The following is a 69,549-nucleotide window of genomic DNA, read 5'->3' as shown; positions in this document are numbered from 1 at the left end:
AGCACGATCTGCAGACGATGGAAATTGTGTGCAATGCAGTTGTTCTACCATTAAGCTACAATCATTTCCCAACATCTGGAGGGCATCCTTGCTTTGTGGAGTGTGCTAACCAGCAAATGGGGGGGGTATTGGTTTGTTTTTCTGCTTATTTTTACAGTCAAATCTCAGTTTTCACGAGTCTCTGTTGCTGAACATTTTGGCTCCCGAACGTCGAAAACCTGGAAGTAAATGCTCTGATTTTCAAACATTTCTCAGAAAACGAACATCCGACAAACAGCTTGGATGGAGGACTTGACCTAGCATGTGTGACAGAGACTTGGTTGGATGAAGCAGATGGGCCTGTCCTTGCCGCTGCTTGTCCACCAGGTTTCTCTTACGCACAGCAACCCAGGTCATGTGGGCGAGGAGGGGGGGTTGCAGTGATTTTTAGCAAGACACTAGTTAACACCAGGCATCCTATTGGGAAGATCGAGTTCTCTGAGTGCATGTTCTGGAAGTTGGGCAATAGGGGCAGTACAGGATTCCTTTTGGTGTACCGACCTCCCCGCTGCAACACGGATTCCCTGCCCGAGCTGCTTCAGGTCATGGCGGATGTTCTCCTGGAGACACCTAGTTTTGTTGTCCTGGGGGATTTTAACATCCATGCTGACATGACCTTGCAAGGGACTGCTCAGGACTTCATGGAAAGCATGGCCTCCATGGGGCTGTCCCTGAATAAGTGTGGCCCAGCTCATAGTTGCGGACATGCCTTAGACCTGATGTTCACCTCTGTTGACGTGGGTGATCTGGCATTAAGTAAAGGTGAAACAAAAGAAGTGTCATGGTCAGATCACTTCCTGGTGCAACTGGACTTCTCCGCAACCCTTCCCCTCTGCAGGGAGGTGGAACCGATTTGGATGGTCCGCCCCCGCCACTTAATGGATCCAAATAGTTTCCTGAGAGTGGTAGGGGATGTTTTATTTAATGTTGATGGCCTTTCAGCTGATTCCCTGGTGGCCCGCTGGAATCTGGAGTTAACCAGAGCTATTGACTGTTTGGCTCCGAATCGCCTTCTCCGATTGCATGGAGCCCAGACAGCCCCATGGTTTTCCCCAGAGTGGAGGGCAATGAAACAATCGTTGAGACGGCTAGAGCGCCGATGGCGGATAACTCATTCTGAATCAGACCGGACACGGGTTAGAGCTCAATGTCGAGCCTACCAAGTGGTGATAGTGACGGCGAAGAGGACTTTTTTCACTGCCTCTATTGCATCTGCAGAAAATAGCAGCAGGAGACTCTTTCAGGTGGTTTGCAATTCAACAGAACCACCTTTGCCATCGGCGCCTGGTAAAGACCCCAAGATCTCCTGCAATGATTTTGCAAAGTTTTTTGCAGATAAAGTTGCTCAGATTCGGAAAGAGGTAGACTCCACCGTGGGAGCAGGGCCGGGGCAGGAGAGTGCTAGAGTCCTGTCTAGTCAAGTTGTGTGGGATCAATTCCAATCTGTTACCTCCGAGGACGTGAAACCAACCACCTGTCGCCTTGATCCTTGCCCATCCTGGCTAATAAAAGTGAGCCAGGAAGGGCTGGGCAACGTGCTCTGTGGGGTGGTGAATACTTCCCTCTGTGAGGGAGCCTTCCCAGATCTGCTGAAAGAGGCGGTCATTAAACCGCTTCTTAAAAATCATCCTAAGACCTGGCCAATATGGCCACCTATTGCCCAGTCTCAAATCCTCCATTCTTGGGCAAGGAGATTCAGTGGGTGGTTGCTGAACAACTCCAGGTATGCGAACCATTTGGATCCCTTCCAATCAGCATTCAGGCCTCACCATGGGACTGAAACTGTCTTGGTCACACTGGTCGATGATCTCTGGTGGGCTAGGGACAAAGGTGAAAGCTGTTTCCTAGTTCTCCCTAAGCGGCCTTTGATACCATCAACCATGACATCCTTCTGGACCATCTAGAAGAGCTGGGGGCACTTTTATTCAGTGGTTCCACTCCTTCCTCCTGGAAAGTGGTGTTGGGGGATGAGTGTTCAGACTCCTGGGCTCTCACTTGTGGGGTGCCTCAGAGTTCTGTCCTCTCCCCCATGCTTTTTAACATCTATTTGAAGCCGTTGAGAGACCATCAGGGGGTTTGGGCTGGGTGTTCATCAGTATGCAGATGATACCGAGTTCTAAGGTTCTAAAGGAACCCCTGACTGTTAGGTCCAGTCGTGGCCAACTCTGGGGTTGCGGTGCTCATCTTGCTTTACTGGCCGAGGGAGCCGGTGTACAGCTTCCAAGTCATGTGGCCAGCATGACTAAGCCGCTTCTGGCGAATCAGAGCAGCACACGGAAGAGGCGTTTACCTTCCCGCCAGAGGAGTACCTATTTATCTACTTGCCTCCAATTCGGCCCAGCAGTTGAACGAACTTCTCTGGTCTGATCAGCTCCAAATAAAAAGGGCTTCCCTTATGCAGGCGGATGAGCCCCTACCAATGTATGACGATTTAGTAGAACTTCTAAAACCAACACTAGCTCGGCCCCCCACAAAGCATGGTAAACAGTTTTTCCACAAAAAAATGGTTCGATGAGGAATGCAAAAACTTCAAGAATCATCTGTATAATGAATGGTTGGCATACAGAGCATCAAATGACCCCATGCCAAATAACCGTCTCATCACCCTCAGGAGAAGTTATAAAGCCCTACTAAAGGAAAAGAAGCTCGAGGCAGAAAGAAACAATTGGAACAACCTCTTGATAGCTGCAGAGAATAGAAATCCAGCCTCTTTTTGGCAGTTAATTTCCAGATACCTGGGTAGGCCGCTTGCAAGAATAGAACCCCACATCTCTGCGGACACTTGGGAAAGATACTTCGCCGATCTGTATGCAGCCCATGATGCCTGTGGAGATACGGTGGAGCCGGAAGCACTGCCCGATTGGGACCCAGTTACATGCCCTGAAGTTGAAACTCTCATAGATCGATTTAAAGCAGGCAAGGCCCCCGGTGATGACCTTATATCCATTGATGCCATCAAAGCAAATAAAGATTGGTGGATCCCACTTTTAGCAGCACTTTACACGCATATAAACAAAACAGCAAAATTTCCCTCAAGCTGGAGCTCTGCGTTGATTGTATTAATACATAAGAAAGGCCCACGTACAGAGCCGAGCAACTTTAGGCCAATCAGCTTGCTAAATGTCATTGGGAAGATTTACTCGGGGTACCTGCTAAACAAACTATTGAAATGGATGGAGGACGACAATATCATTGCCGATGAACAGGCGGGTTTTCGCCCTGGAAGATCTACCACAGACCAAACATTAACCTTGAATCACCTGGCGGAAAAGTATGCCGGCAAAGCCCCAAAGGTTCTTCATGTGGCTTTTATTGACCTTAAGCAGGCATTTGATCGAATCTCTAGAAAGCAGCTATGGACAAAACTGGCTGCTACAAATATCGATCGTCGTCTCCTTCATCTGATTATCAGCCTCCATACAAACACCTTTCTGAGAATCAGGCTAGACAATAAAGGCCTAGTCTCCAACCCTGTTACCACCACTAGAGGGGTAAGACAGGGTTGTCTATTGGCCCCAGCATTGTTTAATTTTACATTAACTCACTGGTGACTCACATGGCCAATGATGCTTTCCACCCCACCCCCCCAAATTAGCAGGCCGAACTCTGAATGTTCTTCTGTATGCGGACGCCGCCACACTTCTTGCCAGATCCCCTATTGGACTGAGGAGAATGTTGCAAGCTGTACATGAATACTGTGATCAACATGAACTCCAACCCAACTATGCTAAGACCAAGATCATGGTCTTCTCTACCCGGCCGAGACTCCATCGATGGTCGATGAACGGGATCCCCTTAGAGCAGGTTAACTGCTTTAAATATCTGGGACAAGTAATACAGTCAAATAGGTCTTTTCTGGCCCATAGAGACTATATAACAACTAACGCATCTAAAGCAGCCATCCAGATTAGATCCCTATATGCTAAGAATCAGGCTCAATCAGTGAAGATAGCTTTGAGACTCTTTCAAATGAAAGTCCTCCCCCTTCTTTTGGTGGGCATCTCTTTAGGCTCCCGTAGGGATTTTTTGAAATTGGATTCTATCCAAACGCGATTCCTTAGAGCCATCCTTAGGATACCCCCTCGGTAGCGGGTGCGGTTATGAGATTAGAGGTCAGCTGGCAAGCTCTACGGCATGTGGCCTTGAAGATGAAGCTCTGGCTATGGCTCAAGCTTTGTTTTAAACCAGTGGGTATTGCCCCCTTGATATTGAGGGACGATTTCCAATCATCGTGGGAAAGGGAGGTCACTAACGAGGTTCAATCCTGCGGATTGTCTCACCTTTACTTTGAGTCTATGACGTACAATCAAGCTACAGCTGTGATCTCCCGGAGACTGAGTGACATTGCCAGACGAGGACATAGCCCAGGTAAAACCAGGGATGTTCCTAGGGGACCAGATTTATTGGATCATACCAGCCCCCTACCTTGCAGAAATTCACTATGTGGAATACCGTAGACTTCTTACAGCGGCTAGATTAAATGTCCTTGACTCTGCGATATTGTGTGGAAGGTACAGGGGAGTACCATACGCCCAGAGAACCTGTCATTGTGCCATGGGTGTGGTTGAGTCCACCGAACACATTCTCTTAACTTGCCCTTCTTATGCAGAGCTTAGACAAAATTTTATAGACCCACTCCTATGTCAATCTAGCTTCCTATCCGGAGAAAACCAGGTTTTACACTTGCTGAATAACGTCACTAGAGCTACACCTTCCTTGGTGGCCAAATTTCTTTTTTTAGCTTTTAAGCGTCGCAAGACTTTAATTGATTGTATTCATATGGGGCTATCTGTTTAGCCCATTTTAGTGTTGGCTAAGTTCTAAAATCTTCCTGGAGCTTTTAACTGTGTATTGACAAATGTACTTTTTTCTGACTGACGGTCGAATAAAAGGTTGATGATGATGATTAAAGATCTGTAATATCTAGAAGTCAGTCCATCCGGTCCTGGAGATTTTCCCAATTGCATATTCTGAATGGCACCTTCTATCTCCTGTTCAGTTATTTTGTAATTCAACATTAATTTATTTTCTTGAGAGATTTTTTGTAATCCATTTGTTTTCAAAAATCGATCTACATCAGTTTCTTTCTGTGGCCCTTGTGTATATAGTTGTTTAAAATACCTCTGGAAACAATTTCTAATCTCAACTGGGTTCTGTATATTCCTTCCTTCCACTTCTAAATTTGTAACTGTATTTAATTTTTGTCTATTTTCATTTGCCAAGCCAGCAATTTCCCACATTTATTAGCCGACTCGAATGTCTTTTGTCTCATTTGTTTAATTTTCCATTCTATCTCCCGATTCATCATTTTCATATATTGCACTTGATATAACTTTATTTCTCTCAAAATCTCTTGAGACTTTGGTTTTGCTCTCAATTTTTTTTCACTTTCCTTTATTTTCTCCAAAATTTTATCCTTCTTCTCATTTTGGATTCTCTTCTTTAATGCATTCTGTTGTATCAGGAAGCCTCTCATAACCGCTTTACTTGCGTCCCAGATTACTCTTTTTTCCACATTGGTGTTCATATTTATCTCAAAATAGTCTCTCAAGGTTTTTTGGGCCTTCTTAAGCACATCTTCATCTCTGAATAAGGTCAAAATAAAAAAATTCCTTCCAGTAGCACCTTAAAGACCAACTAAGTTAGTTCTTGGTATGAGCTTTCGTGTGCATGCACACTTCTTCAGATACCATGCACACGAAAGCTCATACCAAGAACTAACTTAGTTGGTCTTTAAGGTGCTACTGGAAGGAATTTTTTTATTTTGACTATGGCAGACCAACACGGCTACCTATCTGTATCTGAATAAGGTGTCATTCATCCTCCATCTAAAGGAGCCAGTTGGTATCAATTTCATTTCCATCTTAACAGCATTATGGTCGGAGCAGGTTTTTGGGCAGATTTCCACTTTTCTTGTCTTTGGTGCCATTCCTCTAGTTACCCATATTTGGTCAATTCTTGTCCATGTCATATTGGCTTCAGAAAAGAAGGTTCCTTCTTTAGCCATGGGGTTCTTTGTTCTCCAAATATCAACTAAGTCCAAGTTGTCTGTCATCTCAAAAAAAGTTTTCGGTAGTCTACCATCCTTGGTGACTACTTCTCTTTGTGCCTTGTCCATATTTGTAGATACCACTCCATTCATATCTCCCATCAAAATCATGTTATAATGAGATCAGGGTCTCATGCAACTTTTTAAAAAACTCAGATTTCCCCTCATTTGGTGCATAAATTCCTACTATCAAAATTTTTTCTCCTTGTATTTGAATTTCGATTGCCACAAATCTTCCTTGGTCATCTTTAAATTTCGGTAGTAATCTGTCCTTTGCATAAATCATAGAATCATAGAGTTGGAAGAGACCACAAGGGCCATCGAGTCCAACCCCCTGCCAAGCAGGAAACACCATCAGAGCACTCCTGACATATGGTTGTCAAGCCTCTGCTTAAAGACCTCCAAAGTAGGAGACTCCACCACACTCCTTGGCAGCAAATTCCACTGTCAAACAGCTCTTACTGTCAGGAAGTTCTTCCTAATGTTTAGATGGAATCTTCTTTCTTGTAGTTTGGATCCATTGCTCCGTGTCCGCTTCTCTGGAGCAGCAGAAAACAACCTTTCTCCCTCCTCTATATGACATCCTTTTATATATTTGAACATGGCTATCATATCACCCCTTAACCTCCTCTTCTCCAGGCTAAACATGCCCTTAGCCGTTCCTCATAAGGCATCGTTTCCAGGCCTTTGACCATTTTGGTTGCCCTCCTCTGGACACGTTCCAGTTTGTCAGTGTCCTTCTTGAACTGTGGTGCCCAGAACTGGACACAGTACTCCAGGTGAGGTCTGACCAGAGCAGAATACAGTGGCACTATTACTTCCCTTGATCTAGATGCTATACTCCTATTGATGCAGCCCAGAATTGCATTGGCTTTTTTAGCTGCCGCGTCACACTGTTGGCTCATGTCAAGTTTGTGGTCAACCAAGACTCCTAGATCCTTTTCACATGTACTGCTCTCAAGCCAGGTGTCACCCATCTTGTATTTGTGCCTCTCATTTTTTTTTTGCCCAAGTGCAATACTTTACATTTCTCCCTGTTAAAGTTCATCTTGTTTGTTTTGGCCCAGTAGGGCAGGGACTGGGAAAGCACAGACCTGTGCCTGGAAAGTGTGGGGCAAACAGTAAGTGTGCCTAAGTCCTCAGTTAGCTACTGCCGTATGGCTGGCAGGCAGCAAAACAAAATAAATAGAACAACAGGTGGATCAAATGACAAGAAAATAAGGCGGAATGCAGGAAAAGAGCAGTGGAGGGGAGAGGGAAACAGCAGCTCCTTAGGACCCCAGGGATTTCTATTGCCTGCTGCCCAAACAGGGTGCCTAGCAGTCACAGCTCAATCTTCACACATTGTCCAGAAATACCGACAGGATGGGAGCAGCCCAGCTGGTTAATTGCAAATGTTAATTTTTATTAAGTTTCCAAAATTTCTCAAATTATATAATTACATAACAACTTTGTTTCATGGATTAACTTCCTACCCACATGTCCACAGTGCTTTTCTTCAAACCCTTTTCTACTGCATTATATGGCAAACTCTTATCTATTACAAGAAAAAGCCCTTTAATACAATTATTTTATCATTGTTCTTCCACTGCTCCTATGTTGAATCCTGCCCATGATTTCATTTGGCTATAATGTTTTCCAAATAGTCCAAAAAATGCCTCTAGTCTACTGTAAAAAGTTCATCATTTTGGTCTCTTAATTTTGTTGTCTGCTTTGCCATTTCCACATAGTCCATTACGTCTTTCCATTTCTGTGCATATAGTATTCCAGCTGCTGTTGTCACGCAGTGGTGTAGCATGGGGGGTGCAAGGGGGGCCAGCTGCACCAGGCGCAACATCTGGGGGTTAGGGTTAGGGGGCGCAAATCCACGGGTTAGGGGGCGCAAATTACTTGCCTTGCCCCGGGTGCTGACAACCCACGCTACGCCACTGTTCTCACGTACATAAATAATTTGGTCATCGTCTTCAGAATATGTGTCTCTATTAACCCTATAAGAAAGGCTTCAAGTCTTTTGGGAATAACCCACTTAAACATCTTCATTTCATTATATATCATTTCCCAAAAGCCTTTAGCCTTTTTGCATGTCCACCACATATGAAAGAATGACCCTCTGTTTATACTTCCAACATTTACTTGACACATTTTCACACGTTTTGGCCATTTGTTTGACATTAGGTACCACCCACACTTCATTTCCAAATAGGTTGTGTGTGTTTTTAAGAATAACAGGCAGTAAATTTCATGTTCTTTTCTGATAACTTCTCCCATGAAACCATATCAATATTATGATCTAAATCTTTAGCCCATTGTATCATTGTTGACGTCTCTAATTCATCTTTGTTTTCCAGTCTAATAACATTTTATGTATTTTAGAAATCAGTGTTTCTTGACTCTCAAGCAGCCCCATTTCAAAGTCAGAGTTTCGTTCCACAAAACCATCCTTCTTAAATAGCTCGTTTACTTGATGATACTGGCTGGCTCATTTCAAAGAAATTGCTGAAAAGGGCATTTTCTAACAGTGATTCTTGGAGGACTAGAGACTTATTTATTAAAAAACAGCAACAACTCAGAGGCACCAATGAAGGCCTTCACAGGTAGCATGGCATCACAGTCACAAGGTTGGGGACCCCCACTTCAAGGGCATTGGGAGCAGAGTGTGTCTCTTCTGAACAGTATTGATGCACTGGGCGCTTCCAGACTGCGGCTATTTGTGGGGCATGATTCAATCGAGTTTCCAGTTCGTAAGTTTACTGTTCTAACTGTGATTCAGTTACATACAGGCAAATACAGGTTGTGCGCTTAAAGGTGGTCCGGAGCTCTTGCACAACAACCAACCAGCTAAAGAAAAGGAGTCTGCATTTGACATCTTGTGCTTTGGCAAACTTTATTCATTTAATTAATTAATTTATGAATTGCTTCCTATGCAGAAGCGATTTCACAATATAATAAAGACATGTCTAAAGCTTTTGCATATACAGTATGCAAATCATTAAAAACCATTACCTATATAAAAACAGTGTATGTGAATATATACTATATATTCAGTGTTGTTGAATGAGGAAAGTCTCCAACAGATGCTGAGAAGACACTAGAGATGGTGTCTCTTCGATATGTAAAGAAGGGGGTTCCAAAAAGTAGCCGCTGCCATACCAAAGGCAGTATTCCAACACTGAGCAGAACAAACCTCCCAATAAAACAGTGTCTGCAGGATGCCATCTCCTGCAAAGAGCAGCAATTGGTTAGGTGTAAAAGGGAAGAGACTATCTTTTGGGTATTTTGGTCCCATGCTGGTCCCCTGGTCCCAGGGCTTTTTACATCAGTAGCTGCCTGAGCTTAACCTTTGCATATCCATCATACTAAAAACTGAATTAGAAGATGGCACTTGCTGCAACAGAACGGTGTCTTCTGGATATCTCTTAGAATAATACTACCTGATAAAGCACTGGTGTAACCTACCAGAAAAGGTGGGATATCATATCCACAGGGAGCTGCAGACCCTTCTGCCACAGATGAGAGCAGCACTAAGCCGGGAAATGGGGTGGGGGTCATTTTTTCAGCCTGGGGGCTGCATATTCTCCTGGGTAACCTTTGGGAAGTCACATGCAAGTGTTGAGTGGGACTAGAGAAAAAATGGGAAAAGGTAGTAAAATTGACCTTAACTATTATCATAATTTTCTATAATTTAATATAGGAAAATGCCTTATACTCAAAGTGGGCCAAATGTTTCTCCCTACTGTGACAGGTTGGCGGGGGGGAGGGGGAGATTTTGATTACTTGAAAAGACTTGGGTGGGGATGAGTTTACCTTTAAAGATGAGATGACTGAGATTTTTTCTCTTTAAACTGGAGAGTTTTGCTACTACTTCAGGCAGCTTTTCATCTGCCCTCAACAGCTAGGCTGAATTCCCTTTCAAATTTGGGGCAGTACGACTCACTTATTTAACACTCCCACATGACATAGTGTCTCCTGGGGCATTTGACAAGGCTATGTCATGATGTAGAAGCAGAAAAGTTTTCTTTCAAAAAAAAAATCTGTTTTTCAACATACATAACTTTCTTTATAATACACTAAAATTAAGAGCCTCACTCATGTTACATTATTAAGTGATCCATTCTTTTCTGTGCTGTATTTCACTATTAACAGTTTTCCTTTCTTTTCAATTATATTCACTAGAGTCTTTCCATAGAAGTCCATGGGTAGATGAACATTGCCACTTATGTTCCTTTCATGCTACGTATGTAATGAAACTGAACCATGTTGCCTGGAATTTGTCCTTCGTTTCTCCAGAAAAGCTATGGTTAAGCTGGTGGGTGACCAATCTTTAAATAAAAGACAATCCTCACCTGAAAGTGCAATTTCTCCTGCTCCTGTTCCTATTCTGGGGGGTGGGAGTGAGGGTGTTTCACTCCAGCTTCCCCCTGAGAAGTACTGGCAAGTCATATACCAGGTGATAATAGGTCCATATTGTCTACTCTGGTCTTCGCCAACTTATTGCCCTCCAAGTGTTTTGGCTTACAACGAGGGATGTTGGAAAATTCTGGCAAAAACAAAAAACCAAACAGAAATTGCTGCAGTTCACATGCTCATCTCTGGTCAGGGGAAAGATTTATACGATCTGAGGTGAAACCAGAGTATCTCTGGTCAGGGACACGAACAAGTAAGCAAATCCTCTTTGTATTTGTTCCCATCATTGTTCTTGTTTTTCAAGTTTGCAAATGAGGCATAATTAATGGATTTTAAAAAACATTCTTTTGCTGTTTCCTTCATACTGAAATGACATACTATTTAGCAGAAACCAAACTGCAGCACTACAGGAACCACACCAAACACAGGTCAGAATGGAAGTTGCTGCCTCATTGCATCCCTCACTCACATCAGCCCAGCCAGAAAGGGTGGTCTCCTCTTGACTGTCAATAGCTCTCTGGGGTCTTAGGCAGAGGAGACAGGTCTTTCCCACTGAAGGTGAGAAGCATAACTCTATGACTGAGCTAGAATGTAGCCTGGTCTGGAATAAGGCAGCTTCACATCTAGCTCAGTATTGTCTATTATTCTAACATAGGGTTGCCATATTTCATAAAGTAAAAACCAGGACACCCCAAAATTATTGAGCCACCAAAATTGTTGAGCCCAATGTTGTTTCAGTTGACTTGCCTAAGATCCAGGAGAAAGCACTGCCTTTCGGAAATCCCCCCCAGAAGTCAATTCCGCCCTTGAAATCCCAGTAACGTCCGGGAAGATCCAGACCTATGGCAGCCCTGTTCTAACTGGCAGCAGCAGTCCAGGGCCTTCTGCTGAGGGCCTTTGTGCCACCTCTTACCTGATCCAGGAGATGCCAGAGACTGGCCCTGGAACCCTTGCCTGGGCTCTGCTGCTGAGCTCTCAACCCTTCAGCTGTGGTCCCTCTGCTGCAGCTTGGTACATGCCTTTGGGCCTATCCACCAGAGGCACAGATGGTCATAGCTGTCAACTTTTCCTTTTTTCTTGCAAGGAATCCTATTCGGAATAAGGGAATTTCCCTTAAGAAAAAGGGAAACATTGACAGCTATGGAGATGGCACAGAGATGGCCATACCAGCTGGGGCAGATAGGAGTTGTAGTCCAAAAGAGGTGAAGGCCACCAGGCTGGCCTAAACTCTCCCTGGTGCTTTGTCTTCTTGCTAGAGGTGAGCAGGAGCAGTCCTGGTGGCCAAGGGACCCATACAGGGCAGTGCAAGGGAAGCTGGACCTGCTTCCCTCTCCTTTGAAGGGCAGCTGTGACTGCTGGGGCAGATGTGACTTCACAGTCAGCCAAGTAATAATGGGGGTGAGCTACCAGTGCAGCAGGCAGCAGCCAACAGGGCTGCACAAAGGCAGCGGGAGAGCTGGGGAAGGCCCAGGCTTTAAAGAACAAGAGTGACTTGAGTCGGTTGTGCTGTGCCTGCAGAGGAGGAGAGGCATGGAGCAGCCCTGGCTTAAGATGCTCTGCCCCTTTAAGAGCTGTGCGCCTCCAGAGGTAGGAATGGAAGTGATGGAGAGGGGTGGGATTGGCCTAGGTGACAGGCAGCTGGAGGCAAGCTACACGGGTGGGCGGATGTGTAGAAACCTCTGGTGTTTGTGAAGCTGCAAGGCAGTCTGCTGTGCAAATGGGATAGGAGCCACAACCATTGCTCCTTCCACTTTCGGTCTCTCCTGCCCAACCTACCAACTGGCATGCAGCCCCTGGACTGTTGACTACAGGCAGCTTGCTTCAACAAGAATCAAGATACATTATATAAAAAAGACAAATCCCACATTCAACACAGCTGTTAATGATAAAATCCTACATTTGTAGTAACACAATTAAGCAGCAAATCTCTAAATCTCTAAAAACTAAAAAACAAAAGTGAATTATTTGCAAAATGAAAATATATCGGAATGCAGCAGATATATATATATATGGGGACCACATGATTATTACAAAAAAGTGCCCCCACATGTAATATTACAAATCAGGAATTAAGTGCCACCCTCACTCCTCCGACAATTACACTCCCCTTGCTTCCATCACATAGTACCATCCACTCAATTCTCACTTTGGCAAAACACTCAAAACATTCCACAACCCATCATCATGTCCAAATCCAGCAGTTGCAAAGACCAAAAACCAACATCTCTCACTTGGGATAACACAAACACCTTTCCCCCATCTGTTATCAAGGGAGATTAAACCCTTCCCCACCAAGAGACCCTCACCCTGGGGGGTGGGCTTCAGGCCCAGCCACCAACGCCCTTGAGTCTTGACCCTCACAGAACAATAATGGCGGAAGAAGAATAAACTGAAAAGGACAAATCTGAGCAGGGATAGGAATGGCTAGCACCTTCTGAGATAGCAGTTACAGTGGATGCACCACTGAGTTGGATGGCTTTAAAAGAGGACTGGACAAATTCATGGAGGAGAAGGTCACAGGGGCCACTAGCCAGGATGCTGCTGCTCTGCCTCCATGGCTGGAAGCAGAAATGCTTCTGAGTGCCAGTTGCTGGAAACAGGAAGGGACAGTGCTCTTGTGCTCAGGTCCTGTTGTGAAGCCACTATGAGAACGGGGTGCTGGACTGAACCAGGCTCTTCTTGTGTCCTTCACTTGCTCTTTGACTTCTTTTGCTGACTTTCACCATGGCTATCACCAGTGCTTTTTTTCTGGGGGGATGCCAGGGCACGCATATCCCTAAACATTTTAGGAATCTAAGTTTGGCCTCATTGAGCGGCAGTTTTCAATATGAGTGGGAAAATGAGAGTACCCCTGTAGTGGTTGGGAGTTACTCGTGCGTAATCCTGCTCCGTTTGAGCATTAGTTTGCCTGGTTAAACCCTCCGGACTGCACAGCCCATCTCAGCGTGGCTGCCCTTAGTCACTCGTAGAATCTGTCTGTGGGCGTTTCTTAAAGCGCTGCCAACATAAGAGTTGTTTGACGCCCAATTGTCTCCGCCTCTCACTGCGCGGGAGTCTCCTGCGCAGGGTGGGCGTGGGCAGCGGGGTGCCTGGGCTCTCCTCACTAACATCCAACAAAGAGTCCTGGAGCCCCTGCACCTCCCTGTCCCGTTGCTCTCCTGGATCCCTGGTGTTACACTTATTCCCTTCCCCTTCTTCCCAGCTGAGTCTCCCCCTAGCGCTGGGACCTTCTCCTGCAGAATCAGAGACCCTCTCCTTCTCCCGTGCCTCTGATGTCAGTTCCCTGACATCCACCTCCCTCTCAGGGCCCCCTTCACTCCCCCTCCGACCTGTGGGCTCTATTGTAGCCTCTTCTCTGGTCGGCGAGCCAAGGAAACCCCGGAATGAGCTGTCCTCCTCATCGGTGGGTGCGAAAACCTCTTCCCACCTGCTAAGGTTCCCACCCATGGAATGACCCTCCCAATCCGATTCTTCTTCAGATTCTGAAAACCCTTCGAAACTCTCTTCCTCCTCCGTGGTACCGAATTGTTCCTCCCAGAATCTCTCTAAGGGCTGGGGCTTATCTGGGAACCGTTGGTGGAAAACTTCCACCATATGCTCGTCGCCAATTGCCTCTGCTGGCACCCACGTGTTTTCCGACCAGGGCTCTCCTTCCCACGCCACCAAGTACTCCACTTGCCGACCTCGCCACCTTGAATCAACTATCTCTGCGGCCAAACTTTGGTGTTCCCTTTCTTCTACCTGTGGTTGTGGCATGACTTCTACCTCCCGCCCCTCGAATTCCCGCCCCTCTCTGTGTGGTGAGAGTAAGGACCTGTGGAACACGGGATGTATTTTCATGTTGTTGGGCAACCTGAGCTTGAACGCCACGGGGTTTATCTGTTGTATGACTTCAAACGGCCCCAGTTGTCTGGGCTGCAACTTCTTGCACCCTCCCTTAAAGGGTAACCCTTGAGTGGACAGCCACACGCGATCCCCCACCCTTATGGTTTCCCCTTCCCTTCGGTGTTTATCTGCTTGCTTCTTGTAATTGGCCTTGGCCCTTTCTAGGTTCATCTTGAGCTGTTGATGTAACGCTTCCATTTCTTCCACAAACTGTTCAGCTGCGGGCACACTCCAGCTCTGTTCCTCATTACCCGGGAATGCCCTGGGATGACGCCCATAATTGGCCAAAAATGGACTCATTCCTGTGGACACATGTTCAGTGTTATTGTACGCAAATTCTGCTAACGCTAGTTTCTCTACCCAATCATTCTGCCTCTCGCTAACGTAGCAGCGTAAGTATTGCTGGAGTACGCTGTTTGCCCTTTCCGCTTGCCCATTGGTTTCTGGGTGTCTCGCTGTCGAGAAGCTGACCTCGACTTGCAGTAGGCTCATGAGCTTCCTCCAGAACCGGGAAGTAAATTGTTTTCCGCGGTCTGAGAGAACCCTCAAGGGGGCGCCATGCAGCCGGAAAATGTGTTCTACAAACAACTGTGCCGTTTCTTCCGCCGTCACCGCATGTGAGCAGGCGATAAAATGGCACATTTTGGTTAGCAAGTCGACTACTACCATCACTGCTGTTTTTCCCCTTGATTTGGGCAGATCCGTCATGAAATCAATTGACACCACCTCCCAGGGTTTGTTTGGTGTGGGTAAGGGTTCCAGCAAACCCGCTGGTACCGTGCGTTCCCCTTTGGCCCTCTGGCAGCGGTCACACCCTCTTACATATTCGCGTACATCTTCCCTCACCCGTGGCCACAAAAATTGTCGGGTCACCAGCATCATGGTTTTGTGTTGCCCAAAGTGCCCCGCTGTGGGGGTGTCATGTAGTTGTTTGAGTACCCTTCTTCTTAGAGCCTCCCCCGGTACGTACATTGCCCCCCTGTAGTACAACACCCCTTTCTTCTCTTCGAACCCCTCTGATGCTCCCCTCCCATCTTGGAGTTCCCTGATTTTTGTTCGTGCGAATTCATCGTCCCTAGTGAGTCCTGCTAGTTCTCTCGTGCCCACTAGAGTTCCCACACACACCCATCGGTCCTCAGGTATGACGTGTCGGGTCTCCGGCAGCCCCTCTCCTTTGAAGTACTCTGGTTTCCGCGAGAGAGCGTCTGCTCTCACGTTTTGCTTGCCTGGCACATACTGGATTTCGAAGGAAAACTTGGAAAACTTCTGCGCCCAGCGAATCTGTCTCTGGTTGAGCACCCATGCTGTCCGCCAATATTCCGAGTTCTTGTGATCTGTACAGACCTGGATCTTGCGCTGCGCCCCTATCAGCAAATGGCACCACCGACGAAAGGCGGCGTAAATTGCTAGCAGTTCTCTGTCGTACACGGTGTAGTTTTGTTCTGACTTGCTCAGCTTCCTCGAGAAAAAGGCACACGGTTTCCATTCTTGCTTGTTCAGTCCTGGCTGCAACAGAACCGCCCCTATGGCTCTGTCTGACGCGTCAGTCTCCAACCGCAGTGGTTTCTCCAAATCCACATGTAGTAATTGTTCTTCCGACGCGAACGCCTTTTTCAATCTTTCAAAGGATCGCTGGGCTTCCTCCGTCCACACAAACTTTTTTTTACTACTGAGACAGTCCGTGATTGGGGCTGTCAAGTGTGCAAAGTTCTTGATGAACTTCCTGTAGAAATTGCCAAAACCTAGGAACCTCTGCACATCCTTTCGTGTCTTTGGGGTTTTCCACTCCAATACTGCTTGTACCTTGCTTGGGTCCATCGCTAAGCCTTTGTCCGATAACTTGTACCCCAGGAACTCCACCTCTCGGGCATGAAACTGACATTTCTCTAGCTTGACTGGTGTTTCTGCAATCGTAGCACTTCCCTGACATCTCTCACATGTTGCTCCTCATTTTCTGAATATATCAAGACGTCGTCCAGGAATGCTACACAGTTCTTGTAAAGCAGAGACCCCAACACGTGGTGCATGAACGCTTGAAAACAGGCGGAGCCTGACTGTAATCCGAAAGGCATAACGAGATATTCAAAGGCCCCCAGGGGTGTGAACATGGTGGTCTTCCATTCATCTCCCTCTCTCATTCGGATTAAGTTGTAAGCCCCCCTAAGGTCTAGCTTGGTGAAAATCTTTCCCTTCCTCACTCTCGTCAGAATGTCGTCAATTCTGGGCATAGAGAAAGTCACAGGTTCTGACACCAAATTTACCGCCCTGAAGTCCACCACAAGCCTCGGTTTATCAGTGTCCTTTTTGTCCACAAAAAATACTGGACTACCCCCCACTGCCTTTGACTCTCTTATAAACCCTCTCTCTAGGTTCTTGTCGAGTTAAGTCCCGTAACTCCTTCATCTCCCTGTCTGACATGGCATACAGCTTACCCACAGGCAGCTGCGCCCCAGGGAGCAAATTGATCTGGCAATCGAACGGCCTGTGGGGTGGCAGTCTATCTGCCTCCTTTTCACTAAAAACCTCCTTCAGATCAGCATATTGTGGTGGCACCTTCCCTTTACCCTCCACTGCCATGCTTGCCACTCTGGCTACGCTCATCCTTGGCGTTTCCCCGCCTAAGCAGTGCTGCAGGCAGTAGTCAGACCCAAAGCTGATGGTCCTCTGATGCCACGCCACCACCGGATCATGTTGCGCTAGCCAGCTCATCCCTAATATTATTGGGGGACCCGCTAATGAGGCAACGTGGAAAGCGATTGTCTCTGAGTGCCTAGACACTCTCATTCTCATCGGTGGGGTCTGGTGTGTAACTTCCCCCCCAATCAGTTCCCTCCCATCAATGGTGGTGACTTGCAGAGGTGCATCCAAAGGTAGCAGGTGAAGCTGATGCTCTAAGGCAAAGTCCCTGCTAAAAAAGTTGCATGAGCTTCCTGAGTCCAGCATACCCTGAACCTTCACTGGGTGCCCATTTGGGAGTTCAAGCACCACCTCAATGGCAATTGCGGCTCTTGGAGAATCTGGTTTGGGCACATTCATTGGTTGTTGGCTCGGCTGCTGTGCCCGCTGATTGGCAGCCAGGCGTTTCCGTTTCCCTGCTCCGGGGTTTGGGGTTCCTCCTCCTCGCCCCCCACGGCCCCCACCATTCCTTGCCAGGCCTTTCTTTGTGGGCAGACTCTGGCAAAATGTCCTGGCCGTTGGCAAAGGAAACATTTCTTGGTCGTTTTTACATCCTTTCCCTCCTTTTTGCGACTCTCGCTGGCGTTTGAAACTTCCTGGGCGCGCGCACCGCCTATTTCCATTGGCTCCGCCGGCGGGGAAGGCTGCCTAGGTATTCTAGGAATGCGGTAGTCATGACAACGCCGCTCTCTCCCTTCCCGCCTCTCTTGAGCCCGCGCTTCCTGTCTTACGCCAATCGCAAGGACTGCTTTGGTCAGCTGATCCATAGACTGTGGGCGGGGTGCGCGCGAAAGCTCATCTTTGAGCCCCTCCTCAAATAGCATTTGTATGGGTTCCGAGTCCAGCTGCCACCCCAGGCGGTGAACGATCATTGCAAAACGTGACCAATAGTCTCTAACCGACCCTTCTCCCTGCTTACAGCTCAGCAGTTCCCGTTTTGTAACACTCTGTTGCACATTGCTACTGTACATTGCGTCCATCGCCTGGAAGAATTTCGGTAGATCCTCCATGGCGTCATTCTGCGTCGCCATAAGCGGTCGAATCCACTCTCTAGCCCCGTCCTGCAAGTGCCCCACAATATAAGCAACTTTCGCTGCGTCATTTTCAAAATCGTTTTGCTGCAGCTTCAAGGCATATTCTATTTCTGTTCTAAACGCCACATACTCTTGAGGCTTTCCCCCAAACTTATGCACCAGTCCCGGTACCTTCCTCGCTATGGGGGTGGGTTTCCCCTGAGCATCCAGAGACCGTCGTTCGTCCAGCCTCGCCGTCAGGATGGTTATGTGCTCTTCCAAGTCGCGGTTTCTCTCCTCCAGCGATTGGCCTCCAGCCGCCCCTTTCGTGGCTCCGACTTCTCCGGTCTTACTCATGATGCCCCCTTCTGCTTGTTGCGCACGAGCAACTTTCAGGGTCAGACAGATTGCTGTAGTGGTTGGGAGTGCGTAATCCTGCTCCGTTTGAGCATTAGTTTGCCTGGTTAAACCCTCCGGACTGCACAGCCCATCTCAGCGTGGCTGCCCTTAGTCACTCGTAGAATCTGTCTGTGGGCGTTTCTTAAAGCGCTGCCAACATAAGAGTTGTTTGACGCCCAATCGTCTCCGCCTCTCACTGTGCGGGAGTCTCCTGTGCAGGGTGGGCGTGGGCAGCGGGGTGCATGGGCTCTCCTCACTAACATCCAACAAAGAGTCCTGGAGCCCCTGCACCTCCCTGTCCCGTTGCTCTCCTGGATCCCTGGTGTTACACTTATTCCCTTCCCCTTCTTCCCAGCTGAGTCTCTCCCTAGCGCTGGGACCTTCTCCTGCAGAATCAGAGACCCTCTCCTTCTCCCGTGCCTCTGATGTCAGTTCCCTGACAACCCCTAAACATTTTTTTAAAGAAAAAAAGCACTGGTTGCCATGGGCAAAAAGGACAATGGGAAAGCTACCTATTGCCACATTCTGAGCTGATTGACATGTGTTCTGGTATTGTTTGGGGGGTGGACTGCTTGGCTCAGTGGTGGTCTGCTGGCTGAGCCCCTTTGGCTAACACCTCTGTGCAAGCAGGTATCAGGTAATAAGTACCTGAAGGGTGGGAAGAGCAGAAACATCCCAGATGTTTCCTATCCAGCTCTACCCCACCAACCCCAGTTCCTTCCCACTCCCCACAGTTACCAATACCAGGAGGGGGAAATGTACAAAATGGTAATCACTTAGCAAATAAGCTATGTTTACAATTTAATTGATATGATTTCTACTGATTGCAGGATTCAGTCTTTTCTCCAGGGCAGAATTCATGCAGCCTTGCTGAGAAATCTTCCTTGTCAACAGTTTGGATGCTTTTCTCTCTCATGTTTTTCTCCAGGGACATCTGCTTTAGAGATGGCCTTGGGCCCCCTCATCTTCCTGGCTGTGCTAGCTCTAGTTCATCAGCCCCTGATGGTCAGTGACCACACAGACTCGGCCACACGGGACCGGCTCCAGGAGCATGAGAAGCTTATGAAAACAGAAATGGGACGCCTGCAGACAGAATTTGACCAAAAGGGCTGGAGCTGGGACCCAAGGCAGAGCCGGGAGGATTGGGTGACAACCGATCCGGCAGCAGAGGATGGAACCTGGGATGGGTGGCACTACGTAGGGCTGGTCATTCTCATCCTGTTTGGGTGCTGCGGACACATCATAGAGAAGGAACCCAGTTATGACTCCAGCACAGACAGCTCCAGCACCACCACCAGTGAAGAAGACTATGACGACACTGACACGGAATCCGAAGACGACGAATCCAAGCAAAAAATGCTGGAGACCTTCTATGCCCAGCACGTTGACCTGGAAACCAGTCATCTGACCACCATGTGTGACTTTGTGGAGACCTTTGTGAATGACTTGCTGGAGGCTTGTCGCGGAGCCCTTCCCTACCAGAACACCCTCCTTGTGCTGGAGAATTGCATCGGGGTGGACAGTGCCTTTGAAGGATGGCACACACAGAAGCCTTCCAAAGCTTTCCGCGTTCTCGTGCCCGTACAACCACCCAAGGGGCACTCTTTCCGCATTGAAACTAGTGAATCTGAGGGTGCCCCAAGCACACATGGACACATCTTGGTGGAGACAGAATGTGTGTGCAAGAGAGAGAGGTTCCTGCGGGACGTGGTGTGTTTCCTTCACCATCCAGAGCAAGAACTGAGCAGTGACAAGCAAGGAATCCTCCTTATCCATGCTTTGTGCACCAGCTTCCACTTGGATGTGGAGAAAACCATCCACTGGTTCCAAGGCCTGGTGGGCAAGGCCTGGCCCAGTATCCAGCCCAGGTACAACCTTGACCTTGTGCCTCAGCCTTCTAATTCAGCATGTCGACTAAAATTGGCATTCCGGTCAGGCAGGTCGATCTCTGTTGACATCATACTCGGGGTGCAGCAAGGAGACTCCTTGGTCTTCCTGGCCACCCAACCTGCCATGATGGATCGTTTGACTGGCACTGTCTGGCAGAGGTCCTTTGCTGTCCAGGAGCTGCTCTTTTTTAAGTGGGTGAGCCAGCGAGTCTCAGAGAAGAGCTGCCACCTGAAATGTCTCCAGATCATAATCTATTTCAAAGAGTCCAGCCCATCAGAGGGGAAGAACATGGTGCTCACCAACTATCACTACAAGACTTGCCTGATGCATCTCTTGCTCTTCCAGCCCCCGTTGGACTGGGGCCCTGAGAGCTCTGCACGAAGACTTCAGGACATCCTCTTGTATATGCACACCGCCCTGCAGGAGATCTATCTTCAGCATTTCCTGATTGGTAACATCTCCTTGCCTATCCAGATCCCTATGCCCAGGGTCCTCCGGAGTGCAACACCCGTAAATCTTTTCAGGCACTTGGCAGAGGACCCAAACCTTCATGCCAAGGCAATGAAGGAGTTTGCAGAGGTTGTACAAGCAGTGAGGGCTCTGTTGACAGGGTACCGACAGTAGCAAAAGTCAGCTCTGTTAGAAAGACCAGCCCTTTGTGGCTCTTCATAGACCCACATACCCTAACAGGGTTGGAAAGGCAGAGGGTGGTGGCCAGCAATGAAACAAAGCTGGCTTAGATGTGTAGGAGCATCTCTGATCCTGCTGGGATGGTGCCATGTGGGTATCTTCACAATGTTCCCATGCTCCAGATTGATCTGGTAAAAGGCAGGTGAGGCTGCAGAAGGACCCATCAAACCATGCTGGTTTACATTCTTAGTGCCAACTACTCTTCTGTATTTTTATATGCTCCAGTTCCAAAATAATTTGCTATATTAAACTTGAAATAAAGGTTCCAGCAAACTGTGTTCTTAAATGCCTGCCAGGCCTCCAATGAAGCCACTGTGTTTCACTGCTTCTCTAGGTCTACCTTTAGAAAACCCATAAACTAACCACAGGCATCTGATGGCCACAGGGCTGCATTTGCAACTTCCCTAGCTGTTTCTTCCAATGGAACATGAGATGGAAGGAGGGGTCACTAATCTGTCTTGGTCTGAAAACAAAAGAAGTGTGTCGATCCCTAACTATGGCAGCACTGTCACACTGTGTGCAGGGGCCGTACCCAACACTCGTGGTGCCTGTGGCAGAAAATCCAAAGAAATTAATTAACATGGGGCACAGCAAGCTGTTTGAACAGGGGTGAGTAGCTTCTGACCATCCATATACTGTTGGGCTCCCATCAGCCCCAACCAGCATGGCCAAGGGCTGATGGGAGTTGTAGTCCAGCAACACCTGGGGGACCACAGTCTTCCTACCACTGAGTTAGAAAGCTGTCCTGCACATGCCTCATTCAAATGAATGGGAACCACCAGAGCATTTTTTATTCTCTTCAAAATAAGAACTGCACAATGTGTCCCTGCAAAGGTTTCTAAGGACAGCAGTCTACCATGGATTCAAGGCTGGTTATGCATGCAATTTTTGAACAGCAGCCACACAATGCCCTCTTCAGAATACCGTCCTATATTATTTTCCCTTTTAGTTTCTGTGGAAAATCTAGCAAGTTAAAAAACAAAGAGCTGTGGAAATGGTAGATGTGGATTAAATTGGGGTGTGGTGGATACGAGGTGGCATTTGGATGAGGATGTGTAGAGGCAGTGAAAAGCTTGCATGCATGGAGAGCAGGGATTCCTAAATAAACTGTGCAGGAGCATCCAGGCACTTGTCCAGGCTTCATGTTTCCTTCAGAATGAGGCACAGGGGACGCAGGGATATGCATACCCCCAAACATTTTGTGAAGCTAAGAATGGCCTCATTGCCAGGCAGTATTTCAATATGAGTAGGTAAATGAGAGTACCAAAAATATATATATAGAAAAAAACCACTGGGCCCAGCAAAGGCTGAGGTGTCTTTAGGATTTATGGTTTATTTACAAATATATACCACCTAAGCCTACAACGGAGGAGTTCACAGCATTAGCACTCCAAGAGACCTTGCTTCTCCCATAGTTGCAATCTTCAAACAGACATCAAGCATCGCTCTGTCTCTTTGGCTTCCCAGCCTGCCCCTTCCACTTCCAGCTTCTACCTCACATCATTCCACTCCACTCTCTGCTCTTGTCTTTGCCTTTCTAAGTACCAGCGAGTTTGAGGGAAGCCAAACCCATTTTCTGTCTAATCCACTTCCTTTGTTCCTTTGTACTTGTAGAGTGTGGAGTACCGTATTTTTCGCCCTATAGGACACACCGGCCCATAGGACGCACCTAGCTTTTTGGGGGGGAAATCAAGGAAAAAAATTTTATTTCCCCCCCAGGTTTGCGCAGCCATCCCCAAGCTAGAAGAGGGAGACGGAGCGCTCCGTCTCCCTCTTCTGCCTTCAGGGACAGCCTCTCTCGCCTCCGTGGGGCAGCGGCTTGCCCCACTGTCCCCCGAGCTTATGGGGCTGGTGATGGGGAGAAGCAAGCTTGCTTCTCCCCCCCGGCAGCCTCCAGATCAGGTCGGGGAATAGCGGGGTGACGGCGCTCCGCCTCCCCGCTATCCCCCGAGCTTATGGGGCTGGCAGTGGCGTAGCGTGGGTTGTCAGCACCCGGGGCAGGGCAAGTAATTTGCGCCCCCTAACCCCTAACCTGCCACCGCCGCCAGGTCTGGTCTGGTGTGGTTCTCTCCCGCGCTCAGCGCTGCGCTGGGCGGCCGCTGCACTGTCCCTCCCCCAGATAGTCCCTCGCTCTCTCTCCGCACCGCACGCCTGGCACCCCCCCACACACAGTGGGCGGCGACCCGGCGGCTCAGATCGGATTCACACAGCCAGCACTGCAGTGAGAGAGGGTGAGTGAGCCAGGTAGGGGCAGAGAGCTGAGAGTGCGAGCGCGCCCCCCCAGATGTTGCGCCCGGTGCGGCTGGCCCCCCTGCACCCCCCACGCTACGCCACTGGGGGCTGGCGATGGGGAGAAGCAAGCTTGCTTCTCCCCCCGCCAGCCTCCAGATCAGGTCGGGGAATAGCGGGGTGACGGCGCTCCGCCTCCCCGCTATCCCCCGATCTTATGGGGCTGGCGATGGGGAGAAGCAAGCTTGCTTCTCCCCCCCCCCCCCGCCAGCCTCCAGATCAGGTCGGGGAATAGCGTGGTGGCGGCGCTCCGCCTCCCCACTATCCCCCGAGGTTGTGGGCTGCAGGCTGCTGCCCACAAGTTTTGCGAGCCGGCGGGACCTCCCGCCGGGCTTGCAAGGCTTGCGGATAGCTTCCTGAAGCCTGGAGAGCGAGAGGGGTCGGTGCGCACCAACCCCTCTCGCTCTCCAGGCTTCAGGGAAAGCCTGCATTCGCCCCATAGGACGCACCCACATTTCCCCTTCATTTTTGGAGGGGGAAAAGTGCGTCCTATAGGGCGAAAAATACGGTGAATTTGTAGTTTATTTAAAAAACACAATTTAAACAGTTAAAATCATTGGCAGCATTATAATGACATTTGTAATGTGAAATTGATTGTGATAAATTAGGAGTACATAATAGTTGGGGAAAGTGTAAGATGCAAAAAATTAATTTTTAAAATTTAAGAACCCATGGGAGGGAGGGAAGTCGGAAGGTTCAGAGAACCTTGTTATTGGATATATGTGTGAGAGATGAGATGTATAAAATTGGAAACTAATAAAAAAATCATTAAAAAAAATATATGTGTTGGTGCTGACCTTGAAAGCCCTAAACGGCCTCCGCCCAGTATGCGTGAAGGAGCATCTCCACCCCCATCATTGAGCCCGGACACTGAGGTCCAGCTCCGAGGGCCTTCTGGCGGCTCCCTCGCTGCGAGAAGCCAAGTTACAGGGAACCAGGCAGAGGGCCTTCTCGGTAGTGGCACCCGCCCTGTGGAAACAAGCAACTATCTGACTTTTAGAAGGTACTGAAAGCAGCCCTGTTTAGGGAAGTTTTAAACGTCTGATGTTTTATTATAATTTTAATTACACTCATTAATACTCAGTGGATTTTCCACAGTCAACATTTGGTGTTTGGAATCCATTATTATTGGAAATTGGACTTGGTTGCCAGTAGTTCCTCATTCATATTAAAGTGGGGGTTTTTTTGCGGGGGGTGTTGTATGTTCACTAGGCATTCAGACACCTCTTTATTGTCAACAAATTTTCCATGGTGGTTTCTGACTAGGCAGAAACCAGATCCCTTTTGGGTTCCCCTTGGCAAGGCCTGCATCATACGAGGCCAGTGTAACATGGAGCAGGGACTTCTGGGTGGCTGCCCCTGTTCTGTTCTGCATTGCTAGGGGTTGGCCTTGTATGATACAGGATTTGCCAAGGGGAACCCGAAAGGGATCTGGTTTCTGCCTAGTCAGAAACCACCATGGAAAGTTTGCCAATATCTAAAGGTGTCCAAAAGCTTAGTGAACATCTTGACTTTAAGAAAGCAGACTTCATAAAACTTAGGGAAGTGCTGGGTGAGATCCCATGGACAGTAATACTAAAAGGAAAGGGAGTTCATGATGGCTGGGAGTTTGTTAAGAGGGAGATAGTAAAAGCACAACGTCAGGCAATACCAATGAGACGGAAACATGGAAGGTGCCTAAAGAAGCCAGGGTGGCTATCTAAAGAACTTTTAACTGAGTTAAGATTAAAAAAGGATGTGTACAAAAGATGGAAAAGGGGGGAAACCACCAAAGAGGAATTCAAACAAATAGCCAGCACGTGTAGACACAAAGTCAGAAAAGCTAAAGCACAAAATGAACTCAGGCTTGCTAGAGAGGTTATAAGCAACAAAAAAGGCTTTTATGGATATGTCCGTAGCAAAAGGAAGAACAAAGAAACAGCGGGGTCACTCAGAGGAGAAGATGGTGGAATGCAAACAGGGGACACAGAAAGGGCTGAACTCCTCAATGCCTTCTTTGCCTCAGTCTTCTCCGATAAAGAAAACAATGCCCGACCTGAAGAATTTGGAGCAAATGATTCAGCAGAGGAAACACAGCCCAGAATAACTAAGGAGATAGTACAAGAATAGATGATACAAATATTACAGACGTAAGCTCTGAGATTCAAAGAGCAAAGAGACAGTCAACAAATATCTGAACTTGTTTCTGAGGTGTTTGCTTCTCATCTACCCTGCTGGTCACTGCCTGAACCCTTGTGGACTGGCACTGCACCAATTCAGGCAAGACGAGCGGCTGGGCCTCCAAGTCCAGTTTCCAATAATAATAGATTGCAAACACCAAATGCTGACTATGGAAAATCCACTGAGTATTCATGAGAGTGAAATTCCATTATTACCCCCCTCTCTGCTGTGTGTTTGTGTGCCTCCACCTCAAATTTATAAAATCCCTTCTCCTTTTAGAAGTAGCTGCTAGGCTAGATGAACAAGTAGCCTGCACTGGCAGAAATAAGCTTCCTGTGTTTCTACAGGCAGCTAAATCTCAAAGCAGATTTATGGAGGATGCTGTAAACTTATATTTGAAATATAAAAGGAGACAAAAAATTGCATCAGGAAACATAGGCAGACAGAGATATATTTTCCTTCCAGAGGAAGGGTCATGGGAGGATCAAAGCCCTTAGAACAAATTCCAGGATTCTGTTCATAGCTACAGCAAAGGACTAATGCGAAACAGCAAGTTGCATGCGTTTATTAACAATCACGTGGTGTGTTTTTCAGATTTGTTGATGAAAAGAGCACTGCACAACAGCATCCCTAGCCCCAAGAAAATCCCGCCAAATGTTGGATGAAACCCAGTCAATTGCCCATATCCTAACAACATAAATAAAGCTAAAAATCAACCTATGCAGCCCTATTTTGAGGGGAAAGGGTCTACAGGCAGAAAAAATATGCTGTAGAAAGGACATGTCTAAGTCTGAACAAGGCTTGTTGACTCCAACAGCCCCCTTGCTCTTGGAAGACTGACCTGCCAGTCCCACCCGAGAGATGCTGGGTCAAATCACAATCACCCTAAGGCATTCCAGTTGTAAAGTTGCTTATGTATCCTGCCCAGACAAATTGCAGGGAACTAGTAAGTGCTCACCCAAATGCTACCACATGGGTCCAAGCACTTTTCACCCACAGAAAGATTGCTGAGCAACAATATGAAATGTCCCCCTTGGTCTGTATTCACCTAATACCTAGAGATACAACAGCCAGCAGTTTGGCTAATCCCAAGAGAGGGGAGACAGAAGGTTTGACAGAAGGTTTGGCCATGAGCCAATTGCCCAGGGCTATAAAGGAGACGTCTGACCAAGTTTCAGCTGGTCTGCTTCTTGCTGTGTAGGTCTCCAAGGGAACGCAAGCTGTTCGCAAAAGAGATTCTCCTACTGCTCCTCCAAATCACTCATCCAGGGCGCAGTGTCTCAGCTGTGTCTCAGGAGGAGGAAGCTACAATGGCCAGTCCCACCTTGTGCCAGGGTTCAGCTAATTCCCTGCCCCTCTTAAAGGCTTCAAACCAACAGCTATGGGACATGTCCCACTGGCCCCTTCCCAGAAAGGGTTTCCCAGGTAAGCATTAGCAAACAGCACAGGCATCCAGACGAGTCCCTCAGCGCTTCACCCGCCGCTTCTCCAGCTCCTCCTGCACCCGCTGCCTCAGGGCCTCGCGCATAGCTGGTTCCAGCTGGTTCTGAGCACTGACCTTCTCGGCTACCTCATCAGGGTCATTGTCCTATGGGAAAGAAGGAAAGGCCCCATTAAAATGGCAGGTTCAAAACATCTACATTACCATGCGCAGGGAATGGGAAACCACTAGGGAGATTTCCGAAAGCAAAACCCTTTGCACTCCACCCCGTGGCTGAAAAGCCTGTAAGCTACGGCTGCCGTATGTCCGGATTTTGCTGGACATTACCAGGATTTCAAAGGCGGAATTGATGTCTGGGGGGCGTTTCTGAAAGGTGGCACTTTGTCCTGGATCTTAAGCAAGTCAATCAAAAAATTACGTTTTTTGGCATTTTAGGGTTTTCCTTTAAAAAAGGTCAGTAATTTTTGTGGTTTCACAAAAAGAAGCCCAACAATTTTGGGGTGTCCTGGTTTTATGTAAGCCAGCCAGCTTCCTAAGTACTGTTGATTTTGTAAGCTTTCCTAGGCGGCTAAATAGGTTTCTGCCATATACATCCACTTTCTATGGTTCTGAGACTTCTCTTCCGTTGTTGTTTTTAACTGCTTTGGAACTATTTTTACCTGTTTTTATTATATTTCATAAATCACCTTTGGATATATGTGGAAGGTTATTAATACGTAATAACTACAGGCATGCCTCCATTTACACAACTTGTGCACAACCGCACAGACACACAGTGCTGGGAAAGAAATAGAATCATACCAGAAAATGACAGAAGAGAGCTGGAGAGTCCTCATGACTCATGAGGAAACCCTCCTCAGACCTGAAGAAGACACTGTGGTGGAAGAAGCCCCAAACAGGCCTGGGGTGCAGAGGGGTTTTATTTAGGCTGCTCGGCTTCCCTGCCTAACAGCTGATGTGTGGGGTAGTGCAGCTGCTGCTGCTGCAGTTTTCCCACACATCCTTCAGCAAGCTCCAGAGCTTCAACTCTAGATATTTTTGTCTGGATTAGAGAGAACAGGGGAGAGGGAGGTGGAGAGCAGGGGAAAACAGGCACTTAAAGTCTTTATGGAGGGTTCTCCCTATGTTGTGCGATTTCACCTACATGCACGGCACCCGGAATGTAGCCCCATGTCAAAGGAGGGATGCCTGTACTCTTGAGTGGAATGGATGCATTTCCTGGGTGATTTGCAAACTTCTGTTTGAAGTGCACTATTTTGGCCTAACCTAGTGCTAAGCCTCTGCATGACAATCTATTTTTAGTAACTTGTAACTGTAGTTTATTTTCATAAATGGAATTAACATATTTACTGAACTTGTGTTACTTAAGTTATATTTTTTATTTTCATTTAAGAAGAGAAGAATAAAATGATGGTTCTACACAGCAGTTAATATATAACTATATTCCGCACAAAAATCCCACAATCTCAAAACCAAGATCTTAAGATGTATATATTTAGGCTCAGAAGCAAGTCCCTTTTGGTCCTTGAAAGTGTGCTTAAGACTGTAGCTTTCAATTAGCAAAAGTCTTTCCATGCAGTACCATTAAAAATGGGTCCTACTTCTCTCAGTGTTACTGGAATCAACCTTTAAATTAGTAACTTCCCATTTCCTCCATTACTGAGACCCATCCTTTAAACAGTAATTTTATTTTATTTTTTCAGATAGGGCAATCCTTCAGTTTACTCTTTCTTTCATTTTATTTTGTGTTTCAGCAGTAAGCATGCAATGAAATTATTAAGATAAAGAACAAAGGACTATGGATCTGGAGGAAGAGGCCAGGCAGCAGACAGGATGGCAATGCAAAAGGAAACCCAGGTTTGCCCCAGCATGTCACCCAGTCACATACCTGGTGTACAACAATGGAAGTGATCTTTCCACTGTCAGCCTCATATTCCAGGCAGAAGAGAGCTGGTCCAGAAGAGAGCTGGTCTGGTTCTGTACTGGAGCTGCTTTCACTGGATCCCTCATACTCCAGGCCAGACATGGTTTCAGCTCTACCTGAAATGCAAAGAGGAAATAGCAAGGGAGGCAGCTGTTTGTCTTGCTGTTTGGTATCCACATATAAAATGTGGTCCCAGGAAAAGGTATTCACATCTTGGCCCCATCCTATTTGTGCCAATAAAAGCTTCAGCAGAACCTTCAAAGGGCCCTGATCTTTGAAGCACGGAATATGGAGTCCTGACATCTCCCTTTGCCAGAGTAATTGTTACAACAACAGAAACATGAGAAGATGGACAGTTGATTTAACTCACTTCTCCGGCAGGGGTGATAGACCTGCTGATCTGGTTTCTTGGGCCTGGCTGGGGCTGGTGTATGCCTCTTCTTTACCTTTTCCTTAGCTTCCTTCATCTCCTTATCATAGTCATCCCTGGAGAGGAAGTGGGAAAACAACACAGTCTTTTCATAGGACACTTTAGAGGGTTGAAAAAATGCACAATTGCTGGGAAGAAATCTCATGTGGTACTCCAGACCTGTCAAACAGTCCCGTCTCCTCACCAATAAATCCTTTAAAACAATTTCATTTAATATTTTTATTGCTAAAAATGTCAGCTTCATTTATACCCAACCCAAGTTTGGCCAAAACTTTGTTCCCTTTGAGCGCAATCCTGCAAACAGTTATAAAAGGAATTAACTTGTCAGTTGATACATTTTATTATTACAATAATCGATTAAGGTTTTGCAAGATGAGCACCATCTTTCCCTCCACTGGCTATGAACACCCAAAAGAACCCTATAGGACACATGTTCAGAGACCAATCCAAGTGATTTCAATAAACTTACTCAGAGTCTCAGATAAATGTTTTCAGAAATGAAACCTACATTTTTGTTTTTACTATTTAATAGCTGTGTAATTCTCTGCATGTGTAGTTAGTAGTAAAGCCCACTGCATTCCACAGGACTTGCAACACAATCCTAACCATGTCTACTCAGAAGCAAGTACTACACAATTCAATGGGGTTTACTCCCAGGTAAGTGGGAGCAGGCTTGCTGCCTTATTCCCTCGGATTTCTAAGTAAGATTTCGAAGCAGGATTGCGGTGATAGTACTGGACTGGATTTCAGTCGTGCTTTTTGTATGCAGACAGTTCCATTGTTTTAGCAACAGCAAAAACTGCAAAAGAAGACCAATGACTTCTATTCCATACATACCTAGAGAAATCAACATATCATCTCACTTTGATTTTGAGAAAATACTGACATACCTAACAGGGCTGGCATAAGGTACTGAAATACCACCTGGAAAACGCAATGATCACCCAAAATGGAATTATTCAAGCTGGTGTTATTTCTCGCACACTGCAATAGTTAACAATAAAAAGAAGGGGGATGCAGCACAACCGAAGAAAGGTGTGGTCCTCGTCGTACCCCACATACCTGCGAGTAAGACCCGCAGACTGAGCCGGAAGTCTCTGGCCCCAATCTCCTTCTTTGCCATGAACTCACCCAAACAACTCCTCCCGGCCACAATGGCCGGCTTTACGGGGCTGGGGTGAGCATTCAGACAAGACCGGCCTCCCAAGCGAGGTCTCCTAGCCATCGCTTTCCTGCTGCTGCTGCTGCCGTTCCTTCGCCCCCAAAGAAGGGCGGGCGGGCGGGCGGCGGGAGCAGCAGCCAAGCCCTCCTGGAAGTGGGGCGGGCCTGGGCTCGGACACGCGGGTCCGGGGCTCCGCGCTCCCCACTCGGCCCAGGAGCTCCCGCGCCGGTACCTGGCGATCTGGTTGCGGCGGATGTGCCGCACGAAGCCGTGGCTCATGTCCAGGCGCCCTCCCGGCCGGCAGCCGCCCCAGGCCGGGCTCTCCCGCGGCCCCGCCGACTCCATCGAAGCCTCCGCCGCCAGGCCCGGCGCCGCCTTCTCCGCTGGTTGGCGCGGGCGGCGGGAGCCGGGTGGGAGGAGCCCCCGAGCCGGCCGGCCGGGCCGAGCCAGGAGCCACCGGGCCAGCCCAGAAGCGCGGCAGGCCCTCGGGGCAGGGACCCCCTCCAGCAGCCGCGAAGCCAGCGGGGCGCGAACTTTCCCCCTCGGGGCCGCACTTTCAGAACAGAAAGTTGCTTCTTGCGGCACAGCGAATGTTCTTAGGGGTAAGAAATACAGCATCTTAAAAAGTCAACAAAGGTCCGTACAGTAAAAGCTCTGGTTTTCCCAGTAGTGATGTATGGAAGTGAGAGCTGGGCCATCAAGAAGGCTGATCGCCGAAGAATTGATGCTTTTGATTTCTGGTGCTGGAGGAGACTCTTGAGAGTCCCATGGACTGCAAGAAGATCAAACCTATCCATTCTTAAGGAAAGCAGCCCTGAGTGCTCACTGGAAGGACAGATCCTGAAGCTGAGGCTCCAAGACTTTGGCCACCTCATGAGAAGAGAAGACTCCCTGGAAGACCCTGATGCTGGGGAAGATGGAGGGCACAAGGAGAAGGGGATGACAGAGGACGAGATGGTTGGACAGTGTTCTTGAAGCTACCAGTATGAGTTTGACCAAACTGGGAGGCAGTGGAAGACAGAAGTGCCTGGCGTGCTCTGGTCCAGGGGGTCACGAAGAGTCGGACATGACTAAACAACAACAAGAAATCCATTGAATACAACAGCTAGCACCGCTTGATTGACAGAAGTATCCACTTGATGCTCTTGCTCCCATTTTCAAAAGATATCTACACATATTGTGCAAATAATAATAATAATAATAACAGATACTTACTATACTATACACTACACCGAAATATTTAAATGTTTATTGGAAACGTCCCGCCACACTTCGCATCCTCTCCCGCCTCCTCTAAAGCAGTGGTGTCAAAGCGGGTGGTGGGTTTACCTAGAGAGGGACATAGGCATAGCGAATTTAGGTGCCCCCCTAAATCCATAAAAATACATAGCTGGGGTTCTCCCCCCCCCAAATCCTGGATATGCCCCTGGGGGGTAGCGCTAAGGGGCGAAGGGACGCTGGAGGTATAAACGACTGTCAGGCTGTGAACAGCTGGTAGCCCTGGATCGAGTTTTGTCGAATTAAACGAAATAATTTTATTGGCTATTGAAGAAATGTGTGCAATTAATTGCGACTGTTTTTGAGTTTTGTCACGCTGTTATCTTCCTTAGGGGGTCGTGCAAGGAAACCGCTATTCTAAAAGATGCTTTTTACAGAGGAAGGCCCTGGGAGGTGAGTTTAGAAAGTCAAGGGTTGAGGACGGCGGCCCGAAAAAAGTTTGGGAGCCACTGCTAGAAAGTGCCAGGCACTGCAATTGGAACAAAAGCGGCTGACATATATCCAGTACTAGTGCAAGCGCAGCAAAATGTTGCAGCACGGAGAGCTCCTGTTCCGTCGCTGTAGCCATTAGCTTTGCCTTGCAAAGGGCCTTTCATGCAACGCCTGCAAGTCTTAATTTATTATGACAGCATTAGCCCTCCGCTTTTGCTAGACCCCATCAGATGCAGCTTTGAAAGACGAGCAGGCAAATTCTCGGAGGCTGTGCTCCAAGCCACTGCCTCTGCAGGGCACCAGCTTGGGAAAGGCTACCCCTTTGATATCTTTTTTGTAATATTCATAAATATTTTTATGAATAAAATAAATAAGAAAGAAAGCACCGGGTAATGCAGCCCACTATGCACTGCAAATTGCTGCTGCCTTCTGCAACAGAGCAGATGTGGGCGCCCGTCTCACTCCGGAGCAAGGCTGACTCAAGCCACGCCCACCTGAGCAAACGCGCTTCCGATCCGCCTGCGCAGCAGCTCCACAGAAGCTACAGCAAAGGGCAAATGAATGCGCATGCGCAAATGAATGGCGACGCGCGTTGCGGACGCTCTCTGAAGTGACGCGCGTAAGACGTAGCCGCGACCGTTGCCCTCCACGTGACGGCAACAACGGCGCGCCGGAGGCTCCTCTGCGCGTGCGCCTGCGAAGGTCGCGCTTCCGCGGCGATGTCCGGGCGGGTGAAGCGGGAGCGGGATTCCCGCCCGCCGTCGGTGCGGAGCTCGCTGTCCAGCCGCGGCCCGCCGGAGCCGGGCGGGGAGGGCGGCGCGCCTCGGGGCCTGCGGGTGAAGCGGGAGCCCGCCGACGAGGAGCCCCGGGTCAAGCAGGAGCCCCTCGACGAGGAGGACGACGACGACGAGCCCACCGGTGGGTGCGGGGGGGGGGAGAGGAGCCGCCCGTCCATCAATCAACGAGCGCCAACCTGTGGAACTCACTGCCACATGATGTGCGCCGGTGGCCGTAGAGCTGCTGCTTTGCCTGCAGAACGCCCCATGCTCGACCCCCAGTTTAAAGGGTTTGGCGGAGGAAAGGGGGAGCTGCTTCTAGAGAGCCACTGCCAGTCTGAGCAGAGAAGAGGTGGATGGACAAGTAGCCTGGGTGCGAGACAGCTTCCGATACCACTTGCTGGTATCTGGAGCCTCCCTGCACAGATGCGCTTTACTTCAGAGTAGTGGACGTTTAAGGGCAGAAGGCATTTTTGCTCTGCTTGTGAGCTGCCTTTTTGGTTGTCCAACTGCAGCTGGAAATAGTGCGCTGGCCTAGAAGGAATCTAGCAGCTCTCCAGGGTTCCACGCAGGGGTCTTTTCCAGATTAGGTAGAGATCGAATTGTCTCTGTTTGAGTTATGATCTCTCCCTGTAACCTAGCCACTCTATTGGTAAAATAGAAGCAGTAGTACAGTAGTTGCACATAGTTCTAGCTGACTGTGTGGCTCAATACAATAGAGTTTGTAAACGGCTCATAAATTAAAAATGTCAGTCCATGCTGATGCCATGTCTGTAAATATCAAGTCTTTGGGTATTTCATAAGTTGCCACTTAGTCAATATGAGTTGTTTTGCTGCCATTACTCCTTTATGTGACCCCTGTGTGGAGTTAGTTTGTATTTTGTTTTTAAATTATTTAGCTTGTCAAGAGTCCCAGTTGATGAAACACTATGCATGCTTTTGAATTCTACACAACTCTTTATTAGTAGTGTGGACAGATAGAATCTTTAAGTGAAAGTCGAAAAATTAGAATATCGTGGAAAAGTTCATTTATTTCAGTAATTCAACTTAAAAGGTGAAACTAATATATGAGATAGACTCATGACATGCAAAGCAAGATATGTCAAGCCTTTATTTGTTATAATTGTGATGATTATGGTGTACAGCTGATGAAAACCCCAAATTAACAATCCCATAAAATTAGAATATTGTGAAAAGGTGCAGTAGCTATTCAATTCATAACACCTGCAATGGGTTCAGTAGGAAGCACAATCATGGGGAAGGCTGCTGACCTGACAGTTGTGCAGAAAGCCATCATTGAGACCCTCCATAAGGAGGGAAAGCCTCAAAGGATAATTGCAGAAGAGGTTGGATGTTAATGGAAAGTTACGCGGAAGGGAAAAGTGTGGAAGAAAAAGGTGCACAAGCAGCAGGGATGACTGCAGCCTGGAGAGGATTGACAGGAAAAGAGTATTCAAACATGTTGGGGACTTTCACAAGGAGTGGACTGAGGCTGGAGTTAGTGCACCAAGAGCCACCACACACAGATGGATCCTGGAGATGGGCTTCAAATGTCAGATTCCTCTTGTCAAGCCGCTCCTGAACAAGAAACAACGTCAGAAGCGTCTTACCTGGGCTAAAGATAAAAAGAACTGGTCTGTTGCTCAGTGGTCCCAAGTCCTCTTTTCTGATGAGAGCAACTTTTGCATCTCATTTGGAAACCAAGGACCCAGAGTCTGGAGGAAGAGTGGGGAGGCACACAATGTTAGATGCTTGAAGTCCAGTGTGAAGTTCCCACAGTCTGTGTTGATTTGGGGAGCCATGTCATCAGCTGGTGTTGGTCCACTGTGCTTCATTAAGTCCAGGGTCAACGCAGCCGTATACCAGGAGATTTTGGAGCACTTCATGCTTCCTTCTGCAGATGAGCTTTATGGGGATGCTGACTTCATTTTCCAGCAGGACTTGGCACCTGCCCACACTGCCCAAAGTAGTTCAGTGTCCATGGGATTACTGTGCTTGACTGGCCAGCAAACTCGCCTGAGCTGAACCCCATAGAGAATCTATGGGGCATTGCCAAGAGACAGAAGAGAGACATGAGACCGAGCGATGCAGAAGAGCTGAAGGCTGCTATTGAAGCATCCTGGTCTTCCATAACACCTCAGCAGTGCCACAGGCTGAGAGCATCCATGCCACGCCGCATTGAGGCAGTAATTGATGCAAAAGGGGCCCAAACCAAGTACTGAGTACATATGCATGCTTCTACTTCTCAGAGGTCCAATATTGCTCTATTTGCAATCCTTGTTTTGCTGATTTCATTTTATATTCTAATTTTGTGAGATTGTTAATTTGGGGTTTTCATCAGCTGTACACCATAATCATCACAATTATAACAAGTAAAGGCTTGACATCTCTCGCTTTGCATGTCATGAGTCTATCTCATATATTAGTTTCCCCTTTAAGCTGAATTACTGAAATAAATGAACTTTTCCACAATATTCTAATTCTTCAAGTTTCACCCGTATGTCAGGCTCTTCATCTGGTTAAAGCCAAGCTAATGATCAATACTTGGCACAACAATTAACAGGGTTAATGACAACAATTGAAGTGGTTGATGCTTTCATTCTTAGATAGTTGCTGTCTTAAACACACACTCCTGTGATCATGTATTCAGTATTAGGATGCTTATTGACAATTATTGAAAGTGCATCTTTATCCCACTGTAAGGGGTTAAATTGCATGAATAAAGGTCTAAAGCCCCTTTTTTGCTATCTTAGATAAATTTGCACAGGGGATTCTAATACACTGGTTGTCTGTTGCTGTGGTGTGTTTTTATTCTGCTATTAGCTTCTTCTATGTCACTTTGCTGCTGAAAAGAGTAACCAAGGAAGCTAATCAATACAAATAATTATTTGGCCAAGGACAAGTTCAATTTACAGTAGTTCAAATTACTGCATATTTTAAAACTACTTCTGTATGCTTTTTATTCTTTCATGCTAAAGACTCCAGCATATCTCATATATATATTCATTTAAATTTAAGTGTGTGTGTATCTATATCTATACATATATCTATAAGAATGTCAGTATAGCATGTTTCTTGTTTGGTCCTCTCTTTCAGTGAAATATGGTCGATTTGACCCAGAGGACCGACGGAGCAGGCACTGCCCATACTTGGACACCATAAACAAGTCAGTACCGAGATGAAGCAAAGCAGGGAGCAGTATATATTGTAGCAATGCACATGCAGAGATTTAAAACCATGTTGGTGGTGGTGAAAAATTCAAATAGGCAGTTTGCAACTTTAGCAAAGATGTAGAATTTCTTTAAATGTTCAAACTGTGGGGAACAATTAGTAAACTAAACAAGACTTACTGAAATATATGTAATATTTACTTATTGGATCTAAATTGAGGTTGTTATGGGTTATGTACACCATGGTACAGAAACACTTTAGTGCATTGTATGTTTATACAAAGCAAAGGTGGCTTTTTGTCCACAAGAAAAACCTCCAAACTCTACAGCTGAGCAGTACCTTTATAGTCCAGGTTTTTTTTTTTGTGTAGTGTCATGTGGACCATGCTGGCTTCCTCCTGGATTAAGTTGAATAGTGTTTGATTGGGGTATCTGACTGGTGGGATTAATTTACCAATGTTCTGCCACTGTAGGAGCGTTCTCGACTTTGACTTTGAGAAGCTGTGTTCAATCTCGCTCTCCCATATCAACGTTTATGCTTGTTTGGTGTGTGGGAAATATTTTCAGGGTAAGTAAGTATGCTTTGGCATTATATGCTTCCTTTACAGACAGAATACCAGTTCAGTGCGACTACACTACCTCTGTGGCAAATGAACCTGGGACCAAACTAGCAGGAATAGTTGTAATGTGAAATAAAGACTTCGTGATCCATGCCTTGCATGACGTTACTGCTAATGTGGCTCTTATGATCAAAGAGATCTCACAAATGAAGCTGGGGTGATGGTGATCTATTATAATCTTTTTACTATACTGCTAGAAGCCTGCAGTCATGGAATAAATTGATCTGCTGAAATCAGCATTTGAAATGCAGGCTTTAATCTACTCTTGGTTGGTCCTTCAAGTTGGCTGATCACAATGCTGCAGTGGCAACGGAAATCAGAGGTGGCAACAGTCCCATCAGGGTCTAGATGTCAGTCCTAGCAACTCTGTGCCTCTCTGGTGCATAATCCCCAGCCTTCCAAACCTCCTTTGGCTGCCCCTCTACAAATAGGTCTACTTTTCTCATTTCCTGTTCACTTCTTCATCTCTGTCTCAACTATCCATTGCAGTCCAGGCCATTGACTGCCCTGGGCCATTTCCTTCAGCCATGCTTCCACTGCCCAGGCTCGCTGGTGCTCACTTTTCCCCTCACTTGCACAAAGTCCTCCAGCCTATTAAACATGATGCCTCTTCTCTCAGTTCTTTGTTGCCTCGGCCCTTTTTCTGAAGCTTCATTTCCCAACCAGCTTGGTTCCGCTTTCTGAATCCTTGCTGCTCTCTTCCTTCATCTTCCTTGCCTTTGAACCTCCTCACTATTAATTTCCTTAAATCTGGACTTCTTTCAAGTCCACAGCCTACCTTTGGGAGGTTTTAAACCTAACCAAGCTGAAAACCTTCCCTTCCATGTGGATTTGAAGTTATTTAGTTCCCAAAACAGCTGGTCATTCTTTGCCACCAGCTAATGGTATCACTGTGGCTTTACTACCACAAGCACAGTATAATACAGATAACAAATATCCATGGGTAGTTCTTAGGATTGCTCAGGGAAGTTCCGTTACTAGAAGCCAATACTGCAATCCTGTCTTATTCACAGTTTGTTTGTTTCTTGCTTGCCTCCTGTCTTCTTTGCAGGTCGGGGCTTGAAATCCCATGCTTACATTCACAGTGTACAGTTCAGCCATCACGTCTTCCTCAACCTTCACACCTTGAAGTTCTATTGTCTGCCAGACAACTATGAAATCATTGACTCTTCACTTGAGGATATCACCGTATGTTGTCTTCCCTATGAAGGATGTGGGGGGTGGAAACAGTAGGCCCTTGCCAGACATTGTGACTCTGCCACATTGAGCTTCCGTGTGCTTTTTCTGCTGCCCCCAACCCTCGTTTCAGAGGCAGTTTTTGTTGTGCCCCAGAAAGTTGTCTTTACCTGAGCATGTCTCACATATGTCTGGAATGGAACTTTAGAGATATGTATTTTTGTAGACTTTGTTTTAATCTAGTAAGAACTAAGTCTTAACTAATTCTTTTTTTATAAAAAAAAACCTTCATCTTAACATAAAGGTCAAGCCGGAATTTTCAGCAGCATATTCAGTCCTGTTTATCTTCTCCCCCCCCCCCCCCAGTATGTCCTGAAGCCCACCTTCACCAAGCAACACATTTCCAACTTGGATAAGCAAGCCAAACTCTCTCGAGCCTATGATGGCACCACATACCTGCCAGGCATTGTGGGATTGAACAACATCAAAGCAAATGATTATGCTAATGCGATTCTCCAGGTACTGTGACATCTTTGAAATGGAGAAGAGGGTGATACTTCACTGAAGGTTTGGGAGGTTTGATGGCCACACATTAGGGAAGGTTATAATAGTTGGGTTTTCTGCCTTGTCAGCGGGGAAGAGGGTCTCTTCCAAGCCTATAATTCTAAGTATTGAAAGTACACACAGTAGTCTTAGCCAGCTGTCAGAAATCTGTTCTGTTTTCCAAAAACTGCTTTAGTTCCACAAGTTTTCTTTTGAGAATGGAATCGTTTTTCACAACTCTCCTTTTTTCTTGGAAGCATTGAGTGGCTAGGAAATTCATCACTATAACGTCAGTGTAAACTTCTCCATGTAAAGGAATTTTGCTCCATTGTGTTGCTGGGATTTGCTTGTTGACCTGACCCCGGGTCAGAGACAAAATGCTGAGGCCAAAGAATATGCAGTATGGTTTGTGTGGTTGTTTACGTGTCTAACAGCCTGGTGAACCCAGACTATCTTCTTCCAGATACTTGAACATCTTATTTGCTTGTATCTGACCTGTTGGTGCTACCAGCTCAAATACAGACACTGAATTCAAGATAATGGGCAGGGTGGGTTTGGGCATAGAATTATAGAGTTGGAAAGGGACCATGAGGAATCTTTTGCACTACATAGGGCTCAAACTCATGGCCCTGAGGTGAGGAGTCTTATTCACTACCAGCTGAGCATGTTCAGTTTGTGCCTGGCAGTCATCATTCATGCCTTCATAACAGTTACTTAGTGCTACTATTTTCTGATTGGTGCCTGGCAGGATTACAAAATTTAATGTTGGAGTTCCTATAATTCACAGATTAAAATAATACAATGGGTGAAAGGGAATAATCCAGCCTTCCCAATGTTTTGGAATGTAACCCTGTATCATCCCCAGTCAGCATGACACTCTTTCGGCCCACCATCATACAGCAGTGCTGGCTGGGGCTGTTGGGAGTTGTTGCCTAAGACATATTGAGGGCATCATACATAGGAATAGACTGGAATACACAATGATTAAAATTAAATGGAGCAAGGTGATATGGTGGACTTGGGATGGCACTCTGATATTTGTATTGTATCTTAAATTAACTGAGTGGGCTACAGAATGTTAGATTTTTAACCTGATAAGTTTTTGTGGTGGGAGAGGCTGTACTTTGACATAAGTGGAGTATTTTGTCCCTGATCTTTAACCTCTCTGTGCCTAGGCCCTGTCTAATGTCCCACCACTGCGGAATTATTTTTTGGAGGAGGAGAACTACAAGAACATCAAGCGCCCTCCAGGAGACATCATGTTTCTGCTGGTTCAGAGGTTTGGAGAGCTCATGAGGAAACTATGGAATCCTCGAAATTTCAAAGCTCACGTCTCCCCCCATGAAATGCTGCAGGCTGTAGTTCTCTGCAGCAAGAAGAACTTCCAGATCACCAAGCAAGGTGGGACATGGGGGGGGGGGCTTCTTGTGTTCTGCTGGTACTAAGAGATTAGAGGAACGCTGCGGTGGCCACCTTATCAGATGTAGCTACTCTTAAATACAGTGGTACCTCGGGTTACAGACGCTTTGGGTTACAGACACTTCAGGTTACAGACTCTGCTAACCCAGAAATAGTACCTCAGGTTAAGAACTTTGCTTCAGGGTGAGAACAGAAATCGCGCAGCAGCAGGGGGAGGCCCCATTAGCTAAAGCGGTACTCAGGTTAAGAACAGACCTCCAGAATTAATTAAGTTCTTAACCAGAAGTACCACTGTAGTGGCAGGCAACTCTCTAGAGGCTTTTATTTTAATGGATTTCATCTTCCTCCAAGGAAGTTGCACAGTACCTGATCAGCATTTCTCATTATTTGCCCTCCCCACATTCTGAACCCTCCTTCTATGACCTCTATTCATAGCTCTAGTGGTTTTCTCCAAACCGTTGTCTGCCTTTTCCACCTTCAGTTCAACTCAACTGTTGCTCCACTTTGTCAACCTACTTTTCACCCCTCTGGTCCCCAGGCCCTTTCTCTATCCCACTCAGTATTTCCTTCCTCTTCTTGCATGGTTGGATGCCTCTGGAGAAGAACAGGAGTGTAAATAAATAACAAGAGGGAGAGGACTTGTAAATGCTGAGTGCCTTGGCTCCTTCTTTTGCTAGCACTGAAGCTCATGATTGCCCACCTCATAGGAAGGTGGTTGGCTTTTAACTGTAGAACAGACTTCCCTGCCTCAGTGCCTCCCATTTGCTGGCTGAGGCTGATGGGAGTTGTAGTCCAAAAGATCTGGTTACAGAAGGCTGCCGAAGAGGTGAGAGTCCTTGTGCCCAGCAGTGTGCTAGACTTACAGCCCTGCTCTACCTCGAACTGCCTTCAGAAGTTGTCACTTTTTCATGCTCTTCATCTCTACCTTTTCCCTCGTTGCAGGTGATGGGGTTGACTTTCTGTCCTGGTTCCTGAATGCCTTGCATTCTGCTCTTGGGGGGACAAAGAAGAAGAAAAAGAGTAAGTAAAAGAGGTTGAGACCTCTGCAATAACCCGTGTGCTGTGTTTCAGATATACATACAGCTGCTCAAAATGTAGGAAAAGATACAACATCATTAAAATGTATGCAGTACTACAGGTAGCCATTTGAAATCAGGCAGTCAAAACTAAACGACCTGGGTGATTTTTAATTTTTTTTAAGTATTCACCTGAGCAAAGGGACTGTCAAGTAAGCTTCCCTTGGGAGTGAGTTCCAGAGGTGGGTGCAACAACTGAAAAGGACAGTCTATTTACACCTTACCACAGGTGGGACCAGTGGAAGGGTCCCTGAATGTCTTACTACAAAGAATGGGCTGGCATTAACCTTTACTGTCTTTTTCATTGCATTTATTGCTTTTATTCCCCTTTTCCTTCCTGAGAGAACTGCAAAGCGACTAATGGCAAGCAGAAGAAAATGGAACATAAACTATTAGTATAATTAGTATAACAAAGAAGCATATACAGTGGTACCTCAGGTTACATACGCTTCAGGTTACAGACTCCACTAATCCAGAAATAGTACCTTAGGTTAAGAACTTTGCTTCAGGATGAGAACGGAAATCGCGCAGTAGCAGCAGGAGGCCCCATTAGCTAAAGTGGTGCTTCAGGTTAAGAACAGTTTCAGGTTAAGAACGGACCTCCAGAACGAATTAAGTTCTTTTTTTTTTTTTTTATAAAATTTTTATTGGTTTTACAACATTTTTAAGAAAAACAAACAAACACTAAAAAAGACGAACATACACGTATAATTTCAAACATATTTTCATAAACCTCTTTTCTTGGACTTCCCCATACCCCCCCTCTCTGCATCCCAATGTCCATAATTCAACTAGCAACTCCCAATTGTTACTTTCCAATCTCTATCATCTTAGTCCTCTTTTATAGTCTAACCTTATATCCCTGTACCCTTTTGCTTCTGGAAACCACAACATTTTAGCATTCATTAAGTTTATAGTAGTCCTTAAGATAGCTTTTAAATTTTTTCCACTCCTCTTCCACCGTCTCTTTTCGTTGATCACGGATTCTGCCTGTCATCTCGGCCAATGTCATGTAGTCCGTCACTTTCATCTGCCATTCTTCCACAGTGGGTAAATCTTGTGTCTTCCAATACTTTGCGATGAGTATTCTTGCTGCTGTTGTGGCATACATAAAAAAAGTTCTATCTTTCTTTGTCACCAATTGGCCGACAATGCCCAAGAGAAAGGCCTCTGGTTTTTTAGGAAAGGTACATTTGAGTACCTTTTTCATTTCATTGTAGATCATTTCCCAGAAGGCCTTAATCTTCGGGCATGTCCACCAAAGGTGATAAAAGGTACCTTCAGTCTCTTTACACTTCCAACATTTATTATCGGGCAAATGATAGATTTTTGCCAGCTTGACTGGGGTCATGTACCACCTGTATACCATTTTCATAATGTTTTCCTTTAAGACATTACATGCCGTAAATTTAATACCGGTGTTCCATAACCATTCCCAGTCAGCTGACATAATGTTATGTCCAACATCCTGAGCCCACTTAATCATAGCCGATTTAACTGTTTCATCCTGTGTGTTCCATTTCAACAGCAAGTTGTACATTCTAGATAAATTCTTAGTATTGGGTTCTAACAGTTCGGTTTCTAATTTTGATTTTTCCACCTGGAAACCGATTTTCCTGTCCTGTTTAAAAAATTCCATTATTTGACGATATTGGAACCAATTTTCTACTTTATGCTTCAATTTCTCCTGACTTTGTAGTTTGAACTTATCTCCATCCTGTTCTAAAATTTCCCAATACTTCGGCCATCCGACCTCCATATTGAGTTTCTTCACTGCTTTAGCCTCCACTGGTGAGACCCATCTAGGGGTTTTGTTTTCCAATAGATCTTTATATCTTATCCAAACATTAAACAATGCTTTTCTAACAATGTGATTTTTAAAGGCGCTGTTAACTTTATCATACCAAAGATATGCATGCCAACCAAATGCATTATTAAAACCTTCCAGATCCAAGATGTCCGTGTTCTCGAGGAGCATCCATTCTTTCAGCCAGCAAAAAGCTGCTGCCTCATAGTACAATTTTAGGTCCGGCAGGGCAAAAACCCCTCTTTCTTTAGCATCTGTCAATATCTTAAATTTAATTCGGGGCTTTTTGCCCTGCCAGACAAATTTTGAAATGTCTTTGTGCCACCTCTTAAAACATTCCATCTTGTCAAGAATCTGCAAGGTCTGAAACAAAAATAACATTCTAGGCAATACATTCATTTTGATTACTGCAATTCGGCCTAACATTGACAATTTCAAATTTGACCATATTTCTAGATCTTTTTTAATTTCTGACCAACATTTTTCATAGTTGTCCTTATACAAATTCACATTCTTAGATGTTAAGTAAACCCCTAGATATTTCACCTTCTTTACCACAGTCAAACCTGTTTCCTCTTGAAATTTCTCCTTTTCCATATCTGTTAAGTTTTTCCCTAAAACTTTGGTTTTTTGCTTGTTCAACTTAAATCCAGCTACCTGGCCAAACTGTTGTATTATTTCTAAAACCTTTTTCGTACTAGTGTTTGGCTCTTGCAAAGTCAATACTAGGTCATCTGCAAACGCTCTTAACTTATAATGTTTAGCTCCGACCTGCACACCTTTGACCTGCTGGTCATTTCTTATCATGTTCAGCAACACCTCCAGAACTGAAATAAAAAGTAATGGGGAAATCGGACACCCCTGTCGTGTTCCTTTTTCTATCTTAAGTTCCTCAGTCACAACATTGTTTACAATCAGTTTAGCTTTTTGTTCGGAATATATTGCAGCCATACCATTCTCAAAACCCTGGCCTACCCCCATCCCATGAAGATTCTTCTTCATAAAACTCCAAGAAATATTGTCAAAGGCTTTCTCCGCGTCCACAAAAATCAATACTGCTTTAGTGTTTATATTCACCTCTAGCTTTTCCAGAATGTCTATTACATTCCTTACATTGTCTGCCAGGTGTCTTTTAGGGAGAAAACCTGCTTGGTCCTTATGAATCTTCTCCATCAAGACTCTTTTAAATCTTTTTGCCAAAATGTCTGCAAAAATTTTGTAATCCACATTAAGGAGTGATATTGGGCGGTAGTTCTTGAGTTGGGTCTTTTCAGTCTCTGACTTTGGTATGAGTGAAATATATGCCTCTTTCCACGATTCAGGTGCCCCTTTTCCCTCAAGGATCTCATTACAAACTTCTCTTAGTGGTTGAGTCAGCCATTCCTTCAGCGATTTGTAGTATCTGGAAGTCAGTCCATCTGGTCCCGGAGATTTGCCCAGTTGCATATTCTGAATGGCAGCCTCTATCTCTTGTTCTGAGATTCTCTGGTTCAAGTCCATCTTACTTTGATGAGAGATGTTTTGTAATCCATATTTTCCAAGGAATTTGTCTATATCTTCTTCATTTTGCGGGCCTTGAGTGTAGAGTTTTTTAAAATAACTTAAAAAGCAATTTCTAATTTCATTAGGTTTAGATATATTCTTTCCATCCACCTCTAGGCTTGTAACTGTATTTAGTTTCTGCCTTTTCTTCAATTGCCATGCCAAAAGTTTACCACATTTATTTGCTGATTCAAAAGTCTTTTGCTTCATTTGCTTTATCTTCCATTCAATCTCTTGGTTCATCAATTCCATATATTGTGTTTGATATAACTTGATCTCTCTTAAAATGTCCTGAGATTTTGGTTTTGTTCTTAATTTTCTCTCTCCTTCCTTTATCATTTCCAAAATCCTCTCTTTTTTCTCATTTTGTTTTTTCCTCTTTATTGAATTTTGTTGAATCAAGAATCCTCTCATAACCGCTTTACTTGCGTCCCAGATCACTCTTTTCTCCACGTCGGTCCTCAAATTTATTTCAAAATAGTCTTTTAGGGTCTTTTGGGCCTTCGTGAGAATCTCCTTATCTCGAAAGAGGGTGTCATTCATTTTCCATCTAAATTGACCAGTTATTGTGAGTTTCATCTCCATCTTCACGGCGTTATGGTCGGAGCAAGTTTTTGGGCAGATTTCTACTTTCTTGATCTTTGGAGCCATTCCACTAGTAACCCAGATTTGGTCGATTCTGGTCCAGGTCATCATTGCTTGGGAGAAGAAAGTTCCCTCTCTCTCCAGAGGGTTCCTTGTTCTCCATATGTCTATCAAGTCCATATTTTCTGTCATTTCGAAGAAAGTCTTAGGGAGTCTCCCTTCCTTGCTAACTGTTAGTCTTTGTGCCTTGTCCATGTTAGTGGAGACCACGCCATTCATGTCTCCCATGATTATCATATTGTAGTCCAGATAGTCGGTGAGGGTTTCATGGAGTCTCTTAAAGAAGTCAGATTTGCCTTCATTTGGTGCATAAATTCCAACCACTAGAAGTTTTTCTCCTTGTATTTGTATCTCCACTGCCAGATATCTCCCTTGTTCGTCCTTGAATATCATTTTTGGAGCCCATTTCTCCTTCACATATATTACAACTCCTCTCTTCTTAACTTTGTCTGATGAAATAAATTCTTGTCCTAGCCTTTTGTTTATAAGTAATCTCCTGTGGGCTCTGGTTATGTGAGTTTCTTGTAGGCATATCAAGTCCAGTTGTTCTCTATTCAATATATGAAATACTTGTCTTCTCTTCAAAGGCCCATTGAGCCCATTACAATTCCAACTAAGGAATTGCAGAGCCATCTTGCTATTTTTCTGAGGCTCCTCCAACAGCTCCCAGTTGTTGGTCTTCTTCTGATGGTGGTGGTTTTTGTCCAATCGAGAGATTCAGGATATCCAGTGCTCTCCTCTGTTCTGCAAGTACGTCCACAGCCCCCTTCTGTAGGTCTTCCTGGTATCTTGCCAAAAATTTGTCTTTATCTTGAATTGTCTTTATTTTCACCTTGTTTGCCTTGTAGTCAAATGACAGTCCTTGTGGGAATTCCCACCTGAAGCGGATAGAATTTTTCTTTAGTAAAAGGGCTAAGTCCTTGTAGAAATTTCTTAAGTCCAGAATGTATTTTGGGATGTCTTTAAAGATCTGTACAGCTGAATTTCCGATTTGCAAGGCCTTTTCAAAGTGTAGTCCTAGTATTTTGTCTCTTTCCTCCTTGGATCTGAGTGTGATCAAGCAGTCTCTCGGGGTCTTTCTGTGTTGCTTTTTACCCAATCTAAAGGCAGTCGTAATTTTGAATTCGTCTTCCTCAAGGTCCCAGCAATCCACAAACTCCCGTGTCAAATATTCCACAAGGTTGTCTCTTTCATTCTCCGGAATCAGTCTTATTTTTAAGTTTCTCTCTTTCCTCTGTAACTCCCACAAGGCCAAGGTTGCATCATGCTCATAGACCTTCTTGGCAATCGGCTCTAATTTCTCCTGTGTCTCTCCCGCAGTGGCTTTGGCATCTTCCGCAATTTGGCGCGTAGTGGCGTTTTCCTCCACCAATTTATTTATAGATTCTGTATTCTGGTTTAATCTTGCTGAAATTTCTGTTAATTTTAGTGTATTCTCTGAAGTCTGTTTTGTCAAAGACTCCAGAGTTTGGTTTATCTTAAGCAGGGCGTCTGTCACAGCTTCCATAGAGACGGCTGCTCCTTTGTCTTGTCCTGTTGTTCCTGCTGATCCGGCTGTTGCGCCTGAGATTGAGCCTCTTTTCTTTACCTGTTGCTGCTGCAGCTGTTGTTGTTGTTGCTTGGTCTTGGCTCTTGTAACTATCTCTTCTTGTGCGCCACTCATGTCAAGGTCAATTCCCACGGGATTTATTCTCCCTTGGAAAATTCCACTGTCTTAGGCCTTCCCAGACTTCACTTTGTCCTCTAGAGGGAGCAAATCAAACTGGCCATAGAGCAAAATTTCCAAGTACAAAAACAAAGGAGACTGTCCAAAATGTAAAAAAAGGAGATTAACACAGTCAAAGTCAATGTTACTAAGAACTTGTAACTTCAAAATGCCACAGTTGCCCAATTTATGCTATTTCTTCTTGTATTATACAGTAGCCAGGCACTGTGGAAACTTTGTATCAAAGTATCACTTCACAGGGAAAAGTCAGTTCAGTGTGCTAAGAAGGCAGACCGTTTCATGCTTTCAGATGGGTGAGACAGCAGAGGTTTTTTACTTCCAATGGGTCATGCAGTTATTGATCAAATTCACCTCCCCTCTGCCCTGCTAGCTGGAGGGGAGATCAAAGGTCTAAATGTCCGGTTTAGCTGATCAAAGAGCGGGTTTAAACGGATGCAGGTTTAGAGCTCCGTTGCTTTCGCTTTCATGCAGTCGGGGGGAGGCAGACTTCCTTTGCTTAAATCTCCCCGTTTTTAGCCCAATTTTTAAAATTTAAAGGGTCCCGATTATTTTTTCAGCTCTTACTCACGGGGATTCAGTCCAAATTTTCTTTTCAGGAAGGAATCGGCGCTCTCCGCTTATGGCGACGCGGCTTCACTTCGCAGGCTGGGTAGCGACTCTCAGCACCGCGCTCACTCCCGATGTCGATCCGTAGCCTTTAAAAAGGCTCTTTCACGGTACCGGGGGGCGCAAAGGTGCCCACCGAGTCTCCTTGTTCTCAGGCTTCAGCGCCTGGGATTTTAGGGGTCCCCCGCTTGCCGTAGCGGGTAAGACCCGAACTTGCGAAGCAGTCCTTCTCCGGAGCTCGGAGCTAGGACCGCCATTAAGCGCTGGCACCGACCAGGTTAAGAACGGACCTCCAGAACGAATTAAGTTCTTAACCCGAGGTACCACTGTATATCAAACTTTGAGGAGGTTGGGCTATGAAAGGATGAAAAGCAACTTCCTTTGCTTTGTTCTTTATGTCTGTAGCCATTGTGACAGACGTCTTCCAGGGCTCCATGCGGATATTCACCAAGAAACTGCCACACCCTGATCTGGTAAGTTCTTTATTGTATGGTTAGATTCTTGCTTACAAAAGGGGAAAGCACATGGGGTCGGGAAAACCTTGATGGTGAGAGGTGGCTAATACTTGCTGAGCCTATTGTTGCAGTAAAGTGTGTTGTAGAGTTTAATTAGTGACACTAGACACCCACAAGCAGTCCCAAGTCTGTGTTTGACCATGTACATCAGTGGGTTCCAAAGTGGGCAATCCCATCCTCTGGGGGGAGTGGGGTTACCAGAGGGACACCAAGAGCCTGAAATATCTCAGGACTGCAGGACCTCAGGACCATTTGAACCTACCTGGACCCTGAGGTCTGGGCCTTTTCTTCAGTGGCTCCCTGCTTGCGGAATGCTCTTCCCAGGCCTCCCTGGGGAGGCACCTTCATTATACACATCTATGCACCAGGCATATAGGTTCCTCTTTACCCAGGCCTTTGACTGATTGAGATCCCTTTTAAATGTGTTGTGGAAGGGGGGATTATCAGTTTGTTTTTGTTTTTATTATGTATTTTGTGTTCATATTGTAATGTTATGTGAACTGCCCTGAGTTTTACGGGTATACAAATCTAATGAAGAATAAATTCACCTAAACATTAGGAAGAACTTCCTGACAGTAAGAGCTGTTCGACAGTGGAATTTGCTGCCAAGGAGTGTGGTGGAGTCTCCTCCTTTGGAGGTCTTTAAGCAGAGGCTTGACAGCCATATGTCAGGAGTGCTCTGATGGTCTTTCTTGCTTGGCAGGGGGTTGGACTCGATGGCCCTTGTGGTCTCTTCCAACTCTATGATTCTATGAAATAATGAGGAGGCTACATGGAGGCGCTGGAGGTATAGATGGCTATCAGACTTTGAATAGCTGGTATCACTGGATCAAGGTCATCAGTTTTGTTGAGTTGATTAAATTAAATAGGTTTAATGCAATTTTTAATAAATGTGCAATTAGTTGCCACTGTTTTGAATTGTCTTACAATCTTTCTTAGTGGGTTGTGCAAACTACTATTCTAAATAATGCTTTTAATAGTACAGGGGGCACTGGGGGGGATGAGTTTATGGAACTAAGGTTTGGGAAACACCATTGTAGGCAGTCAGTAAACACTTCTGTATATATCAAAGTCTGGTGGCCTGAAGGTTCCTCACACTTTTCTTACTGGAGCCTTGCATCCAAGCTGTGTCTGCCACAAGTCTTTTTCTCCTGCACCACCTGCTTTGTTTTTCTCATTCTCTGTGTCTCCCTCTCTCAGCCAGCAGAGGAGAAGGAGCAGCTGCTCCAGAATGACGAATACCAGGAGAAAATGGTGGAATCCACTTTCATGTATCTAACCCTGGACCTCCCCACGGCTCCCCTGTACAAAGATGAGAAGGAGCAACTCATCATTCCCCAAGTACCGCTTTTCAACATCCTGGCCAAGTTCAATGGAATTACAGAGAAGGTACATTCTCCCCTCTCTGCTTTCACGCCCACATCCCCCACCCAGGAGGATTGGAGCTGGAAGCCACAATCCAGATTGACAGGTCCGTGGTGCTGACTTCAGGCATCACACCTTCCAAATGTTGGTATCGTGACACTCTCATTAATCAGTGGAGAAAAACGTGGCTTGAAAGGGGGGACACGAGACTGTGTAGAATGTAAATGCAATCAATAGAATAACAAGGGAAACAAAGGGCGCTGGGGTGCAGAAGGGAGGAACAAGCTGGCTTTTATTAGAACAATCCCAAGTAAGATCCCACAAAAAGGGAATGTTGAAGTTTTTGGTGAGAGAACTCTTGAGATTTGGATTCCCATTTGGGGGAAGGGCTCACTTGGGGCAGACTTTGCCAGCCATGTACCCTCCAGATATTTTGTACAGCTATAAGAATGGAGCGCGGCTGTGGTGCCTGGGGTTGATGGAGTCGTAGTCCAAAGCATTGGGAGGGGATGTCCAGGGTGGGGAAGGTGGGCTTCAGTGCCCTGGGCCAAGCGGGGATTATCAAGGGAAGCCCAGTGTTCTAGTTCTGTGCCTAAACATGGTTTACTTTTCTCTGACTTAAAAGTGGTGCTTTGGGTAGATGCAGGGCAGTCATGCTAGTTGAAAAGAGATCCCAAAGTTGCAGAGTTCAGCACAGTGCAAGATTCCCTGAGAAAAGTATGTTTCCAAGCATTGTTTTTCTCTCCTTCAGGAATATAAAACCTATAAGGAGAACTTCCTAAAGCGTTTCCAGCTCACCAAGTTGCCTCCTTACCTCATCTTCTGCATCAAGAGGTTCACCAAAAACAATTTCTTTGTGGAGAAGAACCCCACCATTGTCAACTTCCCCATCACGTAGGTGCTGCCTTTCTCTATGGGATGCGGCCGTGACCTGTGTCCTGGTTTGTCTTCATGAACTTGAGGTGCTGTCTGATGCAAAGGCTCCCAGAGCTGCCTGCAGATATCAGTGTTGAGTCAGTCCCTGCTCTCAGACTTAAAATCCGAAAGACAAAACACAGAAAGGAAAATGGTTTAGAAGGGAAAAAGAAAACCCAGGCACTTTTTCTTAGAGTTCTTAAAATGACCAGTTGCCATTGTGTTGCTTTATACCAGGGATCAGCAACCTTTTCCAGTCGTAGGCCAGTCCACTGTCCCTCAGACCTTGTGGGGGTCCAGACTATATTTTGAAGAAAAAAATGAATGAATTCCTATGCCCCACAAAAACCCAGAGATGCATTTTAAATAAAAGCACACATTCTACTAATGTAAAAAACACGCTGATTCCTGGACCGTCCTTGGGCCGAATTGAGCAGGCGATTGGGGCACATCCAGCCCCTGGGCCTTAGGTTGCCTACCCCTGCTTTATACCAACCTAACCCAGCCTGGTGCTCTTAGTGTTTTGGACTACAACTTTCATCAGCTCCAGCATTATATGGCCTTTCTTGCTGGGGCTGATGAGATTTGTAGTTGAAAACACCTGACAGCATCAAATTGCGGAAGGCCTCTATACTGAGGCAGACAATTAGTCAATCTACTTTGGTATTGTCCACACTGACTGGCTAGGACTCTCCAGAGTTTCCCCCAGCAGTCTTTCCTCCCCCTGCGTGCAAAGCAGAGCTCACTCCATTGGCTCTGGTGTGAGAGGCTGCCTCCATCAAGCACCTTCTGCCCCTGAACTGTGCCAGCAGCTGGCCATGTATGTCATGTTTTTTAGATTGTAAGCCTGTGGACAGGGACTGTCTTATTTTGATTGTATGTAAGCTGTTCTGGGAGCCTTTGGGGATGAAGAGCGAGGTACTAATGCTCTAAATAAATAATAATACCTGGGGATGTCAAGAATTTTAATTTCCATTTTTATTTCAAGTATTTGCACACCACTTTTCATCAAGCTGCTTTTCATCAAGCAAGGGGCACTGACATTCTCAGTGCAGAGGCAGTGGGGGGGCATTACTGTCAGGAACCACCATTACTACCACCAAGTTAATAGCTTGTTTCTCTCCTTTCTGCAGCTGCCTATCAATTCAGAGGCCAGAGAGCCATTTTCTGGAAGTAGTGACAGTGGAAACCATTCACTGGCAGCCCACTTGGGGTGGGAGAGAGCAGCCTGTAGACCAGCCTCTTAGCCCCTTCTTTAAAACTAGTTTATGGCAATGGCTCTACAGGTGATTGTAGCTGCTGGCACAGACTCTGCCTCTTACTGTACACTTCTGAGTATCGCCTACAGCATTCTGAGCAGGGTCTCAGCAGGAGTGAGCCTTTCCCGCATTTCACTTTTGTTAGTCTCCTGGTTCTCACAATTTTGACCCATCCCATGCTGGCATTCAAATAATTGGACACTGGCTCTTGAAACTGTCAAGTAAAGGAGGTCGTACCTTCTCTCTGTTTCCTGTTTCTTTCAGCATACAAACCTATATATTTGCTACTAACCCTTGGACGTTGCAAACTTTGAACCAGGCTATCAGACCTGAAGCAGAAGGCGCTCTATTTGGCAGGGGTCCACACATTTTGGCTTGCTTACTAGTCAAAGTGTGTAGCTGTCAACAGCCCCCTTCCAGGGGGCTTCTCCCATGCAAGTGTGACTTTTGCAGGATGCCTTCAGCAGCTCAAGCGGTGGCTGCCCCACCACCACCACTCAAGCCTAGCAAGCAGGATTTCTGGGCTGAGCATGTTGGGATGACCATTCAAGGCTGGCAGGCAACTTTCTGAACTGTAAGGGCCTCTGCCTTTCAAAAGGGAGGCTGCAGGCACTCCTGTATCTTACAGTTTCTCACTTGCCTCCCTTCCTGCTGTAGGAATGTAGATCTCCGGGAATACCTGTCTGAGGAAGTGCAGGCTGTACATAAGAACACAACCTATGATCTCATCGCAAACATCGTGCATGATGGGAAACCAACAGAAGGGGCCTACCGGATACATGTATTGCACCATGTGAGTCTTGGGTCCATTGCACCATGTATTGCACCACGTGAGTCTTAGCTCAGACTTGGTCTTGTTGACTCCTGAGATTTTGAAAGTGGCATTCAAAATGCAGCTTTAACTTGGTCTGAGTTCCAGCAGCAAACTCTTTTGCCATGTTGTTCTCCTTGCTAGCCTATCTCCTGATGCGGCTTTCCTTTCCTGGTGTTACAGGGCACAGGCAAGTGGTATGAGCTGCAGGATTTGCAGGTGACAGACATTCTTCCCCAGATGATCACCCTCTCCGAGGCTTACATTCAGGTTAGTACTGGGTTTTGGTGATGGTGGTGGTGGGGTTTTGAAGGGAGCTCTAGTTTTGCTAGGTAGTGAAATCCCATGGAAACCGCCTGCTGTGCCTTTTGCGACTGTAAGGTCCCAGGGAGCCCTCAAGAGCACAAAAAGGCCCTGCAGGGTCCCAAGACAAGCAGCAGTGAGGTGCCTGCTGGTGACATCTCCCTCTGTGTGCAAGCTTTGCGGATTTTGCTGTTGGGGGTAAAGCATAAAACCTAAACAAGTGGGCTGGAATCAGTCTGGCTCTAAAAGGAGTAATTCCTTTCCGTGGCATAAAAAGAAGCCTGAGTGCAGTTGCACAGACATCTGAAGTAGGCAACAAAGTTTGATTGCATGCAATCTCTGCTTACAATACGTTTCGATTCCGTAGATCTGGAAAAGACGAGATAGCAAGGAGGAGACCAACCAGCAAGGGGCTTGAAAAGGGAAACGGAGAGCGCCAGAAGGATGCAGATGCAATCACAGCATCACCTCTACTGTGAAATGGAGACTGGTGTTTGGTGTTCGGTCAGTCAAGCTGGTGTTGTCTTTTAGAAGCCTCTCTCTTCCTGTTCCTGGCTCTGTTCATTAAGCAGCCCAGCAGGGAATGGACTCCTTGGTGCCACTTGGCAGCTCAGTCCTGGCTATGTTCTCATTGGAGAAGAACTAGCAAGAAGACAGGGCAAGAGTGTATTTTCTCGACTTCTTTGGGCACAGCTAACTCTGCATCCCATTTCACTGTCCAGCAAGTCTACCTAGTGCTGAAATCAATTTCAGGGAGCGACAGGAGAAGGCCTTTCCCTTGTGTTTTGTTCAAGGCTACTACTCCTGAGTCCTGTGTGCATTAAATGTGTATACTTGGTTTTCTAATATGGTATGTCTTTTCTCCAGAGCAAACTCTTTTGCTGAAAACTGGACTAGCATTCAGCAGAAATGGTCACGTGATGAGCAAGTGCAGTGATGGCTAAAGTGAGTGTGGCTGAAGGGTGAAAGGGGCCACGCATCAATGACATCCCTAGGCCATGTCTACTCTCTGTAGTTGTTATTAATTTCCACCCCTTCCCTCCTTTGCCACAATAAAGGTAAAGGTACCCCTGCCGGTCAGGGCCAGTCGTAACCGACTCTAAGGTTGCGCGCTCATCTCGCTCAAGAGGCCGGGAGCCGGTGCTGTCTGAAGACACCTCCGGGTCATGTGGCCAGCGTGACGAAGCTGCATCTGGCGAGCCAGCACCAGCGCAGCACACAGAAACGCCGTTTACCTTCCCGCTAGAAAGCGGTCCCTATTTATCTACTTGCACTTAGGGGTGCTTTCAAACTGCTAGGTGGGCAGGAGCTGGGACCGAACGACTGGAGCTCACCCCGCCGCGGGGATTCGAACCGCCGACCTTTCGATCAGCAAGTCCTAGGCTCTGTGGTTTAACCCACAGCGCCACCCGCGTCCCTGCCACCCGCGTCCCTTGCCACAATAGCTTCCCCTTAATGTAGTGAAGCAGGATTATGATGGCAGGTGGAGAATGAACACTCTTCCATTCCTCCCCCTTCACCACCTTCCCAGTCAGGTGCCACTTCCACTTCGATGATCACCAGAGATCCCTTTGGTGGTCGCTTATGGCTTGCAGGCCACAGTTTAGCCACCTAAGTTGGAAAGTAGCACTTAACCTGGACACTGATTTTGCTAATCGTTACAACTTTCATACAAGAGTTCTAACCATCAAGTAGCATCTCAGAACTTGTGTCTCACTGAGGTATTGCTAACAACAAATGTTTGAATTGATGATGCTTGAAAAACGAGCGTGGTCTTCTGGTTCCCTTTGCTGCAGCAGCTTCATGCTCAGACACGTATGAAATTAGACCAAGAGTTTGACCATAGTATCCTCCTGGACCAACTGCTCAGGATGGATATTGAAGGCACTTTTACAGTGGCTTTGTTCCTACCTGTGTGGCTTGAATCCTGAGAGTCATATGGGGAGGGGGGTTCAGCTCCCTGGCACTTGTGCTGTAGAGTTCCACATTGGTCCCCAATGTTATTTAATATCTACATAGATCTATTGAGAGCAGGACTTTTGGAGCTTTTTTGGGAGGTAGGGTGGGATACATCTTTCATAATATCTGAATCGGGAGAGGCTGTGGAAGTCCTGGACCCATGACTGAATGCAGTGGTGGACTGAATGAGAGCCAATAAACTGTTTGGATCGTGGGAAGATGGAGGCTCTTTGGGTAGGAGGTTCATGTGTCTGTTCTGGTGAGGGTTGCAGGTCCATGGGTTGGGGTGGTACTCCTGGATTACATCCATGTCATTAGAGGCCCAAGTGACCCCTATTTCTGAACTGGGGTAGCCTGGCCTCTGCATTCCATGCATTAGTGACCTCAGGACTGGATTATTGCAATGCACTGCATGCGGGGCTGCCCTTAGGCTCGATCCCAAATCTCCAGCTGGTGTAGAATGCAATGGCTAGACTACCAATGGAGGCAAATGGCTGCCAGCATATAACTCCTCTGTTAAAACATCTACACTGGCTGCTCATCTGCTGGGTCAAGTATCAAGGTTCCTGCATTAATATACAAATCCTTGAATACCTTGAGTCCAGGATACCTTAAGGATTGCCTGAGCCCTTATATCCCAGCTCAATCACTGAGGTCATCCAGAGGAACACTGTTAGTTGTCCCCTGTGTTACAGAGGCCCAGCAGGTCTCAACTAGAAGTTGGGCATTTAGTGTCATCAGACCCATGCTGCAGAAGTGTCTTCCAACAGAAATTAGGTGGGTATCCTTGCCTCCTGGAGTCTCTTGAAGACTTTTTAAAATGTCAACAGGCCTGTTCATCAGTTTAAGCTTTTCAGATCCACCTGCCTTTTTCATGATCATTTGGAATGGTTTTAATAGTATTTTCTTTCTCTTGTAAATTTTGCTCTATGCTGCCCTACTATGAGCCTATAAATATTTTTTATAAATAAAATGAAACACAAATTGGGGAAAGAAGCATAGCTGTAATAGTTGAGAGTATGAGAGCTTCATGGTTTCCCTCATTCCCTGCCACAATGATCAGTCATCAGGAAGAATCCAAGCAAGTGGTTTGTGGGGCAGGGTTGTGTAACCCTCCCCTATTCGCTGTATGCTGCTGCCTCCCCGTTCTTTGGCTACAGCCACACATGATCCTGGCAGTGCTGCACAGCCTAGAAGGGAGAGAAGAGAGAAATTGGATCCATACCCAAAAGAGGCAATGCAGACATTCTGTAGTAGATGAAGGTACAGAAGCTACCTGGGAACGTCAGGGTCTCTGCAGTTTCTGTGCTGGGGGCATGTGAAAGCTCTGGTTTAGCAGCTCAAAGTGGAATTAGCTTGTGGGAAATGGTTGCATTTATAGACTGCAAGTGCCGCAAAAGCCCAATCTTATTACACCCTTTCACCAGGACCTCCTGTGCCAGTTTCACACAATATAATGAGAGGGGCTTCCATGGGATTCCAAGCTGTTGTCCTACAGTGATTATCTTGGTAGCCATTGACAGATGGAAACTTTTGAAACATTGCAGCTAGCTTTGTTTTTCTCTGTGGGGAGGGGTGTTTCACATGTCTACTAATACAGTGGTGCAAGACGAATGCCTCGCTAGACGAAAGGGTTTTTCGGTTTTGTGTTGCTTCGCTAGACGAATTTCCCTATGGGCTTGCTTCGCAAGACGAAAACGTCTTGCGCTTTTTTCTTAAAGCCGCTTGAAGAGGTGCAGTTGCGACGGACCGTGCTTCGCAAGATGAAAAACATCGCAAGACGAAAAGACTCGCGGAACGAATTATTTTCGTCTTGCGAGGCACCACTGTAAACAGAAAAACACTAAAACATGGAAGCACACAGTAATAGTTTTATATCCATCTATCTAACTCACAGATGCGAAGAAGAATGACTTATTTTATTTTTAAAATATGCCCAAAGACTTCACCCACAAATGCCTTTGTCAGTGGGTTTTTTCCTTGTTTCTTAGGGCTTGTCCATACTTGCACTTGTCCCCTTGCCTAGAAAGCATGGGTCCAAGTGGCTTTCCACTTGCCCCAGTACTTTCTCCAGGAAAGCCTGCTCTTCAGCGCTGAATTGGAACATGTGTCAATCTGTGGAAAAACTGGTTGATGTTTGCTCTGATTCAGTGGTAAAACTGGGTTTTCCTGGGGGAAAGCAGCAGGGCAAACAGATGAGCCCTTAGTGAACCAGTCTCAAAGCTTCCTGTTGTCAAAGACCATTAGGGCAAAATCCTGGCATCTGGAGATAGATTTCTTCTTTTGGCACATTACAAACCCAAAGAACCAACACTCCATTCTCACCTTGCATTCCTCAGCAGTGCTCAGGCTGGAGCACCAATAAGTGGGGCCCTGGGCACAGGCAGTAGTTCCTGGAAAAGGCTTCTCAGCCACGCAGGCTCCTAGTTCCTGTTAGCAAGGAAAAAACTTGCAGGGGGTTAGAACAGATGATGGTGTCCCTTCCAAATCTACAATTCTATGAAGAGAAGAGGCAGAGCAGTCCATGCTGCTTGGCACCTTTACTTGACATAATGTGTTCACCTTTGTTGCTAGAAACTTCCTGTTTCAATATAGGGATAGTATCAATTGGGGGCCTCTCTGGGAGATTCTGAGATGGTTAGAATGGCTTGAAAAGGGGTTTTCCCCACTCCCACCTCTTCTTTCTCTATAGCGTCAAGGAGCTATAGAAGACCATCGCCCTGATGTTCTAGCAGCACCCATTTGGCTTTTCATCTTCCCCTTTTGCATTGATTGCTTTACAGGTCATCTTAAACTTTAGTATCTGACAACTTCCCATATCTGAATTTGGTTCTGCTGGCCATCACTTAAGAGTGATTGCCAGAAGGGCAATGACCAAATGTCAATACAGTACACAGGAGTAAGCAAGGTATGCTGTACTAGGGGAACTGAAGAAGCAACTTCCAGAAAGTTTAGTTATGTTCAGGAGAGCGTCTGCTGTTTAGTTGGGGACTGATCCACGGGTCTTGCTTGTGTCCAGAAGCTGAGTGTCAGCTTGCTACACTTTGAAAATGCTTTCCAAAGCCTCTGTGCTGTGCTCCTCAACTATAACATCTGAAAATGCTACACCAACAGTGAGCAATGTGAAATTGAATGTTGTTGTTCTCTCAAGGATGATAGCCTCGTACCTGGCATGTCCTCTGGGCGCTCCAAGGCTTGGCAAGCAGTAGGAACAACTTTGGCTCATGCTGATCAATGAAGCTTTTGCACTACAAAACAGGAGGAAGAGAAGTAAATATTGAGCCACTGCTCACCTGGCCTCTTTGGCTTGGCCACCTGTGCACAGAGGGTGTTAGTGGAGTATTGGGACTGGCTATTTCACTATCTATTGTCCATGGGCTGGTACAAGTGAAGTTGGGTACAAATAGAAAATAGGAATCATCCCTCTCTCCACTGTTTAATAATAACAACCACAACAACATTGAGACAGAGTCTTATGATTGCCCCCATTCCTTGCTCCTATCATGTCTTTCTCATGGGCAGGGCTAGTTAATATGGTATCCAGATGTTGGGCTGCAACTCCCATTATCCCTGATAATTGGCCATTCTGGCTGCTATTGATGAGTCTTAAAAAATCCAGAGGGCACCAGGTTGGGTAAGGCTGTTTTATAAGTGGCAGTAATTATTCAGTCTCCTAGATGTTTACAGTGATAGGAGTTGTAGTCCAAACCATCTGCAGGGCATCAGGTTGAGGAAGGCTGATGTAATTGTGAAAAGTAGAATTTTGGGAAGCTGTGATTTTGTCCTTACTCTCTCGCTGCCTGTTATGCATTGGGCTGCTTCCCAGCATATCTATGGAAGACCACCGTCCTTCAAATCCCTCAAAACTCACCTCTCTCACAACTTCTTAGCCTCCCCATGTCCTGCTGAAACCGAAGACTAACTGAACTGACACATTTAGTTCTGTCTCCCATCTGACAAACCCAGTGAGGTGCTCTCCAGATATCGTTAGACTACAATTCCTAGTGTGGTGTAATGGTTAGAGTGTTGGTCTAGAATCTGGGAGACCAGGGTTCAAATCCCCACTCAGCCATGAAGCTCACAGGGTGACCTTGAGCCACTCATAACCTAACCAACCTCACCTGGTTGTTGTGAGGCAACTGTGGGGAGGAGAACTATGTATTCTACCTTGAGCTCCTTGGAGGAAAGCTGGGATATAAATATAATAAATAAATAAAAAGACTCATCATCATCATCCCCAACCAGCATAGCCAATGGTTAGGGATGATGGGAGTTGTAGTCTAATAACTGTTGGAAGACACCAGACTAAGAGCTTAAGAAAGGCAGCTACTGCCTGGGTCCCCGTTTGTGATTGTGACACGGGGCAAGCCACACACTCATTCCCTGCTGCATCAGAGTCGGGAAGAAGCAGAGGCCTAAAGGGGTGTGGTGAGGGTCCTGGGCATCTTCCTCCAGCTAGGAGGACAAGGAAGGCCTTGCAGTGTTCCTCTCATGCCATGTTTGTATGGGAACTGGCCTTTGCATATTTTTAACAATCCTTTGAAGAAGGCTGTGGCTTTCTGCTCATTAGGGTAACCCACCTCTTCCCAGCTCCGAAAAGTGTTGCTGCAGGCTGTCAACAGAGCTGCTTCCATTTCAGCCCTGCTGCTGTTGGGCTTGAGGGTTGCCTTCACCTGGGTCTTGAGAGCCAGGCAGGCTTGGCAGCGGTCAGCTGGGCCAGGGAGTGACAGTGGAGGGGTCTCTGCAAGGGGGAAAAGCACAAAGAGGCAGGGCTGTGGAGCAGTGCGGTGTTTTGCGCCTGCACGCACGCACACACGAAGGCTTTATACTTTCCCAGCTACCCACTGCCTTCAGTTGGATCTCAGTCTAAGCAGCCAACTTTCTATAGCAAGTTGTGACCTAGGGTGTGATCACATTGCCACCTCGGAGGGCAATGAAGTTCCACATTCAACCCAAAGCTGTTGGATTCATTAGTGTCTGATTCACTTCTGTTTGTGTACATACCAAGGGGATTCGACAGGGGTGGGAATGTCTTTACCTTAGCTGTAAGCAAATTAGGAACAGCTTAAGGACTTCAATCAGTGCAATTAGTCCAATTGCACTGGGGGAGATGATGCTCTACCTTGCACCCCTAGCAATGAGATGTATTGGTGCCCCTGCCCACATCCCTTGTCCCCTTGGCAAGGAGATGTTGGCCGCTCAGAGAAGCAGAGAAGTGCACATGGGTGGGAGGGCTCCTAGCCACTCTCAGCCACCTCCCTGGGCCTGCACCATTGGCAAGGGCCAACCTAGCCAACCCCTAGGTAAGCCTCTGCATCTGTCAAACAGTGGAAGAATACAGGCAAAGTGTCAAAGGATGCTGTTTGCACAGCTGGACTGACAGACAAGCATGCCACCCAATCAAATGCTTGTTCAAACTGGCGGACCCCCACCCTCCACAACCTCCTCTTCCAGCACCTTCTGGGGAGAATTAGTGCCCTGCAGCCAAGTGCACCCCAACTTTGGTGCATGCCTGCCTGCAGGGAGCTTGCTCATTTTTACTATCTGCAGTAGGAGGCAGCAGTTAGTGAAAATGAATGGGAGGGAGGCAAAGGGTGTCCACATTACCGCCTTAAAGGGTAGCGAAGTCCCCCCCCCCCATGTTTCACAGCTCTCCCCCTCCTCCAGCTGTCCACATCAGCAGGGCCTCCTTCTGTTTCTGTACACAGAAGATGTACACAGGGGAAGGATGTCTTTACTGTTTGCATGGGGGGGGTCGCACCTTGGCTAGAGACGAATTAGGAATGTTTTAAGGACTCTGAAGTGTGCAGCTGATTTGAGAAGTAATGCATCAAACTGGCAAAGTACAGGTTACTCCTTCATTTTGGCTAAGAAACTGCGAACACGGATTAAAAACGCAGCACTGGGAACGCAGAGAATGCACAGGAAACAGGAGTGTGAACAGAGCCAGCCTCTGCTTTCTAAAAACTCTTTGTTGTTCCCAGAATCTTATGCAAAGCCGGTTTGCCCATTGTAGAGAATAGCATTGCATTCCATTGCGTCTCCAGGCTGTCACTGTTGGGGGGAGGGATTCAAGGGCATATGGGGGAAATCTAGTTTGGCAGTATTAAAGTGAATAAAAACTATCATCCTAGTACAAGTCTACTTGGGAGACAGAAAAATACAGACTTCTTGCAATTGGGTAAGTGACATGGTACTGCATTGAAAAGTGTGGAATAATGCAATGGTTAATGGGAAGATGTGCAAACATCACACAAACTGATCAGGATGGAGGTTCAGTGAAGACCAGGCAGAATCTTAAGTTCTGGCTTCTGCTGGTTTAGCTTAATCTAGGCCTTGGTGTGAAGCAGGGCCAGTGAGAGGTGTAGCCTAGAGAGAGTTTTGAGGGCCACATATTTGGCCCCTGGTCCTGATTTTCTGACCCCTTGACTTAGCCGGATGTGGCCTGTGGAGGAACAGAGGTGAGTATGTGGCTAGGCTGCTTCTTGTTCTGGATGGCAAGGTGCTACACACAGAACCAGCCGAAATGACGGAAACTGTCCAGAAATTTCTCAGAGTGACAAACATCACAGATTACCACGAGATCCCAAAGCACCAAAGCATCACCTAGCCCACCAAGGTTTTAGGTTGTCTACCTGGGCCACAGTTTTCTTCTGTGACACACATGAGCATCATCCCGCAGATCAGGTTTGGCCCCAACTTGCCCAGAACCGCGTCTACAATGGTCACAGTATATTTCTCCATCAAGCACTGGCACATCCCAGCAGCGGCTCCTGGTGCAAAGCGGCAGAGCTGGGCCATGGATTTGCCAATAGCTTCCTAAGGAAGAGGACAAAGGACTTTGGGTGAAGTTAGTGGCCTGCCCTGCGTCTGAATCCAGACTCGGAGACATCATTCTCAACTTGAAAGCTGCCGCCTGCCTTGCAGTTTAGGACACATGAAGGTGGAAATGAGGAAGATACCAAGAATCATCACAGGGTTTTATTCATAGGGCCAATTAGGGTTGTGGGGGGCCAGTGGCCTCAAGCTCAAAGGGGGCCCCCAATTTTCGGCATTCAGTAAGTTTCACAGCTGTTCCTCATATCAAATTGTGACATGCTCTCTCAGCTAAGAACTGCAAATTTAAGCAAATCAGAGATGTGGGTTTTTTTCTGACATAGATTTTGCCATATACTTAATATCAGCTGTGAGCAGTGCTTTGTTTCCTGGGAGAAGAGGCTGAAAGTTGAAAAGACAAAGACCTGCCCAGTCCACTCATCCCAGGAGCTTCTACTCCACCTTTTCTATCAGTTAAACTTTTAGCTTCAAAATAAAAAAATTCCTTCCAGTAGCACCTTAAAGACCAACTAAGTTAGTTCTTGGTATGAGCTTTCGTGTGCATGCACACTTCTTCAGATACACTGAAACAGAAGTTGCCAGATCCTTCTCTATAGTGAGAAGGTGGGGAGGGGTATTACTCAGAAGGGTGGTGGGAATGGGTGATTGGCAGGTAGCTGAGATGAGCCTGTTGACGACTCTTAACGACTGCAATAGGTCTTACAGGAAAAGGCAAGGGGTGAGAAGGTGAAAAATGGCTTAGTCATGTATAATGAGATAAGAATCCAATGTCTCTGTTCAGACCAGGTCTCTCCATGGTTTTAAGTTTGGTAATGAGTTGCAATTCAGCAGCTTCTCTTTCCAGTCTATTTCTGAAATTCCTTTGTAGTAACACAGCTACTTTGAGATCTTGTATAGAATGTCCTGGGAGATTGAAGTGTTCTCCTACTGGTTTCTCTGTTTTGTGATTCTGTATGGCAGACCAACACGGCTACCTATCTGTAACTTTTAGCTTCCTGAGCTTTGGTTGCAGACACTTTCACAAGCTTAATGCTGAGGTCCAGAAACATTTGATAAATAAATAAATAAAAGAACAATTTAGAGTCTCATGATGTTGCATTCTGGACCTTTGGATGTGTAAAGCAGCCTTCTTCAGATGTTTCAGACCAAAATATCCATCAGACCCAGTATGATAGGACTCTGCTGTCTGGGGCTAATGGGCATCGTGTTGGAGAAGGCTGAATTAAGGCACAAAGAAAGGAGAATACAATACCTTGGGGAGGCTGGATTCAATCCGGCCTACAAGGTTCTTGCACAGCCAACACTGAGGCAAAACATAACGCCAGGGCCAAGGGAAGAGCAGCTCCTCCTTGGGATTATCCTGGGAAAAGAAATAGGAATAAGTCGTGTAGCAGGTAGGCACAGAAATTAATCAAAGGTGCAACAGAGCAGATCTCATTTTGGGAAGATTAACGCCCTGTTCTTACTGGAGCATAAATGTTCCAGCTTCGGCTACTTCATTGCACCCACCTGAGGGGTGCACTCCCCGCCCCCCAGCTTTGCCATTTATGTACCATAAAAGCCTAGGGCTTGCCGATCAGAAGGTCAGCAGTTTGAATCCCCACGATGGGGTGAGCTTCCCTTGCTCAGTCCCTGCTCCTGCAAACCTAGCAGTTCGAAAGCACGTCAAAGTGCAAGTAGATAAATAGGTACCACTCCGGCAGGAAGGTAAACGACGTTTCCATGCGCTGCTCTGGTTCGCCAGAAGCGGCTTGGTCATGCTGGCCACATGACCCGGAAGCTGTACGCCGGCTCCCTCGGCCAGTAAAGCGAGATGAGCACCGCAACCCCAGAGTCGGCCATGACTGGACCTAACAGTCAGGGGTCCCTTTACCTAGGTCTCTTGATTGTCCTACTGACCCACCGACTGGACTCTTTCTCTGCCCATTCTCCCCTACCCTTACCTCATTCCTCTTCCTTTCTATCTCTGCCCTCCTGCGTTGCCCACTGCAGTGCAGCTGTAACTGGGTGATTAGCATATTTTTAGTGGTATTTGTTGCCTTATAATGGTTTCAAAGTGGCTCTATATATGCTCTTGTGCACCACCATGTCATGGCTGAAAAGGGTTTTTGCCCTGGTTTTCCAGGTCCTAGTCTGACACTCTCTAGCCACTAGAACATACTGGCTCTCTTCTGAAACCATTATAATGGGGAAGTAGAATGAAGTAGGATGCAATATGCTTTCCTAGACAACTGCTTAGATCAGCCTTCTCTGACCCAATGCCCTCCAGATGTTTGTGGGTTGTACTGTCAAACATATGGAGGTTACCATGTTGTAGAAGGCTGGCTTAGGGGTTTATACAATTTTCTTTCACTGGACTGGAGTTCATGTCATCAGAAGAGGCTCTCCTTACCTGGGTCTTGTTGTTGGGCATAATAAAAGCTTTGCCTTGCAGGAGCTGGATCTGTTCTGCCATCTTTTGAACCAGCAGACCAAAGATGTCCTTGCTCTCCAGTGGGTCAGACTGGCAGAGGCCAAACTTTGCACATACAGCATCGGGTTGCTGAAGGGCAGAAGGGATAAGGCATGAGAAAGGAATACTCCACCTCCAGTTGCCCTACTCTGACAGACAGGCAAGGCAGAGGCATGCCCACCAAGTGGCCTGATTTTCCAGGGACAGTCCCAGAATTACGAAAGCCACCCCAGCTTTGGATTTGAACCTGGAATGTCCCTATTTCTCCCACTGGCTGCCGCGAAGGAGCATCCTGTTGCCTCTCCATGGCTACCGCTGCCAGATTCCCCCCTTGGGCAGCTTGTAGCAGCTGCTGGACTGCAGGTGAGGAAGAGAGGCTGCCACCTGTGAGGGGAAACCCCCCCCCCATGACACACCAGCTCTGAGGCTCAGGCAGAGCACAGGGCTCCCCTGGGCAGGAAGAAAGGGGGAGATGAGCAGTGTGAAAAGAAGCCTTGAGGTTTTTAAAAAAATGATTCCAGCATCCACATCTAATCTTGCCTCTTTCTAAAATATATTTATTATTTATTTTTAAATACATTTATTGGTGTGTGTGCTTCTTTTCATAAAACAAATTTTCTGATAGAAATTTGATTTGCGGGGGGGGGGACGGACACAAAAATGGGGAGGTCATTTGTGGGGGGGAGTGAGAAATGTTCCTATTTTAATCTGAGGAATGCTGGAGGGTATGAAGAGGTGGTCCTTGCAGCACAGGCCCTGGGGAAGTTTTCCTGCACAAGCCCCATTGTAATGTGCAAGAACTTCCCAGGGGAATGGACCAGATGAGCCTGTCAGCTGCTTGGCTGCCCTTTCAGAGCAGCCTCTGCTTTCCCTCCCTTGCCCTCCCTCCACACAACAGCCACTGTGTTGTTTGTTGTGGAGAAATTATTTGCCATTGATGTGTGTGGGGAAAGGGCCACTTACAATCTGTCCTTCTAAGGCGGTGATGAATAGAGAATAGTAGGTATCCACAAGCTCCTGGCATCTTGGGATTAAGGTCTGAAGTGAAAAAGCCGCACATTCGTGTTTCAAGTAGTTCTGGATGGCCTTCTGCGTGGGAACAGCAATGTTTAGAGAGTAGAGGGGAGAACATAGGACAATTTCTGGGTGCCAAGATCCAAGTTTAGGGGAAGTACTTTTTGGGGAGAGAACCCCAGCAGATACTTTAAACATGCAGCAAAGTAAAGTGTGAAAATATAGGCTGTAACACCTTTAAAATGTGCCCCTCCACATGAGTTCCAAAATGTCCCCTTAAAATGTTTCTTTTCCTTGTTTCCCCAGCATAGGAAAAAGACCATGTTTCGTAAGTTTAAAAAATGGTTTACTTACAAATTCTCCATAGGTGAGAGTCATGTGCTTCAGAAATAGTTATACAGGGAGTAAAACTTTGCCAAGTGGTGAAACTTCCTATAGGAATTCAAGAGTGGCTCATGCGGGTGAGCGGAAGCAATCAAGTAGAGTGAAGAACAAAGTTCCTCCCAAGGTGGTGGGAAGTGGACTTAGCTAAGCCTGGCAGTATAGCTTACACTATGGTATTAACCTCTTCCAATATTAAATAGACATGCATGTTTGTGATATGAGGCTGGTTACCCCACACATAGGAAAAGCCTGCTGGATCAGGCCAGTGGTCCACCTAGTCCAGCATTCTGTTCATAGCTGTCAACTTTTCCCTTTTTTTGTGAGGAATCATATTTGGAATAAGGGAATTTCCCTTTAAAAAAGGGAAACGTTGACAGCTATGATTCTGTTCTCTTCTTTTAAAGCCATTCAAGTTGGTGGCCATCACTGCCTCCTGTGGGAGCAAGTTCCATAATTTAACTGTGTGTTGTGTGAAGAACTTTATTTCATCCAACACTCAGCTTCATTGGGTGTTTCTAAGTTCTGGTGTCTGGGAGCTATTTGGGCAAGACTGAGATCTCTGTCCAGCTGTCTCTCACAATGCCTGCCTCTCCTGGGACTATTCATACAATCAGCTTAGCTAAGAACATCAGAAGACCCCCAAGGGAGCCCTTTCTAGTCTAACAGCCCGTTTGAATAGTAGCCAACCAGACGTCACAAGCAAGACCTGAGTGTAATGGCCCTCTTCTTGCTGGTCTGTCCTCTTTAACAGCACCACCCTACACATGTTCACTCATAAGTAAGAACCACTGCATTTAGTGACACTTACTCCCAGGTAAATAAATGAGTATGTAGGGTTTCAGCCTGAAACCCACATGTTTTAGACTGCAGATGCATAATGGGTTATTTTTATTTACAGGATTCTCCATGGTATGAAGGGAAATCTGGGTTAAATGTCAACAAAAGGTACAGACTAAATGCTGCTGCAAAAATTAGTGCAGCAGCACTAATTCCACACATTCCATCTACCTGGGTTACCTTAAAGGTTGACTCCTTGGCCATGCGAACAAGGATGGTAACAATCTCTTTGCAGTCTGCACAAGTGTCTTCCTGGAGGAAAAATTAAGGAAATGAGGGCAACCTGAAAATGCAGCTGTCACAAAACCCTGGGTCACCGGCAGAAAGTGGGCAGGCAACCACTGGGCTTCTTGACACAGCAACCCAATATGCCAAAGACAGAGACAGTGCAGCTGTCCCCAACTAACCCCACCCCCCAAGTTTTAACTTCCTGCACCAAAGTCAAGTCAGAGGAGGGATAGAGAGAGAGAGAACAGCAGCTACTCACTTGGGTGGCACTGTTCCATCCAGCCTGCATGCAGTGTTCCCAGGCACCACACTGGATAGCCGTCACGAGGTTCTTGCACCAATATGTAGGACCTTTGGCACATCCATCATCAATGGAAATCTTGCCAGCCAGCACTGGAAAAGGGCAGAGAAGGACAGGCCTTTGTGAGCAGCAGCATCATGTGGGCAGAATAATATTGTTATATAGGTTTGGTGGGAAGTGGTGTGGAGGTCAGTCTGGAATCTGGATGACACACGTGATCCTTTCCAAACCTGTGATCTGGTATATGTGAGGTTAGAATACACCTGTCACCTGCATCTTAAAGGGTGAGCGCTATTGCCTTAGAGACAAACGAGCAGCCCTTTCCCCACCTCACCTGACTGGATGATACATCATCCTAGGATGGAGAATAATAGGCCATGAGAGGGCTGTGTATGTGAGAGCTGGGCTGATTTGGGAAACTGGAAAGATGGAGACATGTCTTGTTCTGTGCTGGACTTGGGGCTTCCCTGGAAACCTGATGGGGAAGCAAATCTGCTGAGTTATTAATTCTGTAAATCCTTCCATCCAATGCTCAGGTAAAGGTAAAAGACCCCTGGGCAGTTAAGTCCAGTTAAAGGCGACTATGGGGTGTAGTGCTCATCTAGCTTCAGGCTGAAGGAGCCAGCATTTGTCCACAGACTGTATACATGAAAATAAAACCATATATCCTAAAAAAACCACAGTCTCTGTTGACCATTCCAAGGAATCTGAACCCTGGATAAGCACTGGAACTCCCAAAGTCTCTTTCTGCTCAAGGAATAGGGTACACAAGACAATGTGCTCATCTTAAAGTCAAGTCTCTGAGTCGTAGACCACAGGAAGCAGTGCAATGAAATCTCAGTTGACGCACTTGAAAAGCCAGGGAGGGAAACAATCTCAGTCTTTCCAGTGTTTGCAGCTCAGGCTCTCCTGGACTCATTTTCCTCAGTCGCACGATGAGGAGGGGCATCAGGGCATGGTTGAGAAATTTTACCACTTAGGTTGTTTACTCAGGTTTGTTCAATATTTGGAGTGGAAGCAAAAGAGGCTGCCTGGTTTGCAAGCCAGGTGTGGTCAGAGATTCTTTGGGACTCCTAGCGCAGGAGCAGGCAACAGACCTGGCCCTCACCAGGCTTCAGAGGGTGTGGACTCAACCCTACCAGTTGCTCTTTCCTTGCCTTCTGCTGTACTCTTTTTTCTTCCATTTTAATCCCTCCTTTCCTCCAAGGAGCTCAGGGTAGCAGTGCCTGCATCTCCCCCACTCAACAATTTTGTGTGATAGATTAGCCTGAGCAAGTGTGACCGGCTCATGGCTTAACTGACTCTGTGAGGATTTGTGTCTTTCTCCAGTCCTAGCCCAACACTCTTAACTATTACAACATGCTGTCTTTCTAGAGAGGGAGGTAATTCAGTGAGGAGTAAGCTGGATTCTTTATGGCTGGAGCTATTGGGTTTTGTCAGGAACCAGGCTCAGCCCCCACCCAGTGAAGGCTAAACCTGCCCTGTGGGTGACTTGCCTCTGTTGTCTGGTATCAGGAATATAGGAAGCTACCTTATCCTGATTCAGAACATCAGCTCATCTAGGTTAGTTATCTATAAAGGTAAAGGGACCCCTGACCATTAGGTCCAGTCGTGGCCGACTCTGGGGTTGCGGCGCTCATCTCGCTTCATTGGCCGAGGGAGCCGGCGTACAGCTTCTGGGTCATGTGGCCAGCAGGACTAAGCCGCTTCTGGCGAACCAGAGCAGCGCATGGAAACGCTGTTTACCTTCCCACCAGAGCGGTACCTATTTATCTACTTGCACTTTTATGTGTTTTCGAACTGCTAGGTTGGCAATGGGAGCTCACCCCATCGCGAGGATTTGAACTGCCAACCTTCTGATCGGCAAGTCCTAGGCTCTGTGGTTTAACCCACAGCGTCACCTGCGTCCCCAGTTATCTGTACTGACCAGTAATACCAGAGTATTTGTTTGCCCTCCTAAATTAAAGATTGTTATCATCTACTCTTGCTGTCTGCTTATTTTGGATCCTTTTACTTTTAACTGGGGTTTTTTTTTACCTATATTTTGATAAATTTATTATATATACTGTTTTATTGCTAATTTTTGCATATTTTATACTATTGGAAGTAATTCACTTAGATTTTTTTTAAATTGTTGTTGTTGTTGTTTAGTCGTTTAGTCGTGTCCGACTCTTTGTGACCCCATGGATCTTTTAAATTTAAGTGACATTAATAAATTGACATGAATAAATGATAAAAAATTAAAGAACACTATGCAAACCAATGGAGGTAGTGCACACCAAGCATGACTAGTAGCCATTGATATCCCCCATGAATTTGCCTAATCCTCCTTTAAAGCCACTAAGTTAGTGGTGATCACTGCCTCCTGTGTGAGTACCAGTGTGGTGCGTGAATAAGTTACTTATTTTATCTGTCCTGAATCTTCCAACATTCTATTTGAAGTTCCTAATGGCCATGGGGGAAAGGATGCCCCACCCTCCACCTGCCCCTTCCCCAGTGCTTACCAGCAGGACCTCCACAGAGCAGAATGACGAGAAGCAGGTGCCACATGGTTGTGCTGTGTAAAGACCCCTGAATACGGTTCTCTTTTATAGTTCTGCTGCAGAAGGAGGGGCTTGTGTGGCACCAGTGGAGAAGATCTGCGGAGATCCTGCCCAGCTGAAAGCATCATGTTACTGACACATCTACAGTTTCACTCACGCTCAAGCTTGGCTTCCTGTTGGGCATGTAGCCCCTCAGTTCTGAGATGTAGTGAGGAACTAGAGTTACTGGTACTTTGTGTTTGAGAATTCCCATGTAACTCTGCTACAGTGGAGGCCCTGATCAGTGGCATAACATGAAGATACAGCCCTGAATTAGTTGGCACATATTATTCAGTTCCGAATTACAGTCCATTCCTGCAACCATTCCAGTCCTAGGAACCCTTCAACTCTTCTATTCTGGTGCGTCCACACCAGCTGGTTAGTCTGGAATGGGCATAGTGTCTTCTTTATTTTTACAGAACATTTCTCTGTCTCTCCTTCCTCTCAGGACTTTAAAAAAATTGCTGGGAAATATTATTATGATTGTTGTTGTTATTGAATTTATTTACCACCCTTTATC

The 69,549-nt window shown here is 46.4% G+C and overlaps 4 protein-coding genes across 6 annotated transcripts; 2 read left to right on the top strand and 2 right to left on the bottom strand.

Moving 5' to 3' along the window:
* Positions 1–11,881: 11,881 nt before the first annotated feature.
* On the top strand, positions 11,882–21,297 carry LOC310711756 (inositol 1,4,5-trisphosphate receptor-interacting protein-like 1). Its single transcript, XM_083514005.1, has 2 exons — positions 11,882–12,079; positions 19,394–21,297. Exon 2 carries the CDS (start codon positions 19,411–19,413, stop codon positions 20,977–20,979), a length of 1,569 nt encoding a protein of 522 aa, XP_083370131.1. The 5' UTR covers positions 11,882–12,079; positions 19,394–19,410; the 3' UTR covers positions 20,980–21,297.
* Positions 21,298–25,927: 4,630 nt separating this feature from the next.
* LOC310711948 (UPF0561 protein C2orf68 homolog) lies at positions 25,928–30,811 on the bottom strand. Of its 2 annotated transcripts, XM_083514467.1 has the most exons (4): positions 30,684–30,811; positions 29,230–29,345; positions 28,824–28,975; positions 25,928–27,082 (listed from the first exon to the last, which is right to left on the bottom strand). In XM_083514467.1, exons 1-4 carry the CDS (start codon positions 30,794–30,796, stop codon positions 26,960–26,962), a joined length of 504 nt encoding a protein of 167 aa, XP_083370593.1. In that variant the 5' UTR covers positions 30,797–30,811; the 3' UTR covers positions 25,928–26,959. The 2 variants fall into 2 exon arrangements, with proteins under 2 accessions (XP_083370593.1, XP_083370592.1); XM_083514466.1 differs by lacking the exon at positions 30,684–30,811 and having other exon boundaries at positions 29,230–29,867.
* A 1,949-nt stretch (positions 30,812–32,760) lies between these two features.
* USP39 (ubiquitin specific peptidase 39) lies at positions 32,761–53,281 on the top strand. Its single transcript, XM_083514288.1, has 13 exons — positions 32,761–33,079; positions 36,034–36,103; positions 36,581–36,675; positions 37,779–37,915; positions 38,270–38,422; positions 39,622–39,847; positions 40,808–40,885; positions 47,673–47,740; positions 48,983–49,171; positions 49,899–50,041; positions 51,979–52,114; positions 52,316–52,402; positions 52,803–53,281. The coding sequence occupies exons 1-13, from the start codon at positions 32,881–32,883 to the stop codon at positions 52,851–52,853; spliced, it is 1,632 nt and encodes a 543-aa protein (XP_083370414.1). The 5' UTR covers positions 32,761–32,880; the 3' UTR covers positions 52,854–53,281.
* Positions 53,282–55,378: 2,097 nt separating this feature from the next.
* SFTPB (surfactant protein B) lies at positions 55,379–69,122 on the bottom strand. 2 transcript variants are annotated; one of them, XR_014528661.1, is made up of 11 exons: positions 68,952–69,119; positions 66,406–66,539; positions 66,099–66,170; positions 64,647–64,772; positions 63,624–63,773; positions 62,484–62,591; positions 61,030–61,213; positions 58,975–59,135; positions 57,562–57,642; positions 56,222–56,824; positions 55,379–55,985 (listed from the first exon to the last, which is right to left on the bottom strand). XR_014528661.1 is itself a non-coding variant. In XM_083514321.1 (11 exons), exons 1-11 carry the CDS (start codon positions 68,995–68,997, stop codon positions 55,549–55,551), a joined length of 1,203 nt encoding a protein of 400 aa, XP_083370447.1. In that variant the 5' UTR covers positions 68,998–69,122; the 3' UTR covers positions 55,379–55,548. The 2 variants fall into 2 exon arrangements, 1 of the variants encoding a protein (XP_083370447.1); XM_083514321.1 differs by having other exon boundaries at positions 55,379–55,584; positions 56,720–56,824; positions 68,952–69,122.
* Between the last annotated feature and the right edge of the window lie 427 nt (positions 69,123–69,549).

The sequence above is a fragment of the Podarcis liolepis genome (genome assembly GCF_965112155.1).
Source record: "Podarcis liolepis genome assembly, chromosome: 7".
In the NCBI taxonomy this organism is placed as follows: domain Eukaryota; kingdom Metazoa; phylum Chordata; class Lepidosauria; order Squamata; family Lacertidae; genus Podarcis; species Podarcis liolepis.
Note: the sequence above shows the minus strand (reverse complement) of the source record. Positions and strands in the feature narration are given on the sequence as shown.

Coding starts and splice junctions, on each gene's coding strand:
- LOC310711756 (XM_083514005.1), top strand. CDS start 19,411: ATGGCCTTGGGCCCCCTCATCTTCCTGGCTGTGCTAGCTCTAGTTCAT.
- LOC310711948 (XM_083514466.1), bottom strand. CDS start 29,533: ATGAAGCTGACATTTTTAGCAATAAAAATATTAAATGAAATTGTTTTA. Junction 28,976..29,229: donor CTATCACCCCTGCCGGAGAA/GTGAGTTAAATC, acceptor TTTGCATTTCAG/GTAGAGCTGAAACCATGTCT. Junction 27,083..28,823: donor CTTCCATTGTTGTACACCAG/GTATGTGACTGG, acceptor TCTTTCCCATAG/GACAATGACCCTGATGAGGT.
- USP39 (XM_083514288.1), top strand. CDS start 32,881: ATGTCCGGGCGGGTGAAGCGGGAGCGGGATTCCCGCCCGCCGTCGGTG. Junction 37,916..38,269: donor CTTCACTTGAGGATATCACC/GTATGTTGTCTT, acceptor CCCCCCCCCCAG/TATGTCCTGAAGCCCACCTT. Junction 47,741..48,982: donor AACTGCCACACCCTGATCTG/GTAAGTTCTTTA, acceptor TCCCTCTCTCAG/CCAGCAGAGGAGAAGGAGCA.
- SFTPB (XM_083514321.1), bottom strand. CDS start 68,997: ATGTGGCACCTGCTTCTCGTCATTCTGCTCTGTGGAGGTCCTGCTG. Junction 63,774..64,646: donor CCGCCTTAGAAGGACAGATT/GTAAGTGGCCCT, acceptor TCTGCCCTTCAG/CAACCCGATGCTGTATGTGC. Junction 55,585..56,719: donor GCACTGCTGAGGAATGCAAG/GTGAGAATGGAG, acceptor TCTCCCTTCTAG/GCTGTGCAGCACTGCCAGGA.